The following is a 51,355-nucleotide window of genomic DNA, read 5'->3' on the forward strand; positions in this document are numbered from 1 at the left end:
GCTCTTTTCAAACAGTGACAGCAAGTACAATGAGAAGATCCCTGACCTGCTGGAACAGGAACATGTTACACCCTAAAAATGAGTGGAACATGTAACCCAAAGATGAACCTAACCTTTAGGCTCCATGCACACTGACTTAAAAAAATGCTGCTCCTAGAAGCAACTAATGTTATCCTAAACACAGGGGAAATTGTACAGATGCTTTGCTTCACATCCAAGGCAAAACGTATAGCCCCTGTCATATCTGGCAGGCAGCACTGCTGCTAAACGTGACCCATTCAGGTAAATATGGCCATGCTGCAATCACCCTGCAACTGCATGCAATGCATGCAGATATGACATGATGGTGCAAGCTTTTCAGGATTAAAACACACAGTGAGTGACATATTGCCTCCCAGCCACTGCTCAACTGACCTCTGAAAAGCAATCTACCGCTGGACAGCAAGGGATACCACTAGCGTTCACACAAGCCCTAAGAGGTTTTTGCTCGGTCAACCCCCAAGTGCACTAAGCTATTTTAAATAATAGCTTAACTGGACATGATGTTGAAGTACTTTTAAATTATATTCTTACCATTCAATCTTAAATCTTCTTCTGCAGACTGTGACAGGCTAGCAAAATACCGCATAGTAAATGCTACACATTTCAGATTAGAGGTGCACTGGAGGTACGTCTCTGGATACACATACAGTGCTACTATAAACTAACTCAATAACCAGACATAGCTGTGTACAGGACCTATGTCTGGTGATCTCACAATGAAAAAATTCAGGAGTCACTCTAGCCTTAGTAATTACAGCTTTCTTAAACATGGTAAACATTAAAACAGATGTCAGATGGTCCCCAGGGTTGCTAGGTAGAGTAGCAGCAATGAAATGCAAATTCTTCTCCACTGGACATTTTATAAAGGGGTGTTGCAGTAGAGACCTTAGAAACACGAGTAACAGACTTAAAAGAAAACAGTCCTTGCTAACCAAGTTCATCGTGCACTCAGGATATTGTGAAATGTATTCATATGTACCTTATGTATACTGTATCTGCAAATCAGAATCTGGATAGTATCAGTAAAACTAATGAAGAATGTTTAATGCCTACTTAAAATTAATGTGTCTGTATACACACAACCAATGAAGAGCAAAGAATTTGATACATTGTAAAGCCGTAAAATTTCAATAGTTTGTTCTCCCTGTTCCTGTGACGGTTTCCTCCGGGTACTCCAGTTTCCTCCAACACTCCAAAGACATGCTAGTGGGTTCATAGGGCCCTGTCTAAATTGGCCCTAGGAATGTGAATCAGGGACCATAGATTGTAAGCTTCTTGAAGGCGGGGACGGATGAGAATATAATATATATATATATTCATAGAGTCAGCACTATATAAGTACCTGTAATAAATAATAATAAATGATAGAAATCAAAAGTAGAATAGAACATCAGGCAAACAGATAAATACACATGAGAAAAGTGTAATATATATATATATATATATATATATACACATACAGTGGGGATCGAAAGTTTGGGCACTCCAGCTAAAATTTTGTATTAATGTGCATAAAGAAGCCAAGGAAAGATGGAAAAATCTCCAAAAGGCATCAAATTACAGATTAGACATTCTTATAATATGTCAACAAAAGTTAGATTTTATTTCCATCATTTACACTTTCAAAATAACAGAAAACAAAAAAATGGCGTCTGCAAAAGTTTGGGCACCCTGCAGAATTTATAGCATGCACTGCCCCCTTTGCCAAGCTGAGACCTGCCAGTGTCATGGATTGTTCTCAATCATCGTCTGGGAAGACCAGGTGATGTCAAGCTCAAAGGTTTTAAATGCCCAGACTCATCTGACCTTGCCCCAACAATCAGCACCATGGGTTCTTCTAAGCAGTTGTCTAGAAAACTGAAACTGAAAATAGTTGACGCTCACAAAGCTGGAGAAGGCTATAAGAAGATAGCAAAGCGTTTTCAGATGTCAATATCCTCTGTTCGGAATGTAATTAAGAAATGGCAGTCATCAGGAACAGTGGAAGTTAAAGCAAGATCTGGAAGACCAAGAAAAATATCAGACAGAACAGCTCGCAGGATTGTGAGAAAAACTATTCAAAACCCACGTTTGACTGCACGATCCCTCCAGAAAGATCTGGCAAACACTGGAGTTGTGGTACACTATTCCACTATAAAGAGATACTTGTACAAATATGGTCTTCATGGAAGAGTCATCAGAAGAAAACCTCTTCTACGTCCTCACCACAAAAATCATCGTTTGAACTTTGCAAATGAACATATAGACAAGCCTGATGCATTTTGGAAACAAGTTCTGTGGACCGATGAGGTTAAAATTGAACTTTTTGGCCGGAATGAGCAAAGGTACGTTTGGAGAAGAAGGGGCACAGAATTTAATGAAAAGAACCTCTGTCCAACTGTTAAGCATGGGGTTGGATCAATCATGCTTTGGGGTTGTGTTGCAGCCAGTGGCACAGGGAACATCTCACGAGGAGAAGGAAAAATGGATTCAATAAAATTTCAGCAAATTTTGGATGGTAACTTGATGCCATCTGTGAAAAAGCTGAAGTTAAAGAGAGGATGGCTTCTACAAATGGATAATGATCCTAAACACACCTCGAAATCCACGGGGGATTACATCAAGAGGCGTAAACTGAAGGTTTTGCCATGGCCTTCACAATCTCCTGACCTCAACATAATTGAAAATCTATAGATAGACCTTAAAAGAGCAGTGCGTGACAGACAGCCCAGATATCTCAAAGAACTGGAAGACTTTTGTAAGGAAGAATGGGCAAAGATACCTCAAACAAGAATTGAAAGACTCTTGGCTGGCTACAAAAAGTGTTTAGAAGCTGTGATACTTGCCAAAGGGGGCAGTACAAGATATTAACTCTGCAGGGTGCCCAAACTTTTGCAGACGCCAATTTTTGGTTTCTGTTATTTTGAAAGTGTAAATGATGGAAATAAAATCTAACTTTTGTTGACATATTATAAGAATGTCTAATCTGTAATTTGATGCCTTTTGGAGATTTTTCCATCTTTCCTTGGCTTTTTTATGCACATTAATACAAATTTTTAGCTGGGGTGCCCAAACTTTAGATCCCCACTGTATATATATATATACACACACACAGTATCTCACAGAAGTGAGTACACCCCTCACATTTTAGTAAATATTTTATTCTATCTTTTCATGTGACAACACTGAAGAAATGACACTTTGCTACAATGTGACGTAGTGAGTGTACATCTTGTATAACAGTGTAAATTTGCTGTCCCCTCAAAATAACTCAACACACAGCCATTAATGTCTAAACCACTGGCAACAAAAGTGAGTACACCCCTAACTGAAAATGTCCAAATTGGACCCGAAGTGTCAATATTTTGCTGTCAAAAAGCTCTAATGCTGAAAAACGCAGCACAACGCGGTAAAACGGCGCAAACCAGTCTTTTTGGAAGTTTTTTTACCCAAAAATATTTTTTTGGGTAAATAAAACCACTAAAAACGCAAACGTGGAAAACGCAGGAAAACACCACTAAACGCAGCAAAATGCTGCTAGACACTAATGCAAAAACGCTAAAAAAAAGCTGAAAAACGTCCAGTGTGCATGAGGACTTAGAGTGTTTTACAGCTACAAAAAACTCCTCTATAAACCCACTAAATCTTGGGGTTTTTTTCCAGCCAAAAAAACGCTGATTACAGTGTATGTGTACATGGAAACATAGGATAACATGCTGGGGAGTTTACTGGCTGTAGAAAAAAAATGTCAAAAGCCAAAAACAGCCGCTGTAAAAACATCCAGTGTGCATAAGGACTAATTGCGCAAGCTGAAGTTAGAAGCTGATTGGCTACCACACACAACTGCACCAGATTCTGAGTGCTCCAGTTTTAGTAAATCTCCCCCACTACGTTTCCTTAATAGTGGCTTTTTAAAACAAGAATGTGATGTCAAAAGGATTTGTGTAAAAAAGTTAAGTGTAGCAGAACACTTTTGGTAGTTGCGTATTGCATTTGTTATATAAGCCTATACATCTGTCCAGAGGGACAACTGACAAGGAAAGAGGGACAGAAGGATATGAGGAACTGTTGGAAATGAGGAACAGCTGGGAGGTATGATACTGCACAACCAGATGACATTTCCTGCTTTAGTTTTGTACTTTTACATTTCTTTTAGTGCCAGAATTCTCCCTAACCTCTTATCTAACCTTAACCTTAAAGTGATACTAAAGTCTTGTTGTTTGTATTTTTTTAAATAACAAACATTTCATACTTACCTGCTCTGTGCAGTGGTTTTGCACAGAACAGGCCCGATACTCCTCTTCTGGGGTCCCCCGCCAGCACTCCTGGCCCTCCCTCCTGTCGGCACCCCCACAGCAAGCAGCTTGCTATGGGGGCACCTGGGCAGGAGCGCTCCCGAGCATGAAGGTAAAAAAACTGGAGCCTTTTGAACCACTTTAAGGATAAGTTAAGCATTTAAAAAAGTAATAAATGCAGATATTTTTGCACAGCATTGCAACCAAAATCAGCAGCAATGTCAGGCTCCTGCACAGTCTCTCTAGCTTTCCTCTAGCTTCTTTTTAGTATCCCCATACGGGCTTTCTATTACAAAGCTGGAGGAAGAATAAATGAACTATGAGCATGTTGAGCAGCACGCTGGCAGCACATTCAAACTGACAATGGCAGACAACACTTTTTTCATTTACAGGTCTGATTAAATGTATAATGTGGTTGTGTGGATGGGACCCCACAGAGCAGTGCTGTCTTCAAAAAGTGACAGTGGTTGTGTCTCATACTTATGGGATCCCCCTGGAACCTGGACATCACTGTAGTACTCAGAGCTACAGAAGGTTTCTCCGCTAGTTTTCGAGTTCCATGCCAAGTGGATGCCCTGCTGCATTGTGAATGGGAAATATTCAGGGATCACTTTGCATTTTCTCAATAACTGCAAATTGCTGTCTGATTGGATGAGGTGGAGAGATGGCATCAGGATTTCTACTTTGTCCAATTAGTGGACACTGCATTCATTGAGAACATTTTTGTGTTCAGTTTGTCCGTTTGTGTTCAGTAATCAGCAGGGCAACCTCTTGGCACTGGACCACAAGTTGACAGCATTTGCTGTAGTAGCAGTGGCCCCTACAGTGATTTACACCTTCCAGGGTATCACGAATCGGGTGAAGACTGGAATGTCCTGCCCAACACTCCTGAAAGTGGAGACAGAACGTGTGAGGGTGAAGAGTGGCACGAGTGCCCGAGTAGCTGGCCGTTGGTGTCCACTCTGTAGGTGGGTGGAGCTGGAAGTCGCAGTCCTTGGATCGGGAAGCAGGAGCAGCTTGGCAGCAGAGCAGAAGATGAAAGTAGGACCAGGAGACAGGCAACATACACTGGTCAGCAAGGACCAAATCGGCAGGCAGAGCAAGTCCATGTCAGTAACAACAGGGCAAAGTGGTGCAGAAACAGCAGGAAAAGGCAAGTGCAGTAAACAGGCCGGGTTCAGAGTAATCAGGTGAACAGAGTTTAAGCAGGAGCAGAAGCGAACTCCAAGGGCAAGCTGGGTCATAGCGGATTAAAGCCGGTATAGCAGATCAGGTCACAGGAACAAGCTAAAGACCATTCATAATGACAGACCAGTTTAAATAGGCCATTGGGTGCCAAGTGTGCACACTAAATAGGATGCGCCTGTGCCCATTTGCACGCTTGCACAATGAACTGGAACAGCACATCTATTGCTTCTTCGCACAGAAGTATGAGCACGTGAGCAGTGCATACGAATATGAGCATAAGCCAGTACTGGTTTTCTGGTGGTAGGAATTTGGTTTCTATTACACAGGGGGATCCCACAGCTATGACACATATGTTGTGCATACCTATATTGGTGTTAGCTGGAGCAATCTATCTATGGAAATATTGCCATACATAGACTTCAGTTTTAACTAATTCCCGCCTGCCCGCCTGCAATGTACTGTGGATGGGCGCCAGCTCTGACTGTACTAACACACACTGATGGGTACGTTGCTCTGACTGTACTAACACAGGGGGCACAGTACTGCTCACCTGCGACTGCTGTGCCCGCCGGACACAGCAGAATGAAGATCTCGGAGAACGGGACCTGGTGATCATGTGATCGCTATGGGATCACATGATCACAATGTTAGCAAAGCTGTTATGAATCAATCTGATTCATAACAGCTCTGCTTCTCTTCCTAGTGAACTGTGATTAGCCCAAAGCTGTCACATGATGCATGGGGCCAATCACAGCACCCTGTACCATGTGACCAGTTCCAGCCAATCACAGATCACTGTCTTGAGCTGTCAAAAACATAACTCATTCATGACAGTTCAGAGTTAGGTTCATGACAGCAAGCTTTGCATTGCAGAAGAAATTGTCTTTATTTATAAAACAAAAAAAAATTCCCTGATCACCCCCCCCCCTACAGTAGTACAATGTTTCTATGGTAAAATTGTATTATTCTGATAAAAGTATCTAAAAAATAGAGCTGATCAGAGACCAGAATGGCTCCAATCATCTCTATAGTCTAAGAGACTGGAAGCTGCAAGCATTTCATCATTTCCGGTTTTCCAGACAGCGCCATTTTTAAATTGGAAAAGCATCTGATCCCACTGATCTTGAGCAGATCTCATTTGTTGCTACATGTTTTTTGGAAAACTAAGAAACAAAACGAAAATGTATTTATTCTTTTCTTTTTTTAAATTCAAAACTCTGTGTCAAAACTGATATCTGCAAAATACTCACCATGCCTTTTATTAAATTCTTTGGGGTGTCTACTTTGCAAAAAGGGGTAATTTGGGGGGGGGGGGGGTGTTTTTACTATCCTGGCATTTTAGGGCCTCTGAAACTGTGATAGGTATTGAGGAAGTGACATGAGTAAATATGCCCTTTGAGAGCCTGGAAAGGGTCAATGGATTTTGGGGGCCTGTATGTAGCTAGGCTGCCAAAAAGTCTCTCCCATGTGGTATCCCCATACTTAGGAGAAGTTGCAGAATGTGTTTTGAGTTGTTATTCCACATGTACCGATGGCATGCATGAGCAATATATTATTTAAGTGACAACTTTGTGGAAAAAAAAAAATTGTCATTTTCAAAAAATTTGTGGCAAAAAATAAAATGTTCCATGGACTCAACATGCCCCTCTGCAAAATTCTTGGGTTGTCTACTTTCCAGAAAGTATTCACAGAGCTTAATTTTTGCTACATTTTGTTATGTTACAGCCTTATTCCAACATGGATTCAATTCATTTTTTTCCTCAACATCCTACAAACAATACCCCATAATGAACTAAAAACCAAACAGACCTCACATCAATATAATCATGTGCATATATATATAGCATAAAATACCATTAATAGAAAAGTCCCAAATTAGTGAAACAAGTGCATGTGCTTGTGCTCGACTTTATTGCAGTGTCTTGGTTCATCAATCATCTAAAAGTGCTCCACTTTGCTCAACAAGGTGCCCCACATGGACTAGAACTCACCCTTAGCCAATGACCATCTATCTCTAGAGTGGTCTGCAACACTTTAGGGACAATCACCAATGAGATAGTTGTCTCCAGATCTCCACAAATTTGAGATAAACATCAGGTTGGATGGGGAGCGTCGGTACACAGCCATTTTCAGATCTCTCCAGAGATGTTCAATCGGGTTCAAGTCTGGGCTCTGGCTGGGCCGCTCCAGGACGTTCACAGAGTTGGCCTGTAGCCACTCCTTTGTTATGTGGGCTGTGTGCTTATTGTCGTTGTCCTGTTGAAAGATGAACCAATGCCCCTGTTTAAGGTCCAGAGTGCTCTGGAACAGGTTTTCATTAAGGATGTCTCTGTATTCATGCTGCATTCATCTTTCCTTCAATCCTGACTAGTCTCCCAGTTCCTGCCACTGAAAAACATCCCCACAGCACGAAGCTGCCACCACCATGCTTCACTGTAGGGATGGTATTGTCCAGGTGGTGAGCGGTGCCTGGTTTCCTCCAGACATGACGCTTGGCATTAAGGCCAAAGAGTTCAATCTTTGTTTTATCAGACCAGAGAGTTTTGTTTTTCATGGTCTGAGAGTCCCTCAGGTGTCTTTTGGCAAACTCCAGGTGAGCTGCCATTTGCCTTTTACTGAGGAGTGGCTTTCGTCTAGCCACTCCACCATACAGGCCTGATTGTTGGAGTGCTGCAGAGAAGGTCGTTCTTCTGGAAGGTTCTCCTCTCTCCACAGAGAAATGCTGGAGCTCTTTCAGAGTGATCATCGGGTGCTTGGTTACCTTCCTGGCTAAGGCTCTTCTCCCTCGATCCCTCATTTTGGCCTGGCAGCCCACTCTAGGAAGATTCCTGGTGCTTCCAAACTTCTTCCATTTACAGATGATGGAGGCCACTGTGCTCATTGGGACCTTCAATGCTGCAGAACTTTTTCTGTACCTTCCCCAGATGTGTGCTTGGATACAATCCTGTCTTGAAGGTCTACGGACAATTCCTTGGACTTCATGGCTTGGTTTGTGCTCTGACATGCACTGTTAACTGTGGGACCTTATATACACAGGTTTATGCCTTTACTAATCATGTCCAATCAACTGAATTTCCCACAGGTGGATTTCAATCAAGCTGTGGAAACATCTCAAGGATGTTCAGTGGGAACAGCATGCATCAGAGCTCAATTTTGAGTATGATGGCAATCGATGTGAATACTTATGTACATGTGTTTTTTTTTCATTTTTTATTTTTAATAAATTGAAAAGATTTAAAAACAAACTTCTTTCACATTGTCATTATGGGGTATTTATAAAAGTGCTCATGCACTATTGGACGTGCAATAATAGGTATGCAAAAACGAAATAAACTCTTCCAGCAGTCCTGTAATTGTGTTGCATGCCACAATACATATAAACTAAAAACCAAACAGACCGCAAATCAATATAATCATGTGCATATATATACAGCATAAAATGCCATTGATAGAAAAGTCCCAGATTAGTGAAACAAGTGCATGTGCTTATTCTCAACTTAATTGCAGTGTCTTGGTTCATCAATCATCTCAAATACGCTCAAATACATCTATACACTAAAACATAAAATATGCAGCGCTAAACCAAATATAAACAAATAAAATGTATATCAAATAAAAAATGCATAATATGCACATGAACAATAAAAGGATTGGTGCGAAAACCAATGGTTGACTCCCTTTGATAATGTGCAATAGACACAAAACGCGTTAGAGAGGTGCCACCCCATATACAGACCTAGTCCACATGGTTCTCACGTCTGACTGGTGGCCATTTTGGATTTCTCTGGAATTTTTGGAATTTTACTATGTAAGTGTATTTCTTGTTTTTATTACACCTTTTGAATAAAATATACTACACTATCGGATACCTCTCTTGGGCTTGTTTACTCTGCGAGCCCCCAAGGTGATTCCTGACACACGAGAGTGCATTACATCCCCCTGGAGGTTGATGACAGAAGGTGATTCCTGATACGAGTGAATGTGGAATATCCTTCTGGTGGCTGCCGACGGTACACCTGGAGACGACACAAATTATCTAGAGGTTGCTGAATTGATGACCATCCTTTTAGCAGTGTCCCTGATCCAGTGACCAGGAGTAGGTCGTTTTACTCCAATGCGCTATCTTTTGCGCTATCGGGTTAGTGCAATCAACAGTCACATTCTATACCACAGATGTCACGGATTTCTCATGTCACCTTGAAAAATCCACTGATGTATTGATTTTGGCACCATTGTCACTATACGCACTATGCTTTGTTTTTATGATATCTTAGCATAATTTCAACCATTGGTTTTCGCACCCATCCTTTTATTGTTCATGTGCATATTATGCATTTTTTATTTGATATACATTTTATTTGTTTATATTTGGTTTAGCTCTGCATATTTTATGTTTTAGCTATTTTATCAGGAGGCTTTTGAGGTTTTGCCTTTTATGCTAGCAGCTTGTATCACTTTCACTACCTTATCCAGCGCTCGTTTTACCCTTCTTTTACCTCTATACACTGATGACAGACTCCATAGTGAAAACACCTCTAGAGCAATCGTTTGCGACAAAACTCCTCCAGAACCTCCACAGTACTCCTCCACCACCACCGTAAAACATCAAAGGGAAACTTCCATAGCGTAACCCCGTATTTATTAGGTAAAAAACATTTAAAATTGCACTTACATGTGTATGGCACTTTAAATCCCAGCAAAAAGCAATTCCTTCTCAGAGGACAAGTGTAGAGCTCTCAAGCCCCGCTCTACATGTTTCGTCGTATGAGCGTATAGAGGTGTCAAGACCACACAGATGGCCAACTTTCCTGCAGGAGAGCAATGCAACATCTCATGTGATATTTGACCTACCATTCCAGGTGGTCAATTATCTGTGGTGAGTGGGGCTCTGGAGGGGGAGCACTAATTGATCACTACGCACAGAGAATTGCTATGGATAAGAAGATTCACTACTGTATTACTTAAAATTCACACCGGATGTGGATGGGGGTTTCTTTGGGGTTTTTTGTAACTTTCACTTTTTTTTACCTGTTATATGCTTGCACAATTATTGGGACTTTCATATATACAGTATATATATATATATATATATATATATATATATATATATATATATATACATTGTTTATACAATTTCACTGTATACACAGTTTCATGGCATTGTATATATGCTATTTTTAGCACTATGGTTGTTTAAACACCTTGTATTTACCTATTGGTTTATTTGGGATTTAGTCACTGGGGAGGAGGGATATAATTGCCAGCCCACGGGGCATTATAGCACAAGCACATTTGTGGGGACACTTTGTGTAGTAGAAGTTCATTAATTTATTTAATTATTTTTTTTATTATTAGTTTTTGGGAGAGGCAGTGCAGCAATTTTTATGTTTGCACTCACACATTTGTTCACCAGTACACATTTGTGATTTTGCTAGCAGCAGCCAGTCTAATTGATCAATCCTCTGCGCAGGTTATACTCACACGCTGTATACCATAGTTTGCAGACGCTATCACTTTCACACAAACTAATTAATATACATGTATTGGGATTTGTTTTACCAAAGACATGTAGCAGAATACATTTTGGCCTACATTAATGACTAAATTTGAGTTTATTGTATATTTTTTATAACCAAAAGTGAAAAATATCATTTTTTTCAAACATTTTCAGTCTTTTTTTGCTTATAGCGCAAAAGCAAAACCCGCAGAGGTGGTCAAATACCACCAAAAGAAAGCTCTATTTGTGTGAAAAAAAGACATACATTTTGTTTGGGTATAGCATTGCATGACCACGCAATTACCAATTAAAAATAGCGCAGTGCTGAACAGCAAAAAAAAAGGCCTGGTCATGAAGGGGCGTAAATTTTCAAGTGGTTAAAGTGCATCAGGGCAAGTGGTTAAAGTGCACATTGAGTTAAGGAGCCCCCCATCATACTGTGTGTATTACTAATACAGTTTTTTAACTAAACTAGAGGAACCCTGGAATCGCTCTGCCTGCCTGGAACCATACAGTTCCCAGCTAGTGTACCCTCTCTGCGTACGCACACTAGTGTTGATGAAATTATTAACTCATTTTGGAGGTAATATTGTGTGCAGAACATAACATGGTAACTTCAAAGGTGGCATCTTAAGCAGCATAAACTCCGCATCCCTTCACTTTTCTGACATTCCAACTGGCGGTGAGAACAAAGAAAATACCCTGATATGAAGGAGGCAGGAAAATGAATCCTCAGCCCTAAATGCACTGAATTGAAGCTTAGGACTAAGGCTCCATTCACACTTGTGTGACTTCCAAAATCAGGTGATTTTCATTGCACCTTTACAGTGCGACTTGATGCGCCTTTTACATGACTTTGGATGACTGCAACATTGGCTTTGACCAAGGATGATTGTGCTGTACAAAGTCGCACATGAGTCGCCTGTACAACATTCAGATGCGACTTTGGAGGGTTTACATTGAAGGCTATGGCTCTCAGGTCACATGAATGTCAAACCAAAGTAGAGTAGGAACTACTTTGAAGTCGCTACAACAGTTGCACAGATATGAATGGTACTTATTGGGAATATGGGGTGCGACTTGTCATGTGACTTTGGACCCCAAAGTTGCATGACAAGTCACACAAGTGTGAATTGACTCTAACTCTCTTCCTTTCCAGCTGGTAAGCTAAGGTTAGTACAAGCTGCTGGTTGAGTCACCACTAAAGTGACTAACTAAAGTGTCTGTCCGTATCCGAAAGCAGTAGTAAAGTTGTCAAACAAAAAAAAGTTCACCTGCAATGTTACTAAACCTACAACAGTAAAATCAGCCTGTATATGCAGTAAAGCATGCTTGTTATACTCACTGTGGATCCTAAGGGGTTAATACTCCACATTGTGTAAAAAGGATGTTTGAGCCTGTCTTGGCTGATCCTCCCCTTTTTCCAGTGTCTCCCACATACTGTATCTCCTAATAGAAAAGAGGCTAGAGACAAGCTGCATATGCTCAGTTTGGTGTGTATTGCTTGAGGTTTTTTTTCTTGGGAGAGTGCATGTAATCAGAACAGGGCCAATCAATGGTGTCCAGACAGAGGTCAGGGGTTCTGCATCCTCCTAGAGCAGAATGAAAACTCCTCCTGCAAGCATTAACCAGTGCTCAGCTGGACACTGATAGAAGTCACAAGACTGCTCTACCTGCTGATGAGAAAAGGTATTTAGCGGTTTATATTTAATAAAATAATTACATTTCCATGTTCTGTGTACTGTGGGAGACCAGATATAGTGAATGCAGGGTCCTTGGTTTAGTAACACTTTAATGCTATATTATGCTAGTATGCAACGCATCCAGTCAGATTCAGATTGGGTATTTTGACAGCCGGTGGGACGGGCTGTCAAAATACAATAGCTATAGGGGAAAATTTGTCCATCAGTGCTGGATGGGGGAATTTGTTCAATTTGTTTCAATAAGCGTATGTCCAGCTTAACAATTCTCTCTTCTGTTTTGGCCATAGATGCTTAGCTGCTGCTGTTAGTTTATCTTAATATGTGCACTTTATGGAGATATTTTTGAAATCTCGGTTTCATTTCATTTTGAAATGTCAGCTTAATTACCATGTAATTCAAAACAAATAATCGCACTCGGCTTAGAACTAAATACCAGGAAGGGAGCTATGTCCTTGATTGGCTTGATACAGGATTAGCTTTACATTACTGATATCAGATAGTGAGTTTCTTCGAATTACACATGAAGGTCAGTTACCACAAAAACTGAATTTTGCTGATTGTTGTTCAAGCTGCAGGAAATTGGGTTAGATATGGGGTTGTTGTGCTAAGACGATGCTCGGCAGAAACCGTTCCAGTAAAATGTCTGAGCACAGAAACCTGGGGAAATAAGAACTCCATAGAGGTCCACAACAGAAGTTTCTTTAATTAGGCATGGCCCAACTAGCCTGGACCCCACACCTATTTATTGTGACACAAATGTACACAAAAGTCTACTAGAAAGAGTCAGTGGTGATCAGCTTGAAAATTGTAGAGGGCACTTTTAGGGATTGTTTATACTGGCGACACTCTCTGAAGAGTGATCTGGATGGTTTGAAAAGGTGAAGAGGCATTATGTTGCCTCCTCTCTGCCTGTTTTAACTATTGCATTGCACGTAATTCATTTGAATGGGTCACGTTCAGCAGGCAGTATTGCCTGCCAAATGCAATGGAGGGATAATTTTTTTTGTGCTGTGATGCAAAGCATGTGCAAATTACGGCATGTGTACAACCCATGTCCTGCCTATGCAGCTCAGTTGGGGGTTATAAAAACACAGCTCAACCAAGTTTGTACCAGCCCCAACAGCAAATGAAAACAAAACATAAATAAGCCTTTTGTGCATGTGTCTGAAGATGCTCCAGATCTTTCACAAACCTAATAACAAGGGCTTTTGTGCTCAGAGAATAGGTGCAGGTTCTCCCCCCCTTCCAAGTCACCCATTGTCTCCACCCCCTATCCAGCTCAAGCACCTTTAAATTGTTCTACGCCCTACTTACCTCCCAATACAGAATACAGAGCCAAGTATTATTTGATGGTGCTAAGAAATTTGTAGATGTTAACAAGACAGGCCGTAAAATAAATCCGCTGCAGCCAGCAACAATAGACTCCCTTCCCAGCAACAATAGATCCCCTCAGAAACAATAGATCCCCCAGCAACAACAGACCCTTTTCGGCAACAAAAGATCTCCCAGCAACATTTGACCCCCCAGCAAGAAATAGACCACCCAACAACAAAACACCCATCTAGCAACAATAGACTCCTGCCAGCAACAAAAGATCTCCCAGCAACATTTGACCACCCCCACCCCCCAGCAAGAAATAGACCACCCAGCAACAAAACACCCGTCCAGCAACAATAGACTCCTGCCAGCAACAAAAGATCTCCCAGCAGCTGGCATCAATAGACCCTCCTTAGCAGTCAATCCCTCCCAGCAACAATTGACCTCTCAACAAAATAAGACCCCTCAACAACACTAGATCCTCACCAACAAAAATAGATCTCTCAGCAGTCAATATCAATAGACCATTACATGCATTCAGTGCTGGAGGTGCTGGAACTGAGTTCCCCCATGTTCCTATTAAAAAAAACCCTGCTAACAACAGTATCAATTTTGTGCTTTTGAGTATTTACAACATGCATCCGAGGTGCAGAAATTACATTAACCTAGTTAGCCTATTCCTATTTATTCCAGTTTCCCCTTAGAAATTTGAAAGTATGTAACCTGCTGGTACTATATATGTGTATGGACACATAATGTGCTTAAGCCACTGTTTACCAACAACATTTTTAAACTGGAACTTGGCTCAAAAAGTGAAATCCCACTGGTTCACTTGCTCCCCCATCCTGTAAATATGTGTAGCGCTAACCCTAAGGAGCCGCTGATAGATTTGGGCCTTCTGCTTTTTTTTTGTCCCTAAACAGAGCTCCCTCCTGTTGACACCACCAAAATATATGTCCATGAAGTCTTCCGTTTTTTACACACCAACTATAATAAAAATGACCAGCTTGTATTGGTTAACAATAAAATGGTAAGGCAATGCAACAGTTTGGAGGTTATACAACAGACACAGTGAATGAACACAGTAACAATACAGTACAGTGAATACACTTTAAGGTGTGGCCGCTTACGTCCTGTAGGACCAAGGGGCATAAACAGTAGCGCTCTGACTAGATCACTCCCCAAGTGTGACGTGTATGGGTGAACAAGAAAACTAAATGGCTAGCTCACTTTTAGACCCTCAGTCAGGAGACTCTAGGTTTAAGGCTAAGAAGTTGTTAGACCACCTGCAAACCAGTATTACTAATAGGATAAACTCTGAGTATGAAACAATCTGAAAATTGATTCTTCTGCCAGCTTAGTTGGGGACCTTACGTTGGTGTGCCTTGCAAGGTGCTGTCCCTTTAAGAGGTGGAATGAACAGGATATTTCACTTTTGAGAGGCAAAGGCACATGTCACTTTAAGAGATAAGGTTGTTGGCACTGTTCACTTTAGGGTAGGGAATTGCAGGCAAAGATTACTTTAAGAGTTGTTGGCAAACGTCAGTTTAAAAGAGTGGATCTGTAGTTCACTTTAAGAGGCAAACTGCATCTTAAACCAGGGGTCTCTAAACGTTCTAAACAAAGGGCCAGTTTATTGTCATTCAGACTTTAAGAGGGCCGGACTGTGGCCAGTGGGAGTGGAAATTTCCTGGCATCAGTAAACATCGCCACATAGGCACCACATGGTACCATTGGGAGCAATAGTGTCCCATTGTTGGCATAATTTGGAGAAATGGTGTCCCATTGTTGATGTCAGTTGGAAGAATAGTGTTTGGTATCAGTGGGAGGAATAGTGCCCCAAGGGCCAGATAAAGGCACATAAAGGGCCGCAGTTTGAGGACCACTGTCTAAATAGTGAAAGCACCTTCCTTAGATGGCCTTGACCGAAGTGGATGCAGCCACATGGAAAAGATTCTGCCTAGCAGAGAGCAAGGGGCTAACTCCGCTCAGCAACCTGCAGGCAGGGATCACGATGGCAGATGAGGGATGGCAGTTTGCAGCAAGAAAGGGCACTGGTGTATTTGTCATTGATAAAGGCCAATGCTGAAGAATGTTTATAAGCTTGAAAAACCTGGCTGGCAGCAAACTAAAACTGGATCAAATGAAAAATTAAAAGCTTGTGAGCTGCTATGTAAGTGATAAATGCTTCTAATTGTGAATCTCCTACACCTAACTCATACTAGTCTGTCAAACCAATACTAAATACCAAAATTGGCGACGCTTCACTTAAAATTACTAGATATAAATAATAAATACATCCTAGTGCTGCTAATAATAATACGTGTCAAAATAATAAAATAAATGGAATGAATCAATCAATATCACTTTCCAAAAGCAATGTCCATATACAAGTCAAAAAAAGACAGAAAAAAAGGTCCATATAACTACTTCTTCAAACGTGGATAGTTCACTTGGAAAAAAATAAAAATAAATATCCAGTGCTTCTTAATTGATTATTTTGTGTGAAAAAAACTCGCATTAGTGTGCTCCCCCACCGGTTGTGCTCTCACCTCAAGTATATGACCAAACCGTTAAGTAAGATCATATAACGCTTGTGTCCCTTTAAATGGGCCAAAGTATGAATGAGATGGTATCTTGCTGTATGGGGTCCTCCTTTGTTCAACCGATAGGCTCTCCCTTCCATGGTGGTTGATACAGAGGAATAATCAGATCATAGTGTGGTATCCTTTTAAAACTGTGTTATTAATAAAAGTAATGCATTCACATATAATCTGTATATAAACCACTTTGTGCACAAAATGTATCCTCCAGATTATTTTCAGTGCTGAAAAACCTAAAATTAGTGTCAGTATGGAACCATTGAGCGTTTTTGACGTGATTCATTTCCCTGATGAAGCCATGTGATTGGTGACGTAACAGATAGGGGAGGGGCTTTGACATCATGAGGCTCGATGGTTCCATACTGGGCGCCTGTATTAAGGCTATGGCAAGTAAAAGTACTTCATACAAAATATTGCAGCGCTTGAATATAAACTCAATTACACATCAATAGACAATCAAAGTGATATAGTGAAAAATAAAAATTAACCACTGCGTGAGGAATAAGAGATGCTAATGATCTACTACCTTACTGTATATACCAAAAAAACAGACCATGTGAACATAAACACATATACAAGTGTTCCACAATAAAGGTTCTATACAAAAAGTCCAAACGGTTGTTGAAAGAGAAGGTCATCCACTGTGCAGAAACAGAGAGTCTAAGGGCAGTGCTGGAAATCCTCCACCCTATATGCACTCAGCAGACCACTGAGTAATAACAGCATGTAGGTCCAACACTCCACCCAAGGTTACAGGCGTACAGCTACAGGCGTCATCCCGGTATCTTCACTTGCAGGCGGTGATGGACTTTTTTTTTTAAAAGCGATCCTTTTGTGCTGTTTGGGTGGAATTTCTAATCTTTTATTGAGGACACAGACAACCATATTCCTGGCTGTGGGAAGACAGCCCTGGACCCCAGGCACTGGTAAGTAAATGCCTGATTTTTAAAATGTAAGCAGCTACAGTATTTGTAGCTGCTGACTTAAATAATTAATAAAGTTGAAGTGCCTCTTTAATGCCTTAAAATGTATTCTGTCAGTTTTACATCTATAAAATGGCACACAATGTAAATACTGTAATCTATCTTTGAATATTTACCTGGTAATGACAACTGTGTAAGCCTCTGGGTCAACTTAAACATACGAGGCCCAATAAACTATTGGTCTTGACCCATTAAAATAACACAGGTTGTGCGCCAAATCAAAAATAAATCACATGGTATGTTTCTGTGGAATGTGATGCTCGGGCAGAAGTGTTTAGTACTTAAAGTAATTGTAAACCTCAGACATAAAATATGAACAAAGCATATCCCTCTATAGTGTGTACTTGTCTCAAGAGCACTAAGTGTCCTTTCTGTCTGCCGCTTTCCCTGCTATCAGCATGAGTCACTTCTGACAAGTTTTCCTGACACCAAGAGAAAAAATGGTGATGGGGAGGGACCTCCAGTAGATTGACAGCCTCAGCTCTATTCCTGTGAGCTGTGTGAAGGGGGTGTGTCTCTTCCCTCCAATCAGCTCTCAGAGCTCTCCTCACTGAGCATGGCAGAGTGTAACTCCATCTCTCCACCCCCCTTTTCCTAAACTTTCAGACAAACTTTAGAATTCAACATTTTGAACAAATGTGGAGGAGAAAAGACTGCAGATAAACAGGTATACCTTATGTAAGAGGATTTGTTTTATCTCTGTGCATCACCTGAGGCCAATCACTTTACTGGGTATATGAAGGGTTTACAACCACTTTAAGCCTAGCAGCACTGTGCTATCAGTTCAAATCCCAACTATCTGCTGGGAGTTTGCATTTTCTCCCTGTGCCTTCATGGGTTACCTCCAGATACTTCGGTTCCCTCCCACACTCCAAAGACACACTGGTAGGTTAATTGGTTCCTATCTATATTGGCCCTAGTAAGTGTATGTATATGATTTAAGGACCTTAGATTGTTAGCACATCGAGGATAGGGATTGATGTGAATGTACAACATACACTCACCGGCCTCTTTATTAGGTACTCCTGTTTAATTGCTTGGTAACACAAGTTGCTAATCAGCCAATCACATGGCAGCAACTCAATGCATTTAGGCATCTAGACATGGTGAAAACGATTTGCTGAAGTTCAAACCGAGCATCAGAATGGGGAAGAAAGGTGATTTAAGTGACTTTGAAACTGGCACGGTTGTTGGTGCCAGACGGACTGCTCTGAGTATTTAAAAAACTGCTGATTTACTGGGATTTTCACGCACAACCATCTCTAGGGTTTACAGAGAATGGTCTAAAAAAGAGAAAATATCCAGTGAGCGGCAGTTGTGTGGATGAAAATGCCTTGTTGATGTCAGAGGAGAATGGGCAGACTGGTTTGAGATGATAAAAAGGCAACAGTAACTCATGTTAATATGGACCAAAATCTCTGAGAAATGTTTCCAACACCTTGATGAATCTATACCATGAAGAATTAAGATTTCTGAAAACAAGAGGGCCCAACCCGATACTAGCAAGGTGTACCTAATAAAGAGGCCAGTGAGTACATGTAAAGCGCTGCGTAAAATGTTGCCACTATATAAATTACTGTAATAAATAAAAAAATTCCAATTTGCTACATGAATAACGCAATTTGTGCGCCATATAATTTAAAAGACTGCATAGTTTTTTTTGTGGATGGAATAGTGTGCCATACTGGCACAGGACTGAATTGAATGACAATATAATAGTAATTGCGTGTGATATACATCCAAATAATTTCAACATTGATGTTTCTGCCATAGTTTTTTGAGAAAACAAATGTTATCTTTTAGTTTCAGACCTCAGAATCTTGCTGTTTGAATACTCATCTCATAGACACCCAAGGAGCGCAAATGCGACTTCACCATTGTGTGACTTATAAACTATGGTAATAGCAGATAGTTTGGCGTACTTTGCAACTTTTCGTGACAAATTTGCACATAATGTTTCTGTTGCAGTTTCTCACTCTGCACCCCTTATAGTTTATGGGGCACACTGTGTTTCGCTGATCACCATATAATCTCTGGGCATGCCAAATCTATGCTTCATATTATTTTAACAGCCGTTTGGCAAAGATGGTAATTGTGCTTTCTGATTCGGAAAACTTTACTTTGTTGATCAAAATATGTACTCTCTGAAAATATACCATTTTACTGAATGACATCACTATGCTGTATTAATATAAAACATTAAATATGAAAAGGGCAGAAAGTGATCAGATGAAACAAATGACTATGCACTTTGATATTTATAGTTAGGCTGCCATCTAGTGTTGGAAAAGCATACACAAAGAAAAATAAAAAGGTACCATCAAGGGGGAAAAAGTGCTTTATCTGTATCCGTTCTTCAAAAAAATCTGTCCTATACAGTCATTTATTTTATTATTTTTAATGAAGAGAAGTTGCAGAAAGATCTTCATCAAGGTGGCATCTATTTTTGCAGCAGTTTAACATTTTTTTTTTTTTGCCCAATTTGAATCTGTATGTGTAGACAGTTTATTTTCCCTGCACATTACATTTGGACCTTTTGTGTGTTCTTAAAATGAGCCAGTACACATAAAATAAAGTAACTACTTGCCTACCGGGCACTTTTACCCCCTTCCTGCCCAGACCAATTGTCAGCTTTTAGCGCTGTCTCACTTTGAATGACAATTGCACGGTCATGCAACACTGTATCCAAACTAAATTGTTATTTTTTTTTAGACAGATATAGCTTTCTTTTGGTGGTATTTAATCACCACTGGCTTTTTTTAAATTTTCTGCTAAGCAAACTAAAAAAGACTGAAAATTTTGCAAAAAAAAGTTTTTTCTTAGTTTCTGTTATACAATTTTGTAAATAAGTAATTTTTCTCCTTCACTGATTTGCGCTAATGAGGCAGCACTGATGGGTATTGACAGGCATCACTGATAGGTACTGAAAGGCAGCACTCACACAGTATATGGCACTGATAGGCAGCATTGAGTGGAACTGTTAGGCGGCAGGAATGGGCACTGATAGCTGACACTGAAAGGCAGCTCTGATGGGCACTGATATGTGGCATAGATGGACACTGACAGGTGGCACTTATGGGGCTACACTGATCATCAGGGAACTGATGATCACTGTACATGTCCCCTTTGAGGAATGCCACTTACCAGCTCTCTTCTCCTCATGCGCTATAACCGGCATTTCCTATTTACATGCAAGCAGCTGGGATTGGACACAGCTAATCACATGATAAAGCCTATGTCATCGACTCTTTACTGAGATTGGTGATGCGCTATCCCTGGTACACAGCACATCACCGATCGCTGCACCGCGCACCCCCCCCCCCCCCCCCCCCCCGGGGCGCATGAGCAGCTAGAGTGGCAGGACATCATATGACATCCTCCCAGAATGAGAGAACCACCACCTGCCTGTCATTTCCTTACATGGTGTGCAGGAGGTGGGTAAAGATAAAGCAGTGTTAACAGTCTAAAATGGATGAATAAAGGAACAGAAGGGCAAATATTTAAGTTCTCTTTGTGAAAATGCTGCTCCAGGCTCTCTTCAGTACCTACCACTTGTTTGAAGGCCTAAGGGTCATATAATCTCTCTCAATCAGTTTTTATTGAAGCTGAACTCCAGTCTTAGCTTTAGTCTTCCATGGTTGTGCAGGTTCCTCTACTATACTAAAGTTGCTTACCCACAGTGTGCATTAGATCTTGTCTCATTTGCAGGCTGGAGGATGTTCAGCATCATTTAGCTCTTTTTTCCCCTGACTGTTCTTTGCATTCATTGGATTTAAATCCTAAGCTTACCTAAGGCAAAAAAAAAAAAAATGACCACAAGGGATATTACTTACCTCTAGTGCAGTGTTTCTCAACTCCAGTCCTCATGGACCCCCAATAGGTCATGTTTTCAGGATTTCCCTCAGATGAAACAGCTGTGGTAATTACTAAGGCAGTGAAACTGATCAAATCACCTGTGAAAAATAATGGAAATCCTGAAAACATGAACTGTTGGGGGTCCATGAGGAGTTGAGAAACACTGCTCTAGTGAGATGTGTCCCTTGAGCTGCTGTGTCCTCTTTTCACCAAAATCTTCTTCCTCTAATGTCTTTAACCCCCACCACTGTTTAGTGTGGTGGTGGGGGGGGGGGGGGGTAAATGAGCTAAGAGCCTGTGATGCACTCATCAAGAGTGCCAGACTATGCCTGCCCTTACCACCCAGTTCATTCATAGCAGCCATTACTGGGACCTATGACTAGAGGGCAGGCAGGTGATTGATAGGCCCAACCCCTACATTCATAGATGGTGGAAGTTTTGTAGTAAGATGTACCAGGAGCATGGCCACAAACACAAAGGGATGGGACCAGGAACTCGGTCATCAGGTTTTTCTCTTCCTGGAATTGACTTGAAGATGTGCAGGACTCCCCCCATAAGTTTCCACACGGTGGAGGCCTTTATCAAGCTGGTACAGAGGGATGTTAAAACAAATTAGTGGCATGGACAATCCCATAGGAATTTATCCCGGGAGGAATGGTTAGCTATTAAAACACCATGTGAAAAAACAATTACATGTAGGGGTCGTTAAAAGTATTACAAACTGCGCTGTTTAGGAGATATCGCCCGATGTTTGTGTCAGTGACTCACGCATGCACGTTTTGTCCTCCACTTAAGGCACACTTGGCAGGCTGTCAGTCTGTGCATCTATGTGCCATGCCTCCGGTAGTATAACTTCACGACAATGCAATCCCACGAGATCCCGATGTTCCTGAAACACCCCATGTGACTAGTTATATCACAGGGGTTGTGAACAAAGACATTCATGGTCAACACAGGGATGATATTGGCATGTCTATTCTTATTGGTTTGCCGGGCTTTGTTGCCAAGGTATACGAAACTGAGGTTTGGTTAACCTTTACTGGGCATGCAAGAGATTCTGGCTTTGCCAGAGAGGAAAGGGCAGAAGTATATACAGTATGAGGCTGGGATTAGAAGGCAACTGCAAACATGGTGCTGGCTTCGGCCTGGACAGATAAAAAAGAAACCAAGCTGCACAAACAGTAAGAAAGATGCTATGAGGCAAATTAGTACCCTGTTGTGTTTATAAATGTTATACATAGTGGCCTTATGATTGCTGGGAATTTTTCTTCAGAGCTTACTACCGCTTTAAGGCAGCTGACAAGGGCAGAGCCACCATGGTGTCGAAGAAATGTGATTACCATGCTGAAGTCATGTGTCAGTTATCAGATAGGAAGGTAAAGTTGAAAGGTGATCCGCTATTGGGGATTAAAGCTAGAATAGACAGGATAATAATGGATGCTTCAGACCAGGGCATCATTGATAAACTCAAAAAAAAAAATCTTGATTACTCATTTTTCCAATAACTCCATTGTTTTTTGTCTCCCTAAGATCCACAAGCACTCCACAAAGCCAACAGGATGTTCCATTGTGGCTGGGAACAATTCAGTCTTCCAGTCTATAGCTAATTTTTTTTAGATCAGATTCTGTGTCCCAAGGTGGCAGGTATGCATTCATTTTTGCTGGATACCACATTTTTTTTTAACCACCTTAGCCATATAGGGACACTACATGAGGGCTGTTTCATATGTAGCATGGATGTGTGTAATTTATGCACCTCCATTCCACATGAGGATGGGCTAATGGTGATAACTGGAGTACTGAATGACAATCTCTACCACGGAACATGCTTTCTTTTTCTTTAGAGCTTTGGGAAATTATCCTGACAAAAAATTAGTTATGCTTCCATGGGGAATTTTACCAGCAATGGCAGGGCACAGTTATGGCTTCCAATGTGGCCCCTAGCTATGCCAATCTCTTTATGGAAGATTTGTATATGGCCACTCATTGGACCCAGATCATATACTGATATGGCTTAGGTACATAGATGATGTTTGCTTTGTCTGGCATGGTGCAGAGGCAGATTTACTTGACTTTAAGCAAGATGGATGCCACCCCACTATCTCTTTCAACTTGGAATACAGTAGGACGGCTACCCACTTTTTGGATGTTCTTGTGATACAGGAAAACAGTGCTTTGCACACAAAATGTATAACAAAAAAAAAAATAATCTACTTTCCATCCACAGAATCACATCAGATACAATGTACCGTGAGCAAACATGGAGAATGTTGGAGGATTTCATACAATGAGGTTATGACAAGGAAGCACTAAAGAGGGCATTCCAACAACCTAGAGATTTGCTTTTGAAATTTTGTAGCATTCCAGCAATATTAACCTTCTCATCTCAGTCTCCCCAAGTACATCTTATTATAAAGAGAGACATTGGCATGCTCTGAGTAGCAACCCAAAACCAACAGATATATTTAAAGATCCTCCCCTATTGCTCATAAAAGATCAGGGAACATTAGATACAGATTTGTTCATGCTGCCTTTTCCATTGATCCTTCAAGCTCAGGCATGAATTGGTTATGCACCCATCAAACACCAAGGTGTATGTACCCACACTGGCTGGGAAGGGGTTACCATTTAGGAATAATCAAGATCTGAATCACAAACATGTACGTGACCCAGCGCAGCAGGCCACTCTGCCACAGTATATCTGCAGTAGGCGTGCATCACTATTAACCCAACCCTGCCCCCTACTCTACCATCGGGGGAGTGCAATGTGGCTTCTTTGTCCTGGGCGCTGGATCACCTTGTCCCACCACTGCTCATCCCTGCTGGTCTACTCATGGAATGCATCTTCAGAGAAAATGCAGGTGCTAAGGCAATGAAAACAGTTCAAGACTTGGAAAGCTCTCGTTATAAGGTGATTTACAAACCCCTTTCTTCTATGGAACCTAGTGACTCAAGACTACTTCCAGACTAACCCTACAATGTACAGTAACTTCACTCCAAAAAGCCAGGCTGATAGCCTGCACCAGATAGCTGCATATGTAAAGACCAGCTCTGGCATCAATGTGGAGAACAATCTTGATTGAGAAGAAAGAACAAAATAGGTTGCACTTTTTTTTTTTCCCTAGCAGAGCTGAAGAAAAAACATCTATGCTCCCAGCAGAGTCGCAGAACACTGAGGAATATTGGTAGTAGGGAGGTTATCCTGGACTGGCTTAGTTTTTTTGTGTGCCGTGTCCAATACTCCTGTATGTGGCAGTATAGCCCAAAACTGGAGACTTCCCGTGTCCCACAATGAACCAAAAAAAGAAAATGCTTTTGGTATATCCAAAATCCTCTGCATTTGCTCATGCAATTTCTGGTGGTAAGGAGGAGGATGCAACAAGTCAAAATATGGAGCCTGCATAGAGTATAATACTTTCCATTTAAGACATTTCAAATACTTATTACTCTTCATACTGTAAATACCCATAAGATTCATATTAGAACTCTGTCAACTGTGAATGTGTAGAAAAATGCATCATCCTTTATGTTATCTATTACTAAGAAATCTGCACTTTCCTCGGTGTCCCTGCCCTGCATTGTTTGAACCTAAGTAATTGACTCCATAATAAGTCTGTGATTTCCAGATGAAACAGGATATACTCCAGTGACTTTCCTGTTAAGATTAGTCTGTTATATCTTACAATATCCTAGTTAAGTTTGGTATGTGCTTTTAGTAATCTCATGTGACATTAAAAGAAAAGTGCAAATATGATTTTTTTTTTTTTTTTTGTATGCCAATCTCATAGTGGCAGGAGCCATGCAGACTAGTACATGTTTGTCCCTGTGTTCCGAGCCAGCAAAAAGGATAAACAGGAATGCTGCCATGATAGAGAGCATTACTTAGGTGAGGTAAATAGCATCTGGAAAACTGATGTTTATTTAAAAAGTGACACTTGCCATTTTTTCATTTGCAAAACTGCATTTATATGTGTTTAGAGGACATTTGTTAACACATACATGCATCTCCTAGATTGTAAGCTCCAAGAATCAGGGCCCTCCTATCCCTCTTGTATTGAACAGTATTGTTGCTGTATTCTCTCCCGTTATATTGTAAAGCGCTGAGCAAACGGTTGGCGCTATATAAATCCTGTATAATAATAATGTAATGATTTTTTGATATTCATGTACAAAGTGTTTAGTTGCATTTAGGTGTTAGGTCCTGGGTGTATAAAATGTATATTTTTTTCCAAACCCATCTAAACTGACTAGAAACTCTAAATGCAGCTAAACCCGATTTAGCCCTGCTTCACCCCTGTTCACCCCAGTCTGCTGCGAGAAAAGTGTCCCTAACCCTATTCAAAAACCCAGTGGCTGAAAATTCATAGATGTGAACGTGTCCCTAGGAAACCATGTTAAATGGACTATAGTGAGTTTCTGCAAAAAAAAAAAAAAAAAAAAGCACTGAAAATGCATAGGTGTGAACCAGGCCTTAAAGAATGAGCATCTAAAAAATGCAGGAAAATATAAAAGTATAAAAAGGAAAACTCTTTTGTTCAGGAAAGTTAAAAGCAGGAGTGCCAGTGTAATGGATGCCTTAAATTGGGAATAAAAGTGCATGTCTTTGTTAATACCACATAGTCTGTAATAAGAAATGTCATTTGCATCCCTTTGCCAAAAACTTACCTAAAATAAAACTTCTACAGCAAGGGTTCCTGAAATGTGAATTTAGCCCTAGGATAGACTGTGAGCCAGTGTCACAAACAGAAAATTGTTCACTGACAGGTTACAAAATGCATCCAGCTGCAGACTTTCGAACAGTGTGTGGCCATCCCTGTTCAGCAAAAGTCAATCATTTGATCAAATTCTATCAAAGAGAAATTTTCTCAATCAGTGGCTGCAGTCAATCAACTGCTGCCACTGTCAAAATACAATGTCCCCTCATTCAGTACCAAAGGGCTGCACATTTAATGTGTTTAATACTTATTTCTGGACACAGTTACTGACTATAGCCTGCTGTCGGCTGACATCACGGAACAGGCCAAGGCTCTGCATGGATCCCAACAATAAAACCTAACAACTGTGCTTTTATTTTCTTCGTCAGCTCATCCCCCACAGTTATTACATTTTGTATCTCTTGACACCCCGTCTTTGGATTTTAAGCTCTAACAAGCAGGCCCCTCTTATTCCCCCTGTATTGAACTGTATTGTACCTCTACTGTCTGCCCTCATGTTGTAAAGCACTACACAAACTGTCAGCACTATATAAATCCAGAATAAAATAATGTCAGGATCCCCCCCGATGCCTGACCAGCAGCTGGTTCAGCTTCTCAGCAAGCCACTGAGAGCCTAAGCCAGCCACTCCCACTTCCTCCACAGTGACCGCTGGAAGGGCAGAGCTGAGAGCCAGTGCCTAACAATCACTGTTCTCTGCTCAGTGAAGACTGAACAATGAACGGTCAATGGTCATGTGATCACTCAGTCTTAGAGCTGACGGTGAACAGCCATTTAGTCGCGTATGTTTCTTTTTTTCAAATCTCAGTCTCCTCTTTAAATCAAGGATAAAAGGCAAACTGGTCTTTTATCTTGTTTTTCCTATTTGTGGTATGCTTTTCCATGTCCTACAGCTTTACTGCCCCAGTGTTCCAGGTATTAAAGACGTATCATTGCAGATGAAATTAAGAGCAAAATGCCATTAATGTTTTAGGAAATTTATTAAAAAACATTATGTTCAGAGAGCAGAATGTGAAAAAACATATTTACATTAATAATTATGCATGCCAGCATAAAAAAAAAACAAAAAAAAAAATATTATATCTTATGTAGTCATTAAATGAAATATCCAACATATCCCATCATAATAAATTGAACCTGTACCCAGAATAAGCACAATAAAAAGACTCTACAACAAGCCCTCTTTCATCTCTGTAGCTATAAGCACTGTGGAAAAATTCACAATAGACATCCCGAAGTCATTTCCCCCCCCCCTTTTACTTTTTTATGAAGGGCAGATCTTCTGAGCAGACTTCTAATGTAAACATATGGTAGAGGATTTAAAGTGACACTAAACAATATCTTTATTCTCCAAAAAAGAATTCATACACATCCACTACTTTATGACCCTGCAATTTATTTTTCATTATATCAAATTGTGTTTTTCTTATAACGTTCCCTGTGAGCTCCCAAACCTCTCGTTTTCCCCTTACTTCCACTTGAAATAGTCATTGCTCATTAGTTGCGGTCATGTGCACAGTAGTAGGTGGGACCACGGAAAACAACTGTAGCCTCCTTATAACAGAAAGTCGGTCCACAGGAGGAAAAAAAAAAAAAGCAATAGAAAGTACTTTTTTAAATTAACAATACATACTTAAATAAATTTTTTTTTTAGTAGAGTTTAGTGTCACTTTAAAGCGAACTATACTCATATAGAATCCAGCAATACGCCTTCCTGGAACTCACCGGTTTCAGGTGGATGGCTTCTGTGTGTCGAACGCAGGCTGCTGTCATTGGCCAGGCAGAGATGTCACTCCTGTGCATAGGCAGACGTTCCATCAGCTTTGGCATTGCCGAATTTGTGCAGCTTACTGTAAAAAAGGAGCAGACAGGCAGGTATAAAACTTTAATGCAGAAGAGACAAAGCATGTTTTTTCTGCATTAAAAATCCTGCCTGCCAATTTTCATTGTGGAGCCTAAAGTTCCACTTTAAGCGGTTAGAAACTGACTGAAACTGGACATCAGAAGACTTGAGATCTTTGAGGATGTGTTACACAGTACAATCAGCTAGAAAGGTCAGGAATTTCTTGTTTTAAAGCTTAGTTACTGTTTGTTAAGCATATGTATAAACTTTAATGTCTGTAATCTTAGCACAAAAAGGATCAACAGAATAAAACTTGAGTGCCTAGTCAAAAACTGCTTCAAAAGAATTACATAGCATATTCTACAACCTTTTCTTCAAGCAAAATGTCTCAATTTAGCATACCAGTTTTACCATGTTAGTTCAAAGAGTAAGCTACAATAAACTCAAGTAACAGAAAGCTCCCACTCTGGAATATGGAGAATGCTGGCTAGCAAACACTAAACTAGTAGTCCCTAAATCCCCATGTGAAACAGCACAGTTTAAGAATGGTGCCAATATAGTAAAGGCTGGAAATCCCAGCCTACATAAGCAAAGAATTTCTCCATTTCATTCAGTCTTTGTTCTTTGGAAAACCTCACACTTCCAGGGAAAAAAAAATAAAAGCGAAAAAAAATAGGGACTACCCCACAGAATCAGTTTTGACACATCAGTCCAAAAGTTTCCAGCTGCCAATGTTAAAAAAAAAACCCAGACTCCTCAAATTTCTTACCATTAAAAAAAAAAAAAAAAAATTTCAAAGTTCCATTTCCTCCTCTTCTCTGCCCCACAAGGGGTCATTATCACAGTCTAAATTCAAGATGTTAGATTTGTCTTCCTCCAGTGGATCTACTTGCCGGAGGAATGGTGTTTTAGGGGTATCTTGTTTGGATGCTTCCGCTTCTTCCTTATGACTACTGGTAAAACTTTGGAGTTTATCAATAAGAAATTCTGGTTGGGGTTTCCAAAGGACAAGCTCCATGGACGGACGATTCCTGCAACACAAATACTTTATTACAGTACCAAAATATGAGAGAATATGCTTGAATTTAAATTAAATAAAAAGTTTTGGAAATTGGGTTCAGAGCAAGTATTGTGTCCTAAAAGATATCATACATTGAGTGTATCCATTTTAACAAGCGTTAGCTCAGTTGTGCGTTATAAGGATAAAAACAATTGAAATAAAGAATAAAATAAATAAATAAAAAAGCTCCTTAAATTCATTTGGAAATAACCTTTGTAAACAATGCTTTGTAGCAGAATCATAATTTTAGTATAATTAAATTTCCACAAGTTTTTATTTAAACAGTAGTAAGACAGACATGTTCTTAGTACATAGCTCATAGACGGTTCGCCTCATCTTAAATGTGACAAACAATAGGGGGGGAAAAAAAAAAAAGTTTTATTGTAGATAAAAAGTTTTTTTTTTTTTAGTTCTTTTACAGTGAATCCAGAAAGTATTCACAATGCTTAACTTTTGCCACATTTTGTTATGTTACAGCCTTATTCCAAAATGGATTACATTACATTTTTTCCTGAACATTCTACAAACAATACCACATAATGACAACATAAAAGAATTTCGTTTTGCAATCTTTGCAATTTATTAAGAAAATCTACATGCACATAAGTATTCACAGCCTTTGCTCACTACTTTGTTGAAGCACCTTTAGCACCAATTGCAGCCTCAAGTCATTTTGAGTATGATGCTACAAGCTTGGCACACCTATTTTTGGGTAATTTCTCTTCTTCTTTGCAGTACCGCTCAAGCTCCATCAAGTTGGATGGAGAGCGTCGGTGCACAGCCAATTTTCAGATCTCTCCAGAGATGTTCAATCAGGTTCGAGTCTGGGCTCTGGCTGGACACTCCAGGACATTCACAGAGTTGGCCTGTAGCCACTCCTTTGTTATGTGGGCTATGTGCTTAGGGTCATTGTGCTGTTGAAATCTGAACCGTTGCACCAGTCTAAGGTCCAGAGTGCTCCGGAACAGGTTTTCACATTGCTGCATTCATCTTTCCTTTGATCCTAACTAGTCTCCCAGTTCCTGCCACTGAAAAACATCCCTACAACATAATGCTGCCAGCACCATGCTTCACTGTATGGATTGTACTGGCCAGGTGGTGAGCGGTGCCTGGTTTCCTCCAGACATGATACTTGGCATTCAGGCCAAAGAGTTCAATCTTTGTTTCATCAGACCAGAGAGTTTTGCTTTTCATGGTCCGAGAGTCCCTCAGGTGCCTTTTGGCAAACTACAGGCGGGCTGCCATTTGCCTTTTACGGAGGAGTGGCTTCCATCTGGCCACTCTACCATACATGCCTGATTGGTGGAGTGCTGCAGAGATGGTTGTTCTTCTGGAAGGTTCTCCTCTCTCCACAGAGAAACACTCAAGCTCTTTCAGAGTGATCATCGCGTACTTGGTTACCTTCCTGACTAAAGCCCTTCTCCCTCGATCGCTCATTTTGGCCAGGCGGCCTGCTCTAGGTGGTTCTAAACTTCTTCCATTTACAGATGATGGAGGCCACTGTGTTCCTTGGTACCTTCAATGCTGCAGAAATTTTTCTGTACCCTTTCCCAGATCTGTGCCTTGATACAATCCTGACTCAGAGGTCTACGGACAATTCCTTGGACTTCATGGCTTGGTTTGTGCTCTGACATGCACTGTTAACTGTGGGACCTTATATAGACAGGTTTATGCCTTTCCTAACCATGTCCAATCCACTGAATTTCCCACAGGTGGACTCCAATCAAGTTGTGGAAACATCTCACGGATAACCAGTGGGAAAAGGATGCACCAGAGCTCAATTTTGAGTGCCATGGCAAAGGCTGTGAATATTTATGTACATGTGTTTTTTTTTCATTTTTAATAAATTGCAAAGATTTCAAGATGAACTTCTTTCACGTTTGTCATTATGGAGTATTGTTTGTAGAATTTTGAGGGGAAAAAATGAAATTTAATCCACTTTGGAATAAGGCTGTAACAACAAAATGTAGCAAAAGTTAAGTGCTGTGAATACTTTCTGGATGCACTGTACATCTTTTAAAATCTGCATTTGTTACTAGAAAATTGCTTAAAGTAATATTAACCGCTTTCTGACCAACCTATAGCAGAACTATTGTTACAGGGCGGAAGGGCTACGCAAAATCAAGCATATATACAAACGTGATTTCGCATTTCCGGGTAGGGGGGTGCGCACGTGCCACCCTACCCACGTCAGCCTTGGCGGCTACAGATGTTGATCACCGGGTCTCAGCTGGAGATTCCCCGCCAGCACCCGGTGATCACCAAGTATCACTGACAGGGGAGAGGCCTGTGTGTAAACAGCACAGGTCTCCCTCCTGCCAGCAGTAACATGCTGCTGTCTTGGCACAGCAGAGAAATACACAGCAGTAGGTTTCCCTAGTAAATCATACAGCACACTGTTAACCCTTTGATCGCCTCAGATGTTACCCCCTTCCTGCCCAGTGTCATTAGTACAGTGTCAGTGCTTTTTATTAGTGTCATTGGCACTTAGCTCCCCCCCAGTTTCAAAATGCCCACCACAGTCCCGCTACAAGTTGATGATGGCCACCATTACTATAATACAAAAAAAAAATCCAGTATATATGCACACCATCATTTGTCGACGCTATAACTTTCACATAAACCAATTAATTTACATGTATTGGGATTTTTTGTTTTAGCAAAGACATGTAGCAGAATATATTTTGGCCTAGATTTATGAAGAAATTTGATTTTTAAAATTTTTACTAGATATGTTTTATAGCAAAAAGTCAAAAATATACGTTTTTTTTTTCTAAAAAATTGTCTTTGTTTACAGCACAAAAAAAAATTAAAAAAAAAAAATAAAAAAAAAAAACACACACACTAAAGTCTTGAGCATTTACAACCACTTTAACAATTCCCAAACCAGGGGTCCTGCAAAATAAAAAATGTTGCCAGATGCAATTTCTTTTTTTGCATGTCACACTATATTTACACAATTGTTTAACAAATATATTTTCAAGAAAAAATGAATGCAAATGTTGGGGTTGTGCCATGTAAAGACACCAAACACGTTGAGCCTTAAAAATCACACACGCCTGTAAAAAGGCAAAAAAAAAAAATCAGTACCCACAATTCTCCATAGGCAATGCTTTAAAAGCCTTTGAAGTTTCTCAAAATAGATCTAACAGCAAATTATGACCTTGGAATTATTGTTCTCAGTGACATTTGCAGCAATAATTGTGCGGTGTAATCGCTGTTTATGTACAAGTGCGTGCTCATGGGCATTCGGGTGTGTGCACAGGGTAACAGAAAGAGGTTTAATTTTATTACTTTTATTTTATTATAAAATTTAAACTAACAATTTTTCATTTAACTATTTTTAATCACAAGAGGACTAGCAAGCCCCTATGTGATAGCATTGACAAGTCACAGGTTATCTTTACAGAAAAATCTGGGGTCTATTAGATTCCTAAGGTCTCCTCTGCCCTTCACCCCAGCTGATAAAATACAGGATTGTATATGATTGGCTGTTTACCCACCACCCACTTCAGCAGCGACTCTTACAGCTCTGAACCCAGAAAAGCTCAGAGCTGAGCACATCTGATGTTCCCTGGTGTGCTCCTGGTCACCATCCTGAGAGCATGTACTATGGTCCTGCACTTCCCAGAGGAGTAGGAGATAGGGTTGCCACCTCATCCCTTTAAAACCGAACACATTAATTATACAGGTTCTGAGGCTAATGTAATGCAGATAAGGCACTAAGTAAGTTTAGTTACCAACCTTAACAAGCCGCAGCACCTGTGTAATTTATGTGTTCGGTTTCAAGGGGATGAGGCGGCAACTCTAGTAGTGGGTGTCTTGTAGTTTCATAACAGTGATCACTTGTTTGAAAGCCAGGAGGCAGCTGAACAAATTGGTAACAATCTCATAGCTGCTGCACCTGTAAACGTGTGTTAACCCCTTGAGTTCCAGGACATTTATTAATGGGCCAGTGGACATCAAGTGGCTAATTACAAGGTTATTGCCAGATCAATATGTCCATGGGCAGAAAAATAAAAAAAACTGTTCTGGTCCATAGGGGGTGTACAAAATATGAAAGCTGAACTTGTTAATTTGTTTTAATGTAAATAAAAAGTAGACATGTTATTCTTCAAATATATTCCATTTAAGATGCCTCAGACATAATGTATAGATAAAGCTATTTGCAAATTTAAAAGTGCATTTAATTGTTTGTACTGAAAAAATGAATACAATTAAAATGAACTGAAATAAAAAATAAAAAAAATCAATCAGCAGAAAAGTAGCAGCTATGAGAAGGAAGACATTTAGTGCAGGGCTGATCAGGGTTAAAGGAATAAGGGGTTAAATAAGGATACATATGAAACACTTATTTTTCTGGTTCTGAAAGGTTACTTTTAAGACTGGTCGCCCGCTCCCCATTAAGGATTGGCACCTTTGGGGAGTGGGCACCCGCAATTGACAGGTACTTGCTCCCACTTCTGCTGCGATCTCCTAGGCGATTGGAAGTGGAAGTTGTCCTCCTACCCTCCCTCATAGTCTTCTGGGACACGTGACCAGTCCCAGAAGACTACGGGGCCATTCAGGAACTGCAGCGCTACTCGTGCATGCGCAGTGGGCACTCGGCTGTGAAGTCGCAACCTGTCACAGCCGGGTGCCCACACTGACGATGCCAGCGCCTGGAACACCAGACAGCTGGTGAAACAGGCTGTGGTGAGGACACCGCGGGATAGGTGAGTGACTGTTTTTTTTTTTTAAAGTCAGCAGCTACAGTTTTTGTACCTGCTGACTTTCATTTTTTTTGTTACAGAGTGAGTGGAACTCCACTTTAACTGATTTTATATGCAGGTCAAAAAGGTCACACCCATGATCTACAAATTAATGAAATTGTAACAATGCATTGATACACTGTATATACTTTGTCACAAAATGACACCTGCAGTCATTTTACACAGTAGGGGCTACATTTCAGTAGCTCCATTTTGACAGCTGGTAACTGTCAGTAATAGCAGCTGCAGAGCAGGACATAGAAGATACATTCTAGAAGCTATGTTTTTTTGTTTAGGATGTATCCGCATGTACATTTAGCTTGGGTTCAGATCTATCCATGTCTGCTTTTGTGTGTTTTTAAGTGTTACTATTCTACTGGGCATCATAGTTCCTGAAAATGTGCAGAAAATATGACATGCCTCATTCTTACCAACCCAGCACATAGATGTGAACAGGCTGCTTGGATTGACTGTATTTTGAGGAAGCATGCATTTCTGTGAGTTCCAAAACGCATAGGTATGAACCAGGCTTAATGGTCCTGAAGTACTTAAAGCATAAAAACAATTCTAAGTAGAGAACAGTGAAAGGACCAGTATAGCAAGGTACACTGGATTCCTACAGCTATCTGGAGTTAAAAATTAAATACTACAATTTGTCCTAAGCCCTGGAAGTGGCACTTTTGCTTAATAGTTTGACCAGCATAAAAATGAATATAAATAAAAGCATGTGAAAGACAGAAAAGAGACAAAAAAGGAATGTTTAACCACTAGCCTACAGGGCACTTATACCCCCTTCCTGCCCAGGTCAATTTCCAGCTTTCAGCGCTGTCACACTTTGAATGACAATTGCGCAGACATGCAACATTGTACCCATATGAAATTTTTATCATTTTTTTGTGACAGTTTTATTTTGGTGGTGTTTAATCACCTCTGGGTTTTTTATTTTTTCTTAAACAAATCAAAAACCACTGAACATTATGAAAAAAAAAAAAAAGAAGTTTTAGTTTTTGTTATAAAATTTTGTAAATGATTTTTCTCCTTCACTGATATGCACTAATGAGGCTGCAGTGAAGGGGAATGATAAGCTGCACTGATGTACACTTATGGCTGGCACTGATAGGCAGCACTGAAAGGCAGCTCAGATGGGCACTGATATGTGGCATTGATGGGCACTTGCACGAGGCACTGATGAGCACTGACAGGTGGCACTGCTGGGGCTACACTGATCATCATGGCACAGCATGACAGCTCGAGAGGAGAGAAATGCCGATAACTGGCATTTCCCTGTTTACATGTGATCAGCTGTGACTGGACACAGCTGATCACATGACCGAGCCGACATCTTCGGCTCTTTCCGTGATCGGTGATCCGCTGTGTCCACGGGACACAGCGCACCGCCGATCGCCGCACGCTCCCTGAGCCGCGCATGCGCGGTAAGAATGGGAGGACGTCATATGACGTCCTCCCAGAACGAGAGAACCACCTTGCGTCCGTCATTTTACTATATGGCGGGCGGGAGGTGGTTAAACAAAATACTTCTACATGTATATATGGTTGTCAGAATACAATCTGTGATATCTGGATCCTTTAAAGTGTATGTAAAGGCAAGCCTTTTTTGTTTTTAGTGGAGAGACAATAGGCTGTCAAGTTTTTACTGCAATGTCCCTGCCAGAGAGATTAACCCCGCTTTCTGTCCTGATGACAAATTGTCACATAGACAGGAAGCAATATAAAATAAATTTGGCATGATCAGGAGAGCAAGAAGAAATGGGGACTTTTTTTTTTTATTTTATTTCCTACTTTGGAAATATTTTCTTATTGTTGCATTTACAGGACAAGACATTAATGGAAATCTACTCAACGGGACAAACACAGCAAGAAAAACATTATGGCCATTTATACACTCTAGGTTTATGTACCTGAAACATTTACAACAAAATCTGAACACAATCTTGGTAAAAGAGATGAAAACGTCACTCAAAAAGGGAAGTACCTTCACACATTTAACACGCTGCACAAGATATCTGCACCTCCCTCCCCTTCCCCAGACGATACTGTGACCTCACCATCATGCAGCGGTCACAAACATGTACACATTGCCCATCTGAATGTGCTCCATAGTGAGATTCATAAGATTTAACTAAAAATATATATCAAAAGACTCACATGGAATCTACAATCTTCCTGGTCAGTGATTCATCCAAGCCTTTTTTCAAGCTTTCTACGAGTACATCAGACATTACAAGTGTTGGTAAATGGTCATTTTTATTTTCTTCTTCTTCACCATCCTCCTCCTCTTCAATGACTAGCCTAAAACAGAAAAAAAAACTGCAGTGATACTTTGAAAAAGGGTTTTTAAAATTTCACAATCCATGTCACTAAAGATTAGAAACACCAAATAATTGTAAGAATGCTGTTTTCCAGTGTACTACTTACTCAGCTCAGTGACATGCAACTTTTTTTTTTTTTTTAGAACCAGAGCTCAATACTGTAGATAACATTATACCTTAAGTGCATTATACTCTCAAGTTGGCCTTGGAAACACTGGTTACTGTGGAGAATGAGAAGATATTGTGCAACGCCATAAACCATCTGTTCATAGAATAGGCACACTGCTAATAATTTGTGAAAGTGGAGCTCCAGTCTCCAGTAGAGGAGAAAAAAAAAAAAAAAAAAAAAAGGCAGAGGCTACAAAAACTGTAGCTGCCGACTTAACAGCCACTCACCAGTACCTCAAAATCTAGCTGGTTCCCGCTGCGCATTGTGAATTATCCCACAGTCTTCTGGGACAAGTTATGTGTCTCAGAAGACTGTGGGTGGGGAGGATATAACTTCCACTTCTGATTGCCTAGGTGGCTGGAGCGGAACTGGGAGTGGGTACCAGTCAAATATCAGGTACCTGCTCCCCGAAAAATATGCCAATCCTTAACAAGGAGTAGGGATTGAGTCCTTAAAGTGGAATTTCCCCTTTTGGATGGAGCTCTGCTTTAATGCCTAAAAAGTGGATGTAGGCAATAGTTACTGGCGACAGTATTTCTAAGAGCCTTTCAGGACAGCACCTGGAGAGAGCGCAGCTCCACCCACAATCACAGGAAACACTGCAGATTTAAAAAGTCCTCCACCATGCCCTCAGTTATTGCCGAGTAGCCCATGACATGCTGGAAAAAATAAGAACACCATGCCAACAACAGAATCACTGGACATAGTGATCATAAGAAAAATAGAGGGGAGTAGCCGCTGCTGTCCTGAAAGGCTCTTAGAAATACCATCACCGGTAAGTCTCACGAAGGTTTTCCCCCTCAATTGCCTTTCAGGACAGCACCTGGAGACGATAACTGAGTAACTTACCCTAGGGTGGGACTACTGCTTGCAGGACCTTCCTGCCGAAAGACTGGTCAGCAGTCGCCAAGTCCACCCTATAATGACGTGGAAAAGCTGGACCATGTAGCTGCCTTGCAAATCTGTTCTGGAGATGCACCAGCCCTCTCAGCCCAGGAGGCCACCTCTAACCTTGTAGAGTGTGCTGCAATACCTACTGGAGAGTCCTTGCCTATTGCTCCATAAGCTTCCTTGATGGCTTGCCTGAGCCATCTACCCAAAGTACTTTTGAAGGCTCTCTCCCCTTTGCAACTTCCTGAGTAGAGTACAAACAGGGTGTTTTGACTTCTTGAACTCTTTCGAGACCTCCAAAAATTGCAAGAGACATCTACTCACATCCAAAGTATGGAACACTTCCTCTCCCGGATTGGCTGGAGCTGTGCAAAAAGTAGGGAATAGGATTTCCTGAGTACAATGAAAGGTAGAAGAAACTTTGGAAGAAACCCAGGGTCCGTTCTAAGGATCACCCGGTCCCAAAAAATAACTAAAAAGGGTTCAGAAATCAACAGCGCCTGGATCTCACTTATCCGTCAAGCTGAAGTGAATGCCACCAAGAAAATGGTTTGTAAAACTAAATCTCATATCGATGCCTCTACTAGGGACTCAAACGGTTTCTTCATGAGGCCCTGTAAAACTAAAGACAAGTCCCATTTAAAAAAAAATATAATTGAAGCCAGCCTAGCCCTGGCCAAGGACTTACAGAAAAAAAAAAAAAATTCTGAATTAGCAGTTCTGTCCAGGAACACGGATAATGCTGCCACTTGAGATTTAAGGGTACTTAAGGTCACTAACCATTCTTTCATGGAGAAATTCCAAGATGGACACGATCTTCGGGAAACTCTTGTCCAAACACCAGAAATTTATACTGCTTCCACCCCTTCAGATATATTGCTTTGGTTACCTCTTTCCTACTTGAAAGTAGGGTGGAAATAAGCTTACCTGACAGCCCTTTTCTTCTTAGATCTTGAAGAACCATGCTGATATTTTGGGAGCGAGTTTGGGCTTGGAGGAAAGATTCAGTAGGGTCGAGAACCAAGGCCTTTTAGATTTGTTGCCTCTTGCTTGAATTTTCAAAGTACCAGAAGAATGAGCTGAAAGGGAGGGAACGCGTAGGACAACAGGTAATTCTAAGGATAAGCTAGCACGTCCAAGCCTACTGCCTGATCTTCCCTGTGTAGGGAAAATACTGGTGACTCGCAAACAGTTCAACCTGAGGAACTTCCCAAGCTTCTGTGATTAACTGGAAAACTTCCTGATTCAGGCTCCACTCGGACTCTACTACCTTTCTCCTGCTCAGAAAGTCCGCCAGTTGATTCTGAGAGACCTTTAGTGCACAGCCGAAAAGGTAGCTAAATTCTGTTCCGCCCAAGACAGGATCTCCAGTGCTAACTCCGGCAGCCCCCTGCTTCTTGTGCCCAGTCTTGAAATGTAGGCCACTGCTGTTATATTGTCTGAGAGGACCTGAACATGCTTGCCCCCTTACTGACTTGTAAAAAAAAAAAAAAAAAAAAAAAAAAAAGGGACCATGGCAGACCCCTTGACAGGTTGGTCGAATCTTGCCACTGCAGTGCTCTTTTTACATTAGAAGGGATCTTTATAGGTCTGTCCAGGGGATCCTGGTATGCCCATTTTTGGAGAGGGCAGAAATGAAAGCTGGCCCACTGGACAGCCAGAATGGAGCATGTGTAAGCAGCCCCAGCATGGCCATCAGAACTGACACGTACAGATTGGACTGAATCCGACTCAGAGCAGCCTGAACTTTTTCTATCTTCTCCTCCGGGAGGAAGATCTTCTGTTGTACGGAGTCTATGGTATAGCAACAAAATCTTACACTCTGGGCTGGGATCAAGTTGGATTTCTCTAGGTTCAAAAGCCATCCCAGATTTTCCAGATGAGTATGAGTTACCTGCAGATTTGACAACACCTGAGCCCTGGATTCTGCAAACAGGAGCAGGTCATCTAAATATGGCACAACCGAAATCCCCCTTAGCCTGAGCGACTCCAGAGCGTCCGCCATCACCTTGGTGAACAACCTTGGATGAAGATGACAGGCCAAAATGGTAGTGCCTTGAATTGCAGGAGTCAGATGGAATGTACTCAGATTGGACAGCCAGGTGGAGAAATCTTTGAGAAGGTTGAGATATCAGAATGCAAAGATAAGCATCTCGAAGATCGATGGTCGCCATGAAGCACCCCGGGTATAGTAGCTTCCTCACTGAAAAAACTGTGTCTATCCTGAAGTGCTTGTACCGAATGAACTTGTTTAGTATCTTTAGAGTCAGAACTTCCCCGAGGGATTCTCGACTAGAAAAATGTGCGAGTATAACCCCCAACCTGTTTGTTCCTTTGGAACCCAGGTAATTACTTTCTGCTGCATCTGTTCCTTCAAAAGGAACATTATTTCTAAAGCCATCTCTTGATCCCTTGGGAGATTGGTTAAAAAAAAAAAAAAAAAAAAAAAAATCTGGTTGGTCCTGGAGAACTCTAGGCTGTACCCTTGGACAATGATTTTCTTGACAAAGGCACTTGCTGTTGCCTCTTTCCACTGTGGGAATAAAGACCGTAGTCTTCCTCCCAGGGAAGAGAATTGTCATTGCCTCTTGGCAGGCCACTCCGGGGGTCTGAAGACTCCCCCTTTCCCCGTTTTTCTGAAAACTCAAACTTCTTCTCTGGCCTTGTTCTTTATCTCTCTGGGTCTGTAAAAAAGAATTAACATTTTTCCTGACTGGCTGTTTCTTCTTTTTTGACGTGAAAGCTTTCTTCTTATCTGCTGTCCTATCCAAAAACAGTCTCCAGATCTGGCCCAAAACAACAAGTCTCCAGAAAAGGAGATCCCACATAACTTGATCTAGGATGCCTAGTCCCCTGACCAGGTTTTGAGCCAGATGGCTCTCCTGGCTGAGTTACCAAGGCAGAGGACCTGGCCAACATCCTGATGGACTCTGCTGATGTGTCTGCCATATATCTTACAGCTTTTAAAAAGGACAAGGAAAGACTCCAAAAGCTCTCCTCTAGAGGTCCCTGCTTCCACGTTCCCTCAGCTGCTCTAACCAGCACTCTAGGTTTCTAGCCACCATTGTGGAAGCCATTGCTGGTTTGAGGTGGGTCAGGGAAAAATCCCAAGCCTTTTTAAAGGCAAGAGTCTACCCTCTTATCCAATGCATCCTTTAGGATGCCCATATCCTCGAAAGCCAAATCTGTGCGCCTGGAAATCTGCGAGAAGGTCACATCCAATTTTGTTTTTTTTGTTCCAGATCAAGGACTTCTCTTCCTCAAAAGGGGAATCTCCTAATGACGGATTTGAAAAAGAAAGGGCCTCTCTCTAATGTTGCCACCACATCTAAGACAATATATAATTATTTGCTCTTCAAAAAAGACAAACTTTAGATGTCATAAACTATATAAATTTTACCTGCTTTCAATATCCCTAATTCTTCTAAGAGCAGTATCAGACTGAGATTCTACTGTGGTTTCATCCATACCCTCAGTGAGGGTTGCCTGCATCTCAGATGATGGTACACAAAGCAATGGAGCTACAGCTTCTTGCATGTCTTGTGAATGGCTAGGTCTCCAGCAGGACTGTAATTCATCTCTGGTATAAGTGGTTGGAGTTTGACATCCTTCATGAACAGGAGGTGCACAGAGCTTCCTTCTTTTCAATGGACAGCTAGAATAAAAAAAAATATAAGTAAAACAAACAAAGCCCATTGTATTTACAAATATTCTCATGCCTGCTATGTTTAAAATAAACCTGTCAGAGAAATCTAGAGGCTTCCATTGCCGACACCCTCAGGTAATCTTTATGTTAAGCAAACTATTGGCTTCAATATCATCACCAACTCAGAACGAGTGTGCAAATTAGGACAGTTTCATTGTTTCCATTAGAAAGAAAATTTAATTTGCTGCACAAAAAAAGAAAACTAAAACAGTTAAAGCAGCCAGCACCAAGGTATAGGGTACACTATACAATCTACCAATATTTGCTTAAGTGACGAAGAACAGAAAAAACCCCACACCTCTGAAAAGTGAAATGACACTCTGAAGAGCTCTTTCAATAGTAAATATTATGGCTCATATTTCTCAGAAGGGTGAACCAGTACTTTAAATAGATAGCTTAATAACCATGAATACAAATACAATATATAATGGAGATATGAAAAACAAAAAGGTACCTCTGAAAGGTAAAATGACACTCTGAACATTGAGCTCAGAAGTGAATAAATAACGAATATTCCTCTGAAGGATGAAACCAAACGCTCTAAAGAGCCAGCTCAGTGACCACTATAAATATAAAATCAGTATTCAATAACATAAAAGGTCCTCTGAAAAGTGAACCCCAATAGTCCTCTGTATAAGCAGGATATCTTGATAATTCCACTCTCAACATGTATCCTCCACAAACAGTACTCTGAGGCTTACCAGAGCATATGTGACCTCCACACAAGAAGTCACAAACAGCTTTAATGTCAAGCAAGATGCTCCCCTGCACCGTGGTACAAAGGGTAATGGCTCACCTCCTGATCTCATTCCATGCTCAGTAGCAGTATCATACATGTAATAAAGTTCAAATAATGCTTCCCATAGTGTATACCTGATTAATACATTCAGTAGAAGCAACAGGAGACCCCACATGAAATGGTAGTGAAGTGAAGAATGAAGTGATTGTAAAAGGTAAACTCCGGAACAATCACTTTCAGAGGGATACTCGCTATTTATGCACTATTGAGATCACTTTTCATAGTAGAATTTCCATTATATATTTGTATTCATAATGATTATTGAGCTAACCCTATAAAAAGTAATGGTGCACTGAAATGAAAATTCTGGTGCAGAAACCCATACCGAAAATTTAGAATGAACGTGGCCGAAAACCGAACCAAAACATCTGTGTTTGTGGGGTTGGGCAGTGTGTGCAAGGAGGGGGCAGGAGAGAAGCAGTGTATACAGTGAGGGAGCAGTGTATATAGAGAGGCTCCCTCACTGGCTGTCACTATATGTCAGTGCCGGTTTTTAAATGTAATTGCCAGCTTTTCTTTCCCCTTCACTATAGCTCAGCGTATGAGCTGTCACTTTCCCGAAGCTAAAGGAAACTAAGGGGTGGGGTCAATGGATAATGTCACTGGGTGACCCTGCCCCTTTGTTTTCTTTAGCCCTCCAACAATGACAGGAGAGAGCCATGATTTCCAAAAACGCATTAAAAGGTCACACACTACAAGTGATCATGACTGTTCAACCAGTTGGACTTTAAGATTTTACTTATGCTTGGCACTCCTGACCCACCTGCACAATCTTAAAAAGGACACAAATTTTGAGGATCCTACATGAGTCAAGTTTTGCACTACCACACCCATAAGCTACATAGCTCTCAGTGCAGCATGGTGGGTATGAACTATATTTCTGGCAAGATCACCTACGAATGCTGACCTAACATAACAAAAGCAAAAAAAAAAAAAAGAAGGGGGGGGGGGGCTGCAAAGGCCTTGTGTTCTGCACAAGATATGTGTTTTTAGAATTAAAGTTTAAGAACACTAAACTGTTACTTACTCAAAGACATCTTGATCTCGCCTATGCTTTTTCCTTATTCGGCTACTAGGCCTAAAAAGTAAATAAAAAAACACTATCAGAAAACACAAAATAGCACTGCAAAGCAAAGGCAAATTAGTGTGTAGCTAATTGTCAGGTATAGTGTTTTTGCATACATTTTCTTTAGGTTTAGAAAGAAAAATCCAGTCAAAAATGTTTTGATATCTTTTTACTCAGTAAACCTCTGCAATACATGCACATTCCACATGTATTATCCCTTTGGAGACCCTGCAAATATACACTTCTCAAAAAAAAAAATAAAAAAATGAAAGGAACACTTTGAAAACACATCAGATCTCAAAACGGGGAAAAATATCATGCTGGATATCTATATTCATATGGACTGGGTAATGTGTTAGGAATGTAAGGATGCCCCATCGTTTGATGGAAAATTAACAATGATCAACCTACAGAGGACTGAATTCAAAGACACCAAGAAAATCAAAGTGAAAACATAATGCAGCAGGCTAGTCCATTTTGCTGAAATTTCATTGCAGCAACTCATAATGGTACTCAGTAGTTTGTATGGCCCCCACATCCTTGTCTGCATGCCTGACAACGTCAGGGCATGCGACTAATGAGACAACAGATGGTTTCCTGGGGTATTTCCTCCCAGATCTGGATCAGGGCAACACTGAGCTCCTGGACAGTCTGAGGTGCAACCTGACAGTGTCGGATGAACGGAAACATGATATCCCAGAGGTGTTCTATTGGATTTAGGTCAGGCGAGCTTGGGGGTCATTCAATGGTATCAATTCTTTCATCCTCCAAGAACTGCGTGCGTACTCTTGCCACATAAGGCCGGGCATTGTAGTGCACTGGGAGAAACCCAGGACCTACTGCCCCAGCGTAGGGTCTTACAATGGGTCCAAGGATTTCATCTCGTTTCATAATGGCAGTCAGGGTGCCATTGTCTAGCCTGTAGAGGTCTGTGTGTCCCTCCATGGACATGCCTCCTCAGGCCATCACTGACCCACCACCAAAACAGTCATGCTGGACGATGTTTCAGGCAGCATAATGTTCTCCATGGCTTCTCCAGACCCTTTCACGTCTGTCACATGTGCTCAGGATGAACCTGCTCTCATCTGAAAAGCACAGGGCACCAGTGGCAATCCTGCCAATTCTGGTGTTCAATGGCAAATGCCAATTGAGCTCTATGGTGCCAGGCAGTGAGCCCTCGGGCCACAACCTCATGAAGTCTGTTTCTGATTGTTTGGTAAGAGGCATTCACACCAGTGGCCTGCTGGAAGTCATTTTGTAGGGCTCTGGCATTTAGCAATGGCACGTATTGATGTGCCAGTCCTGGAGGAGTTGGCCTGCCTCTGCAACCTCTGTAGGGTCCAGGTATCGCCACATGCTACCAGTAGTGACACTGATTCTAGACAAATGCACAACTAGTGAAAAACAGCCAGAAAAGATGAGTAGGGAAAAAATGGTCAGTGACCTCCACTGATTAACAATCCCCTCTGCTACTTAACTGACCACATCAATATCCCAGGAGTTTAATTGACTTGATGCTATACTCTGATTAAAAAGCGTTCCTTTCTGGTGGTCTGATGTCACCTTTTCTGCCTTTGCTACCTATTATTAACAACCCTCTTTTCCCGCCGGGTTTGGATCACCCAGGGGCGTTTTCTTGGTGGGTGACTAATGGTTTTTCGCAAGTGCGACACTTTTTGATTTTTCGGTCCTTTCCCACCTGGGACTCTCTTCGGGAATCCCGGAATATCCTCCCAGCGGAATTTTTTCGATATCTTCAATTGCGACACTGGCTGCTCTCGCTGCGGGGTACTTCTGCGTTCCCGTACCAGAAATCTGCCTTTGAACAACTTTGCCAACAGCGTCCGGGCGCTCCGGGCCTTATATCCCTTCTTTATGCAGCTCTGAACAGACGCTCATCGCATACTTCTCTTTCATATGTTGTTCAGTGGGAGCGCGACCTGGGAGTGGCTGTGGATCCGGAGGACTGGAATAAGGCCTGGTCACTCATAGCTAAATGCTCATTTAATACGACCACACTGGAGGCAGCCTATAAGGTTTTGTTTCGTTGGTACTGGGTTCCGGCTCGGTTGGCCCGGGCTAACCCTGCCTGTAGTGATCGATGTTTTCGGGGTTGTGGTCATCGTGGTGATGTATTGCATATCTGGTGGTCATGCCCGAGACTGTTTCGTTTTTGGTCTCGTGTATTTGGCCTCCTTTTCACTTTGTTCCATCTCTCCATACGCCGGGATGTTCGGTATGCTTTGCTTCATTGCCCCATACCGGGCCTCTTGGCTCACCAGCAGAAGTTGGCTTCCTATCTGTTTTTATCCGCCACTAGAACAATTGCTCAGGCCTGGAGGAGTCCGTTTGTCCCTCTTCAGGGGGTGCGGGATCGTATGACCACTATGATGCTCAACGAACAGATGTCGAGTATCCGCAATGACTCCCAACGTAAATTTTTGAAAATATGGGAGCCGTGGTTGCAATATGCCCTTCCCTCACTCTCCCCGGCTAGTCTGGGGATGTAATGGCGTTCGGTGTTGGCGCTCTTGAATCCCTGCTCTTTGCCCCCCCCCCCTTTTTTTTTTTTTTTTTTTTCTCCTTTTTCTCTCTCTCTCTGTTTTTGGTGTGACTAGGACAGCTGCATTTAGTTGTTATAATCAGTTACATTAATGTTTTGTAACTTATGTGCCTTTGATAGCCCCTGCGTGGGCGTACCTTTTGCCCTGTTGGCATTAGAGCATTGTTTTTCCCCTTTTTTTTTATTTGGCATTTTGTTTATCTGTGCAATTGATAGCCCCTGCGTGGGCGTGTTTTACTGCCTCTGTTTATACTGTTTAAAAAATTTAATAAAAACCATTGAAATAGAAAAAGCGTTCCTTTAAATTTTTTTTGAGCAGTGTAGAATACGTGCTAATTTTCCAGCAATAGCTCACATCCCAAATTTTCTTCAGTTGACTCAATCAATGCTTTTTACTGGGCTGAAATCACAAGAAATGGTGTCAGCCCCACCCAACTGTCTTTTGCCAAACTACTGAATCCTTCCCCTTGCTCACAACAGAGTAATTACTTTGTAGTTCAAGATAATAACTGGAAGGAGCCCTTGAAATAACAAAGGAAGTATGTACAGAACAGCTCAGGCATTTTGTTTTATTAAACAAATATAACAAAATGCTTTCAATCATATATTCAATAGACCAAAAGAACACATAAGAGAAGATCATTTTTTACATACACTTTAAACTTACCCAGTACAAGTCTGAGCTATAACATGGGTCATCCCAGCATTCTGCACAGGCAATGCATTTCCCAAAAACGTGCCCATAATTTCTCCTCCAGTAACAGGGTTTGCAAGAAAAGGGCTATACATATTGAAGCATGAACCATTATTGCCGAGGCCAGTACCAATGGGAATACTGTTCATTTGGTTATGTTCATTGCCAGGTGTATCAAGAAAAGGAGAATTGACAATCCCTGATGCATTGGTCCTCTGAAGAAATGGGTCTGGCTGATGGTACTCCATTCTGTACAATGGTATTGAACTAAAAGCTCTGTTAATGGCAGCCATTCCAACTTTCCTCTGGGAGAGAAAAAAAAAAAGTGTTATAAACAAAATCTATTCCAAATATAAGGTTTAAAGATCAGTCAAAAAAAGAAAACAGATGCCCTCCCCCTGCATTGACAAAAACATGCACACTTTGGATATCTTCTTAAGACACACACTACAATCTGACCATACAATCCACTTTACGTTCACCAAAACTTTGTAACGTAATCACCTACCTAAACTATCCAATCAGTCTGTATCTAACCAACAGCCCTTGGACTACATGCTTGTTGGAAGATCTAAAAGGATATTGTACAAAAATTATAGTGTGTAGTGAGCCTAAAGCAAACCTTACATGAAAATTCAAGGTACGCTTTACTGACACGCCCCACCCCGATACAAGACGCCAGCTTCTCTGTGTTAAAACAACAACTGACACATCCTTGGCTCTCACCCACTTCCTGCCAGTAATGTCACCGCGCCCCAACGCTGCCTCCAGGGAAATGTGGGCACTCCTAACTCACAAAGATGTGCTCCTCATTGCAGGAGTGTACACCAATCTGCCATAACATTATGACCACTGGCAGATAAAGTGATGTCTGGTATGCACTTTCAGTTTTTTATTCGTTTAACCCAGTGGGCGGAACGAAAAAAAAAAATGAAGAGTTCAGCAGGACATCTTGTATTATCCGATGTTAGTACAGCGATCTTGTCACTGAGCTATTGTGTTCTGACAGGGGGACGCCCTGAACAGAGCAGAACACACCGGTCAGCACTCTCGGCCATTGGCTGAGAGCAATGCTCGGATGCCAATCAGCAGACCTTTTTCGGACATGCCCTTTTGACAGAAGTTTGGCCAGCTTTTGTCAGACTGACTGCCGTATACACGGGCCAAATGTCGACTGGTTTCAATGGCCAATACCGCTCAATACTCAGCCTGGGTGTATGGGGCTCGAATAACGTTGATTATCTTGCTACAACACCATCTGAAAGTGGACGGGATATATCAGGAAGCCTGTGAACATGTTGTCCCTGAAGCTGATGTGTTGAAAGCAGAAAAAAAATGGGCAAGCATAAGGATTTGAGTGACTTTGACAAGGACCAAACTGTAATGGCTAGACGACTGGGTCAAACTCCAAAACTGCAGCTCTAGTAGGATGTTCCTAGTCTGCAGTGATCAGGACCTAGCAAAAAAGGTCCAAGGAAGGAAAATCAGTGAACCAGCAACAAGGCTATGGGCAGCCACAGCTCAATGATGCATGTGGGAGCGAAGGCTAACCAGCGTAGTCCCATCCAACAGAAGAGCTATTGTAGCTCAAATTGCTGAAAAAGTTGATGGTTCCTATAGAAAGGTGCCAGAACACACTGTGTATAGTATAGCTGCAGATTGGTCAGGGGGGGTCCATGCTGACCCATGTCCACAGGGGGCTTGTGAAAATCAGAACTGGACCACGGAACAATGTAAGAAGGTAGCCTGGTCTGATGAATCATGTGGATGGCTGGGTGCACATGGGAAGAGAAGGCACCCAGAATGCACTATAGCAGGGGTCTCCAAAATGTCTAAAGGGCTAGTTTACTGTCCTTCACTTTAGGGGGGCCGAATTGTGCCCAGTGGGAGTAAACAATGCCCAATCTTTAGTATTGGGGTAGAAAAAGTGGGTGTCACTGGGTGGAATAGTGTCCCATTTTAGTTGCCAGTGGAAGGAATTATGCCCCATCATTGGTGTGAAAGGAATAGTGCCCCATTGTTGGTGTCAGTGGTTGGAATTATGCCCCATTGCTGTTGTCAGTGGCAGGAATAAAGCCTCAAGGGCCAGATAAAGGCAAGCAAAGGGCCGCAGTTTGGAGGCCACTGCACTATAGGAAGAAGGCAAACCAGTGGAGGCAGCGTGATCCTTTGGACAATGTTCTGCTAGGTAATCTTGGTCCTGCCATTCATGTGGATGCTACCCAACATGTACCACCTACCTAAACATTGTTGCTGACCAAGTATACCCCTTCATGGAAACGGTATTCCCCCAGGGCCTCTTTCAGTAGGATAATTAACCCTGCCACACTGCAAAAATGCTTCACGAATGGTTGGAGGAACACAAAATGAGTTTGAAGTATTAACTTGGCCTCCAAATTATCAGGATCTCAATCCATTTGAGCATCTGTGGGATGTGCTAGAAAAACCAAGTCCAATCCATGAAGGCCCCTCCTGGAACATACAGGACTAACCCCTGGTTCACATTAGTGCAGGCAAGGCAGCGCATTCATTTGAATGGGTTGCTGTGCCTGCATTTGAGGCAGGGAAAAAGGTGCATGCATCTTTTCCAAAACGCATGTGCACGGAAACCGCAGGATCATTTTGACCGTGCAGTTCTCACATCTGCATTCGCGCTGGGTGATGAGATGTGTGGGTTGCCATTCAGAATGAACGGCACCCCCCTATGTCTCGCAAGAAAAACACAATGTGCTGTGGCTCTGAGGAAGAGACCTTGAAATGCGTTAGCCTCCTGGAAGTCAAGGGTTCCATTTTTTTGGACTTATATGCAATGTGGATTGGACACCGCTGTTTAGTGTGATGTGCCTTTGACCTGTTTGCCTATTGTATGATACTTACTTTTTATCCTTCCAATACATTTTTTACAATAATGCACTAGGCCAGTGCACCCTCTGTTTGTTTTCTTTGTATCCAGTGACATTGGACTACCCTGGTCTGTTGAGGGCAGCAAGGAGTGCATTTTCCAGGATATCTGTGGTGGTACCATAACCCTAGCCAAGTCCATCCCAAAGCGCAGGAGTACAGAGTTTGCTGTGGTTGCAGGTATCGCACCAAGCCTCAGCATGTGGGTTAGTGTACGCCTAGCCTTAAAGGATTGGCTACCAACGGCTTGGTGCCAGATACCACACCTTCAGACGTCCAGTGGAGTCCATGTCTAGATGGGTTGGGAATGTTTGGGTGGTATAAGTGGGACCTACTCATTATTAGGTAGGTTGTCATGTTATGGTGTATATGAAGGTTCCCCCCTTTCCTCATCCATCTATGAATGGACACATTGTCCGATACAGATCTTCGGCCGGTAGGGTTGCCACCTCATCCCCTTAAAACCGAACACACATTAATTACGCAGGTTCTGGAGTAACTGAATGCAGATAAGGCACCAAGTCACATCAAAGTCGATTTTGAAAACGCGTGACTTACAGTGAAGTTGCACGATTTCAAAATCGGGTGACCTGCCAATCTCAGTTGCGGCTTGCAAGACATCCGATACAGATGTCTATGCAAATGGCAACAAAAGTAGTGCATGTACTACTTTAGAAACTGGTATGGCTCCGACCAAGTCGGAACCGCACCGATGTGTCCGCTCTAGGCTTGGTTCACACTGGATGCGATTTAAATTTGCGTATTTTGTTTGCATTTTCTGAAGAGTTGTTTGCAGCTTGTGAAGATTTTCCAGCGATTTCTTGCATTTTCCATGGCGTTTTGCAGTGTGATTTCTATTGTAATCTATGTATGTGAAATTGCAACAAACTGCGCACATTTTGTTTGCCGTGTTTTCTGAAGATTTCTCAACGATTTCTTGCGTTTTGCAGTGCGATTTCTATTGTAGTCTATGTGAAATTGCAACAAACTGCAGAAAAAGTAATACAAGAACTACTTTTGAAATTGCCGTGCAGCAAATTGTGCATGTTAAGACACTCACATGTACTAGATCCGATTTCAATTCCCAAATCGCACCTGAAATTGCGGCAGTGTGACCGGGGCTTACAGTGAAGTCGCACGATTTCAGAATCAGGTGACCTGCCGATTTCCTTGGGATGTGCAAGACATCTGACACAATTGTCTATGCAAGTCGCAACAAAAGTAGTGCATGTACTACTTTTGAAATTGGTGAGGCTCCGACCAAGTCAGAACCGCACCGATATGACCGCTCTAATATGGTGCGATTTGGCATACGATTTGCAAATCGCCTGGCATGCAAATCACATCCGATGTGACCGGGGGCTTAAGACATTCACATTCATTAGATTCGATTTCAGGTACGATTACAATTCCCAAATCGCGGTGGTGAAATCGCGGTGGTGTGATCCAGGGATCAGACAACAGGGTACGACTGGTCATACGATTTGCAAGTCGCAGGGCATGCCAAGTCGCACCCGATGTGACCAGGGTGTAGGGATGAGGTGACAACCCGATCTGTCAGCCTGCTCCTCCATGTCCGATGTGAAGAAGCCTCTACAGGTGGTCACCCTCCTCTACCTGCACTGCCCACGTCTCCCCCGGCAGGGTGAAGCGGGGACACGGCGGTGCTCACTCTATCACGCTTCTGTTTACTGTGACAGCAGAGAACTGGCGGAACAATAACAAGAGCCCACGTGTGTGCACACAGCGACACTCACCCGTCACCACGAGTCACCTCTCCTCCCTCCGCTGCAGGGCCCACCACACTTCCGAACCAGCCCGAGGCCCCCGGAGCGCGCTCACCTCACTTGTCCCCGATACACTAGAGCGCGCACTGCTCCCCTCAGCCGCAGAGATCCATTACTGGGCGGTGCTTGTGCTTTTCTAGAACGCTCCGAACCTTTCCACTCGTCTACCATAGAGGAGACTTCTGATGGGGCCAGAGAGGACGGCGGGGGGTGTGGCTCGGGAGGGTGGGGGGGCGGACAGAGAGCTGCTATTTCCTCCATAGAGGAGGCGGCAAGCAAGAATAGAGGGCGGAACCTAGAGTGGCTAATATGTCGCTGGGCTGCGCGCTGACGTATTGTTGGTTATCTAGTTTTAGTCTAAAATGGATACTTGACCGACAGCTACTGTATGTAGTGGAAGGCATCTTGTAATCGATTTATATCCAGCAAGACAGGCCTCGGTGTTATTTAGAGTTGGTTGGTTCGAGAAAGATTGTAGAGATGTATGCATCCAGTCTAATATTTAGCACATTTTCGGTTTGTATGTGGCTGGAAGGAGCGTTTCCATGCATACTATTTGGATGTGCTGTCGAATGCACCCATTAAAAGGGGCATGCACTGCTGATTGTGTTGCTTTGTGT

The 51,355-nt window shown here is 41.7% G+C and overlaps 1 protein-coding gene across 2 annotated transcripts; it reads right to left on the minus strand.

Annotated features, from left to right (window-relative positions):
* Window positions 1–27,136: 27,136 nt before the first annotated feature.
* CCDC117 (coiled-coil domain containing 117) lies at window positions 27,137–50,942 on the minus strand. 2 transcript variants are annotated; one of them, XM_089677413.1, is made up of 6 exons: window positions 50,791–50,942; window positions 46,021–46,352; window positions 42,752–42,802; window positions 40,620–40,874; window positions 35,996–36,139; window positions 27,137–29,049 (listed from the first exon to the last, which is right to left on the minus strand). In XM_089677413.1, exons 2-6 carry the CDS (start codon window positions 46,338–46,340, stop codon window positions 28,812–28,814), a joined length of 1,008 nt encoding a protein of 335 aa, XP_089533539.1. In that variant the 5' UTR covers window positions 46,341–46,352; window positions 50,791–50,942; the 3' UTR covers window positions 27,137–28,811. The 2 variants fall into 2 exon arrangements, with proteins under 2 accessions (XP_089533539.1, XP_089533530.1); XM_089677404.1 differs by having other exon boundaries at window positions 50,706–50,942.
* Window positions 50,943–51,355: the final 413 nt, after the last annotated feature.

This window comes from Staurois parvus, unplaced genomic scaffold, assembly GCF_062004578.1.
Source record: "Staurois parvus isolate SC_StPar_1 unplaced genomic scaffold, SC_StPar_1.0 ptg000014l, whole genome shotgun sequence".
NCBI classification, from domain to species: domain Eukaryota; kingdom Metazoa; phylum Chordata; class Amphibia; order Anura; family Ranidae; genus Staurois; species Staurois parvus.

Bases quoted from the DNA above. Each gene is read 5' to 3' on its own strand.
- CCDC117 (XM_089677413.1), bottom strand. From the start codon at position 46,340: ATGGCTGCCATTAACAGAGCTTTTAGTTCAATACCATTGTACAGAATG. The intron at 40,875-42,751 runs GTAAGTAACAGT...TTTTTATTCTAG, and splicing joins CGAGATCAAGATGTCTTTGA to CTGTCCATTGAAAAGAAGGA. The intron at 29,050-35,995 runs GTGAGTCTTTTG...TTTGTGTTGCAG, and splicing joins AGGAAGATTGTAGATTCCAT to GAATCGTCCGTCCATGGAGC.